At 42.2% G+C, this 72,089-nt stretch overlaps 2 protein-coding genes across 2 annotated transcripts; both read right to left on the reverse strand.

The window, feature by feature from the left end:
• Nucleotides 1–22,222: 22,222 nt before the first annotated feature.
• On the reverse strand, nt 22,223–31,008 carry si:dkey-21e13.3 (uncharacterized protein LOC100150043 homolog). The gene is made up of 5 exons (XM_034194721.1): nt 30,455–31,008; nt 27,866–27,973; nt 26,138–26,260; nt 25,884–26,009; nt 22,223–22,827 (listed from the first exon to the last, which is right to left on the reverse strand). Exons 1-5 carry the CDS (start codon nt 30,570–30,572, stop codon nt 22,355–22,357), a joined length of 948 nt encoding a protein of 315 aa, XP_034050612.1. The 5' UTR covers nt 30,573–31,008; the 3' UTR covers nt 22,223–22,354.
• A 1,746-nt stretch (nt 31,009–32,754) lies between these two features.
• On the reverse strand, nt 32,755–41,835 carry si:ch73-127m5.2 (uncharacterized protein LOC561202 homolog). The gene is made up of 5 exons (XM_034194720.1): nt 41,711–41,835; nt 37,769–38,394; nt 37,250–37,453; nt 37,048–37,177; nt 32,755–33,588 (listed from the first exon to the last, which is right to left on the reverse strand). The coding sequence occupies exons 2-5, from the start codon at nt 37,920–37,922 to the stop codon at nt 33,117–33,119; spliced, it is 960 nt and encodes a 319-aa protein (XP_034050611.1). The 5' UTR covers nt 37,923–38,394; nt 41,711–41,835; the 3' UTR covers nt 32,755–33,116.
• Nucleotides 41,836–72,089: the final 30,254 nt, after the last annotated feature.

Genomic DNA, 72,089 nt, shown 5'->3' on the forward strand with positions numbered 1-72,089 from the left:
GATGTCATACCCAGTACTGCCCTAGCTGTCTCCCTCACCACATCTGCAGTACTTTTCCAGTCGTCCAAAATTGCTTCCCCTCCAACTAGTGCTTCTCTCACCTGCTCGCTAAATTTCACACAACAGTCTTCCTCCTTCAGCTTCCACCATCTGATCCTTTGTTGAGCTCTCACTCTCTTCTTCTTCTTTACCTCTAAAGTCATCCTACAAACAACCATCCAATGCTGTCTAGTGACACTCTCTCCTGCTACCACCTTACAGTCTGTGATTTCTTTTAGCTTGCATCTCCTATACAGAATGTAGTCCACCTGTGTGCACCTTCCTCCACTCTTATATGTTACCCTGTGCTCCTCCCTTTTCTTAAAGTAGGTATTCACCACAGCCATATCCATCCTTTTTGCAAAATCAACTACCATCTGTCCTTCCCCATTCCTATCCTTGATACCATATCTACCCATTACTTCCTCATCACCTCTGTTCCCTTCACCAACATGCCCATTGAAGTCTGCTCCTATCACCACTCTTTCATGCTTGGGCACACTCTCCACCACCTCATCTAACACACTCCAGAAATCTTCTTTCTCCTTCATCTCACAACCTACCTGTTGGGCATATGCACTGATGATATTCATCATCACCCCTTCAATTTCCAACTTCACACTCATCACCCTGTCAGACACTCGTTTAACCTCCAACACACTTTTAACATACTCTTCCTTTAAAATGACCCCAACACCATTTCTCTTCCTGTCCTCACCATGGTACAACAACTTGTACCCACCGCCGATGCTCCTGCTCTTACTTCCCTTCCACTTGGTCTCTTGCACACACAATATGTCTACCTTTCTCCTCTCCATCATATCAGCCAGCTCTCTCCCTTTACCAGTCATACTACCAACATTCAAAGTCCCCACTCTCATTTCCACCCTTCTAGTTTTCTTCTTCTCCCGCTGTTCGTGGCAACGTTTTCCTCCTCTTCTTCGTTGTCTTCGCCCAGCAGTAGCCCAATTTTCACCGGCACCCTGTTGGGCAATACCACCGTTGTTAACCCGGGCCGCGACCGATCCGGTATGGGAATTTGATTCTGAGTCTGCATAGTTGGGTTGGCTTGTTTTACTCCGGATGCCCTTGCTGATGCAACCCTCCTCATTTATCCGGTCTTGGGACCAGCACTCAGAATGTACTGGCTGCACACCCCATGTGGCTGAGTTAACATGGAAACTTGTACATTTTTTAAAAGTCTGGTAGATTATTTATATCTCATTTCAACCAGAAAAAGACACTAAATAAATACAAATGTGTATTATAAATGCAACAGGAAATAATTTAACAGTGACTGCAGTCTGATTGTAAAGTAGGATTTCTGTGACATAAACCTCATGATGATTTTTTTTATATATATACATATATAATCATTTAAACTTGTAATTTCGTCAAAATATGTAATTGCCTTTAATGTTGTTATCAGGACAGAGTCATTTCTAAAATATGAATTTGAGCACAATAAGTGGAGAGCTTCTACTTGTGCAAATGTCTTTGGACTTTGATTCGTGGACATTTTTATTGATCCGTTCATTTACTGATAAAATATAAAATGAAACAGCTTTTTAAAAAATAATAAAATAGTTGCTGTTGAAAGAGCCTTTTATTTAGAAGCAGGTGATGTTATGCTGGATTCTCAGGACCAGATGAAGGTCTCTTCTGCAGCTTTGAACTCTGGTGGTTTTGCTTTAGAGCAGAGATGTTTTCTTTCGAGTGGACTTCTTGATGTTCAGCTCATCAATGGAAGTTTGGTTGTCTGCACAGCAAATGTTCCTGATTGGGACAAATAAAAATATTTTTTTAAATATAAAGAAACACTAAACAGTTTATATATAAAAAAGGAAAAAAAAAACAGCAAAAAAAGATGGGAAAAAAAACCTGAAAAAATAAGTTATTTAAAGTTGAGCTTTTGTGGTGTCTGAAAAAAGCTGTAGCTTTATTTGGTAAAAATAAGAAAGACTGAACCATGTACAAATTAAAGCGTTCACTCCGATCAACTGTGCTAAAAAGCTAAGCTAACATTAGCTGATCAATAAACATTCACAGCAGTGCAGAAACTTCACGTTTTACTTTTATTTTATTCTCACCTCGATAAAGTTGCAGAACTAACCTCCGTTGGGCAAACTGGGACTTCGCATATATCCAAAAAGTGGGAGATTTCAGACTGAGTGGGTTTGCTCCATCACCCCAGCTGCCTGCCTTGGTCTGCCCAGGAATGATGCCTGAATGCCGGCTTCTCCGTGCGGGTCGGTCCGCTGTCGCGGTTCGATCGATATCCCACCAAGTCGTCAGTCCTCCCTCGGTCGGCGTCACTCCAAAAAGTAGCTGAAAAAAAAAGCTTCTCCCAACAGGATGATGGGAGAATCGTTCTACTGCTGTTTTTTAAAGCTTTTTTTGTGGTTCAGGCGACGCAAATTCAAGATGGCGATCGCTGAACTTTTTTCAGAGTGTGAAACAGACAGAGTGTCACGTAGCCGCAATCTCTGCCCCCTTGCCGCTTCCGAAGCGACGCGTCTGACGTCACGACGCGTTGGAAAGCATCAGCCTGATGTGCTAGGGGGCGTTAAAGCGTCACGTTATAGCCTGCAGTGTGAAAGGCTCTTAACTCAGTGGACTCAGGATCCTTGCCCTCTGCTGCACTGACAAGCACAACCCTCGAGGGCCTTTCAGACTGAATACGTCAGATGCGTCAAAAATCAGTCTAAAAAGCATTATTTTCAATGAGACGCGTTGTTTTTTAGATGCGTCAGATGCGTCGCGTCAAAAGCCGAGCTAAACCAACACTTCTGACGGGAGTGCGCATTGCCGCTTGTCGGCAGGCTGACGTGGTCAAAGTTCAATCCAATCCAACTTCCGATGCTCTGAGCTGTGACGTACCTTTGCATTGTCCAATAGAAACAACACGTCGGGCCAAAACACGTAAGACTCGTGGCAGAAATCACTGATCTGTGCAAAACATATGTGTCACAGGACTGCTCATTTATGGAGTAGTTTTCTGAAGAAAAATCTTTGTTTTTTGTTGTTGTTTGTTACCTCAGAATTTCTGATTACTGTTAAAAAAAAGTTTAGAACACTTGTAATTAAAATAGCTAAATAAATCAATAAATGGTTCTTTAGAAACCTTTCATCTGTAAATTAAAACCACCTGTTATTTCAGATTAGATAATTTCTTGTTTAACATAAGGACATTTATTTTTAGACAAAATAACATGGAAATTTGTACATTTTTTAAGTCTGGTAGATTATTTATATCTCATTTCAACCAGAAAGATGCTGTAAATAAATACAAATGTTTATTATAAATGCAACAGGAAATAATCTAACAATCAATCAGTCAATCAATTTTATTTATATAGCGCCAAATCACAACAAACAGTTGCCCCAAGGTGCTTTATATTGTAAGGCAAGGCCATACAATAATTACGGAAAAACCCCAACGGTCAAAACGACCCCCTGTGAGCAAGCACTTGGCGACAGTGGGAAGGAAAAACTCCCTTTTAACAGGAAGAAACCTCCAGCAGAACCAGGCTCAGGGAGGGGCAGTCTTCTGCTGGGACTGGTTGGGGCTGAGGGAGAGAACCAGGAAAAAGACATGCTGTGGAGGGGAGCAGAGATCAATCACTAATGATTAAATGCAGAGTGGTGCATACAGAGCAAAAAGAGAAAGAAACACTCAGTGCATCATGGGAACCCCCCAGCAGTCTAAGTCTATAGCAGCATAACTAAGGGATGGTTCAGGGTCACCTGATCCAGCCCTAACTATAAGCTTTAGCAAAAAGGAAAGTTTTAAGTCTAATCTTAAAAGTAGAGAGGGTGTCTGTCTCCCTGATCTGAATTGGGAGCTGGTTCCACAGGAGAGGAGCCTGAAAGCTGAAGGCTCTGCCTCCCATTCTACTCTTACAAACCCTAGGAACTACAAGTAAGCCTGCAGTCTGAGAGCGAAGCGCTCTATTGGGGTGATATGGTACTATGAGGTCCCTAACATAAGATGGGACCTGATTATTCAAAACCTTATAAGTAAGAAGAAGAATTTTAAATTCTATTCTAGAATTAACAGGAAGCCAATGAAGAGAGGCCAATATGGGTGAGATATGCTCTCTCCTTCTAGTCCCTGTCAGTACTCTAGCTGCAGCATTTTGAATTAACTGAAGGCTTTTCAGGGAACTTTTAGGACAACCTGATAATAATGAATTACAATAGTCCAGCCTAGAGGAAATAAATGCATGAATTAGTTTTTCAGCATCACTCTGAGACAAGACCTTTCTAATTTTAGAGATATTGCGTAAATGCAAAAAAGCAGTCCTACATATTTGTTTAATATGCGCTTTGAATGACATATCCTGATCAAAAATGACTCCAAGATTTCTCACAGTATTACTAGAGGTCAGGGTAATGCCATCCAGAGTAAGGATCTGGCTAGACACCATGTTTCTAAGATTTGTGGGGCCAAGTACAATAACTTCAGTTTTATCAGAGTTTAAAAGCAGCACATTAGAGGTCATCCATGTCTTTATGTCTGTAAGACAATCCTGCAGTTTAGCTAATTGGTGTGTGTCCTCTGGCTTCATGGATAGATAAAGCTGGGTATCATCTGCGTAACAATGAAAATTTAAGCAATACCGTCTAATAATACTGCCTAAGGGAAGCATGTATAAAGTGAATAAAATTGGTCCTAGCACAGAACCTTGTGGAACTCCATAATTAACCTTAGTCTGTGAAGAAGATTCCCCATTTACATGAACAAATTGTAATCTATTAGATAAATATGATTCAAACCACTGCAGTGCAGTGCCTTTAATACCTATGGCATGCTCTAATCTCTGTAATAAAATTTTAACTGCAGTGTGATTGTAAAGTAGGATTTCTGTGACATAAACCTCATGATGAATTTTTTTAATAGTCATTTCCACTTGTAATTTCACCAAAATATGAAATTGCCTTTAATGTTGTTATCAGGACAGAGTCATTTCTAAAATATGAATTTGACCGCAATAAGTGGAGAGCTTCTACTTGTGCAAATGTCTTTTGACTTTGATTTCGTGGACATTTTTAATGATCCGTTAATTTATTGTTAAAATATAAAATGAAACAGCTTTTTTAAAAATAAGAGAATAGTTGCTGTTGAAAGAGTCTTTTATTTAGAAGCAGGTGATGTTATGCTGGATTCTCTGGACCAGATGAAGGTCTCTTCTGCAGCTTTGAACTCTGGTGGTGTTGCTGAAGACATTTTTGTCCTATTTTGAAGAGCAGAGATGTTTTCTTTCGACTGGACTTCGTGGTGTTCAGCTCATCAATGGAAGTTTGGTTGTCTGCACAGCAAATGTTCCTGACTGGGACAAATAAAAATATTTCTTTAAATATAAAGAAACACTAAACAGTTTATATATATAAAAAAAGGAAAAAAACGGGAAAAAAACGATGGAAAAAAACGCCCGAAAAAATAAGTTATTTAAAGTTGAGCTTTTGTGGTGTCTGAAAAAAGCTGTAGCTTTATTTGGTAAAAATAAAAAAGACTGAACCATGTACAAATTAAAGCGTTCACTCAGATCAACTGTGCTAAAAAGCTAAGCTAACGTTAGCCGATCATTAAACCTTCACACCAGTTCAGCAAACGTCACGTTTTATTTTTACATTATTCCCACCTCGATAAAGCTGCAGAACTAACCTCCGTTGGGCAAACTGGGACTTCGCATATATCCAAAAAGTGGGAGATTTCAGACTGAGTGGGTTTGCTCCATCACCCCGGCTGCCTGCCTCGCTCTGCCCAGTGATGATGCCTGAAGGCCGGCTTCTCCGTGCAGGTCGGCCCGCTGTCGCAGTTCGATTGATATCCCACCAAGTCGTCAGTCCTCCCTCGGTCAGCGTCACTCCGAAAAGTAGCTGGAAAAAAGCTTCTCCCAGCAGGGTGATCGGAGAATCGTTCTACTGCTGTTTTTTAAAGCTTTTTTGTGGTTCAGGCGACACAAATGATGCGTCGACGGATCGGGACACATTGACGGATTGGCCTAAAGTATTCAGTGTGAAAGGCCCTTCAACCTATCAAATCGCTTGAACACAGACACACACCATATCCGTTTATTTTAAAATTAATTACTTTAGTTAATTAATTTGGTTTATTTGTTAAATACGTGATATTATTGAATAACTAATATTTTGCTATATTTTCCAGTATTTCTTTTTCTTTCTTTTTTCTTTTTATTTTTTGATAACTCTTACATCCGAGGCGCCGGGTCCAGGGGCAGCATCTTGTCAAGTTTCCCATCCTTTTTTAAAAAAGCCAAAGCATCTCCAAATGCCAGATTTAAATGTTTTAGTTGCGTCAAAAATCCCTTCCAGCTGCTTGCTGCTTGTTCGCAGACCTCGCTGTTGCGGTAGAAATGAGCTTTCTGGCTTCCATCCATGGTGCATTCAATGTGCCTCAGAAAAAAAATTGATGCAAGCAGGCAGCGAGAGATGCATCACGATTTCACCCGTCAACTGAATCGATGCACAACGGATGAACTGATGCACTCGCATCGCACATGTTTGTATCTAGATACCGATTCATATTGATTGATCTCCACATGCCTAATTGGCACACATTTGCAGGCGGGTTCTGGAATTGCAAACATAAGATCCAATTTGTCAAAGGTCAATCACTGGGATCAATGTCATGTCTGTCTGTCTCTTTACTGGTTGACTCCTCCCAGCTCATATTGCCGATTTCTATCAAAATTGGTATGTCAATGGAGGTTGATCCTGAAATTGCACTTAAAGAACTCATTTTGGACAAGTCAACCCAGTTTTGACCAAATGTGGCACACAGGGAAGTGGACTGCAGAATTTCTTTGGCAAGGTTAGCCAGAGGTGAATAATTTGAGTGGAGGTCAAGGTAACTATGTCAGCCTGCTGAAGCCCTTAATGTCTTCATGCCCACAAGGACTACTATTTACCAGAATATAAAATGTTTCCTTCCCGGGTCTCATTATAGCATGAAAAATGTCCAACGATTAATATAAAGATTGATAGAAAAACTGTTGATGGCCATTTGTCATTGTGAATTTAAGTGTTGTTCTTGAGTTTTATCTCTTTTTTTAGCAAGTCAGTAAAGAATAGGTCTGTGTCTTGTCGGCCTGTAAATAATTCCAAAGACTCATCGCGATCACATCAAATATTTAAGGTTTCCCAGAGTAATAAAGTCAGGAGAGATTGCAGAATGTGCTCCAGAGCTTGGACGCCTGGGGCCCAATGAAACAAATAAGAGGAATAAATACACAAAGAGAAATGGAGAAAATGTTGAGGAAAAGATACACTTCTGTGTGTGTGTGTGTGTGTGTGTGTGTGTGTGTGTGTGTGTGTGTGTGTGTGTGTGTGTGTGTGTGTGTAATTATGTATGTATGTGTAGGTGTATGTTGGTGTGTATATACATGTAGACTGTATATGTATGTAGACGAAGACACGTGTTCACTTGATATGTTTATGATAATGGGATTTGAGTTTGTGTTGTTAAATGTGTTTGTAGCATGGCCCAAGCAAAGGGTCACCCCTTAGAGTCTGGTCTGCTTGAGGTTTCTTCCTCAATACATCAGAGGGAGTTTTTCCTCACCACTGTCACCTGTGTGCTTGCTCTGGGGGTAGGTAATGTGTATATATGTATGTATATATGGGGTGGGCGTTTATAAACTTTGCTTCTGCTCACCCCCTTTTTAGTCACACATGTCACTGAGGAATTTTTTTGTATATCAGTTTTTGTTATTGACGAGTTGTGTGCCAAATAAATAAGTTCAAGTTCACAACACATGCACAAGTTAATATGAACTAAAATGAGAACAAATAATAAAAGTACCTAAAAGCAGAAATAAAACATTAAAAAAAATAATAATTCCCACCATCAAGAATTGCAAGCAGCCAAGAAAAAAAAAAGCATTTTCAGGCCAGATTCAAAGGTTTTTCTCTTGTACGAGGTCTGTGATAAAAGTATCCGACCTTATTATTTTTTTCAAAAACCATATGGATTTGAATCACGTGTGATTACATCAGACATGCTTGAACCCTCGTGGGCATGCAAGAGTTTTTTCACGCCTGTCGGTTACGTCATTCGCCTGTGGGCAGTCTTTGAGTGAGGAGTGGTCCATCCTCTCATTGTTTTTTTCATTGTTTAGGAATGGCTCAGAGACTGCTGCTTTTTTTGATCAAAATTTTTTCAAAAACTGTAAGGCACAACTGAGTGGACACCATTCGATAAATTCAGCTGGTTTTCGGTGAAAATTTTAACGGCTGATGAGAGATTTTGGAGTTTTACTGTCGCCGTAAGGACGGCCCACGGCGCCTGACGGCGATCTGCGCTCCGAGGCGGCGGCGTCTCGCTGTTTCAAGCTGAAAACTTCCACATTTCAGGCTCTGTTCACCCAGTAAGTCATCAGAGAACAGAGAACTTTCAGAAGAATTCGGGATCAGGAGTTTATTCGGACATTCCACTGTTAAAGGAGATTTTGTAATGAAAGAACGTGCGGGCAGAGTCGCATGTCGGGCCGGACCGACCACGGGGGGTCGCGACAGGAAAAACACCTCCATTGGAAACCTTAACGGGCAAGTTGGAACATGCCCAAGCTGTTAAACAATTTCTCAGATACTCACTTGCTGAAAGTCATCAAAAGCCGCCTCAATTTTACAAATGGTTTTCAACACGGAGGTGTTTTTCATGTCGCGGCGCAGACGGATTTGCCACGTCGTCACGGATCCGACTCGGCAAATTCGTCCGCACGTTCTTTCATTACAAAATCTCCTTTAACAGTGGAATGTCCGGGGAAACTCCTGATGCCGGCTTCTTCTGAAACTTCTCTGTTCTCTGATGACGTCTTGGGTGAACAGAGCTTTAAATTAGGATGTTTTCAGCTCGAAACAGCCAGACGGACGCCACCTCCTGTGAGCTGTCCTTAAAGCGAAAGAAACTCCACAATCTCTCATCAGCCGTTAAACTTTTCACCGAAAACCAGCAGAATTTCTCGAATAGTGTCCACTCGGATATCCATCACAGATCCTGAAAAAATTCTGATAAAGCAACGCGCGCTGTCTCCAGCGGCTTCTCAGACAAAGAGATTCCGACGGGCGGGGTGGAGCACTCCTCACTCAAGGCCTGCCCACAGGCGAATGACGTCACCGAAACGCGTGAAAAAACTCACGCATGCACACGAGGGTTCAAGCATGTCTGGTGTAACCACACGTGATTCAAATCCATATAGTTTTTTTTTTTAAATAAAACTGCCGGTTAGTTTTATCACAGACCTCGTATATGACAAAAACAAGATTAAACAAGAAGTAACACAACTTATCAAATGATATAATCAGTTCATCTGCCCTGTCATCCGTCTGTGTTTGTGTATCAGACACATAAAATACACTGAATGTTCTAAAATTAAAGCAAATTTAGTTCAAACTAGAAGCACTCAGAGAGTGCAAACCTCCGCCAAGGCCATGGGGTCACTGACGCCATAATATCTACACGCCGTGGAATCATTGAACCTAAAAAAGTCTAACGATGTTTGTGCCGATGATGAAATATGTTATAGTATCTAGTTCATCATCGGCACAACATAAAAGTCTTAGTGCAGACTGTTGCCTGCAAATTTGAAGTATTCTAAACTATTTTTTTTTACAGTGCAGTAGTAAAAAAAGTTTCATCTGCTGTGACTGGATAGCATGTATCCTTAACACTTGGCATCACAGTTTATTGCAACTTGCACCTTTCCCAGAAGCTACTGTCATCTGAGCACTGATATTGATATTGCATGTGCTTATAGACAAAAACAAATAGACAAAATTCAATTTATTATTCAACTAAACTACAAATATATGAATTTTTTAACATTTATGAAACACTTCTCTAAATAAATAACAGTAAATTCTGAAATAGAACTATTTTTTAAGTGTTGCATGTGCTACACAAGGCCATAGGGTCACTGACCCTAAAGAGATTCCCTCCTTGGCACAGTGATCTATTCAACAATTCAGTGTTACAACCAAACTTATGATACATACACTTTTCTTTCCTTTATATTTGACATCCTTGACCATGAAAACATACCACTAGAACTTGGAATCACTTTTATGTCTTTATTAGTTCAAAAGTTATTGTACAAAAACAATTTGTCGGTAATGGCGGTTTTCTTCTGGATCTAGCTCCATAACATTTGAAGCTACATCAAATCTGATGACACCTTACTGAATCAGTACAGATTCAGCTACAATTTGGTGTTAGTTGTGCATCTCTAGCTTCATTTGTCACCTCACACTGACACATTTTCTATTTTCCCTATATTTTTGCATATTCTGGATCACCAGATCCGGAATCCAGATCCGATCGTCACCAAACTTTGTTGTTTGATAGAACATTTGACTATGTTACACCCTAATTTTTTTTCAAGCCTTTCTGCCTTGTTTTTGTGGAGTTAGAAGCTAGAATGTCAAAATTCCCCCTATCCCGCAATGGTGAAGAATCCTTTAAAAAATTCCTGGATCCGGATCGTGATCCGGATCATCACTAAAATTTAATCACTTGTTCCTCTTGTCATTTCCAATCACTCCACAAAATTTCATCAAAATCCGTTCAAAACCTTTTGAGTTATCCTGCTGACAAACAGACAGACAAACAAACAAACAAACTCGACCGAAAACATAACCTCCTTGGCGGAGGTAATAATAACAACTTTTATATAGCAATTTACAGAACAAAACACAATAAAAACAACACCTGCACCTGTTAATAAGAACTAAAATGAGAACAAATAATAAAAGTACCTAAAAGCAGAAATAAAACATTAAAAAATAAAATAATTCCCACCATCAACAATTGCAGGCAGCCAAGAAAAAAGCACTTTCAGGCCAGATTCAAAGGTTTTTCTCTTGTATATGACAAAAACAAGACAAAACAAGAAGTAACACAACTTATCAAATGATATAATCAGTTCATCTGCCCTGTCATCCCTCTGTGTTTGTGTATCAGACACAGAAAATACACTGAATGTTCTAAAATGAAATCAAATTTAGTTCAAACAAAACAAAACAAAAGGTGGTTTTGGAGATAATATTATGCTACCATTAAAAGAAAAGAAAAAGTTTTTTGTAATTGATGTGTTCAGTAAACTTGTTTTCCACGCAACTGCAGCTCGTCACCAGCAGGAGCTGCTGCAGCGCCCTCAGCACCCCCACTTTCAGCATCCCTGACTTTCAAAGACATGCAGGTTTGGTGAATTGGAAACTTTACACTGACCGTAGGTGAGAGTGTTTGTGTCCCTGTGGCAGACTGGCGTCCTGTCCAGATGCACGTCGCCTTTCACCCAGTGAACGCTGTCACAGGCTGCAGCTCCCTGTGACCCCTAAATGGAGTAAACAGGTATAGAAAATTAATCAACTGACTTACACTTACATTCATTGTTATTCATATGAATTTTTAAATTTTGTTTTGTGCACAAAAGTTTGTAAAAAAAAAAAAAAAAAACGGAACAGTGTCTGACACCATGTCCATGTCTTATTAGTTAGAATCAATTCTGCATTTACTATAAAATGAATAAACAGCAAAATCCAAAGATGATGTAGCAGTTTTTAGCTTTTTTGCTCAGAATAAATTATCAGGATTTTAATTTTCTAAACTTAAATATTATTTCAGCTCTAATTCTGTCTGTCTGAGTTTTGTGGCTTTAATCAGTATCACATGCTGCAGTCTGAGTTGCAAACGAGGGCCCAGTTCAGTAAATATGATAAATAAATCACTAATAAACTGCCTGTATTAGCAGATTCAGCTTTATTACTCCTTTTATATAATTTAATGATTTCACACTAAAATCAGGCAGTAAAAATGTCAAGAACTTCATTCTTATTCCTCTTATTCTTTCTTTGGAATGATGACAGGAATGCAAAAAAAAAAAAAAAGACTGTGAATTAATAATTGGGCCATTTGCAGTTAAATCTATGAGGAATATTAATGGAAAATATAATCAGGCAGCTCCTCAATAATTTTATTCCATGTGTGTCTGTACAAACTGGTCACACACTGCTTCAGCTTCTTTACCCTGTACTTCTGTGGTCTAATAAAGTTTGTGCATGCCATCTAGTGTTCAAAGTATGACATAATAAAATATTTAATAAAGTATTTGCATATTTCTCATTAGTATGTTTGTCAAGGACGTTGTGGGTTTTTTTTTTTTTTCACGTGTCTTTTGTAGGAAGGTGTCAGCAGGATGCATTGGCGCAGCCCCAGAAGATTTTTCTTGTGGTTATTGTTGTTGTTGTTGGGGGGGGAGTATTTGTGGTGGGACAACAGAATTTGTGATAACTTTGCAAATGTGCATCACAAAAGAAAGAACAAACAAAAGCAATTATTGCTCAGAAATCACAACAATTACCCTTTTGACAGCACAAAACATCCATCCATCCATTTCCTATACGCACTTACTCCAGTTAAGGGTCATGGGGGTATCCCAGCAGTCATAGGGTGTGAGGCAGGATGTACCTTTAGTCTGTCGCAGGGCCACATGTAGACAGACATACACATTCACACCCGCACGCACACCCACTGTCACAATTTAAAGTTTCCATCCACCTAACACACATGTTTTTGGGTGTAGGAGGAAGCCAGAGCACCAAGAGGGAAACCATCAGAACCACCCAAACACGGAGAGAACATGCAAACTCCACACAGAACGGCTCCAGGTGGGAATCGAACCCAGGAGCTTGTTACTGTGAGGCAACAGTGCTAACCACTAAGCCATTGTGCAGATCTTTGACAAGGAGCTAATCAATTTTTAATTGTGCTAGAATAACAAAGCACATAGAATAATGGGGAAAAAATGTAGTTTGTTGTGTGGGTGGTCTGAGCATACATGAGAGATCCCAGCTTGTCAGTGCTTCAAAAACTGGTAACACGATATGACTGGATCCTTCACAAAATTGTGGTGGTGACAGTGGTGGGCACAGTTCCACTAATCATTGAAGCTTCTTCTTCTTTGTCTTTTGGCTGTTCCCGTTAGGGGTCGCCACAGCAGATCAATCATTTCCATCTCACCCTGTCCTCTGTATCTTCCTCTGTCACACCAACCACCTCTCTCAGCACATCCATGAACCTCCTCTTTGGTCTCCCTCTTCTCCTCCTGCCTGGTGGCTCCATCCTCAGCATCCTTCTCCCTATATACCCTGGGTCCCTCCTCTGCACATGTCCAAACCATCTCAATCTCGCCTCTCTGACTTTGTCTGCAAATCGTCCCACCTGAGCTGTCCCTCTGATATGTTCATTCCTAATCTTGTCCATTCTTGTCACTCCCAAAGAGAATCTCAACATCTTCAGCTCTGCCACCTCCAGCTCTGCCTCCTGTCTTTTTGTTAGTGCCACTGTCTCTAAACCATACAACATAGCTGGTCTCACTACTGTTTTGTAAATTTCCCCTTCACTCTTGCTGATATTCTTCGGTCACAAATCACTCCTGCCACCTTTCTCCACCCACTCCACCCTGCCTGCACTCTCTTCTTCACCTCTCTACCACACTCTCCATTACTTTGAACAGTTGACAGTTTTCATTAATGAACTCGCTTTACAGATAACTTTGAAAACCATCACTGAACTAACTGGATAACTTTTAGATCGGTAACTTGTTTTTGTAGGTGAAGTGAATAAATGTGACAGTTAAAAGCCTTTAAGTCTGATATCAAAAATTTTAGTGTTTACCACTTAAATGTTTTGGAGCAGATACATTTATTCTCTGTAAACAGAAAAGAGCTGGTTTCAGGAGAAACTGGTCTATCCACTGCACTCAAAGAAAAGCTGGTCACAAAGGTAATTACTCTTGACACCATACTAATTCACTAGCAGTATCGCCCACGTCATCCAGAGGCATACAGTTTTAACTTATGGTTAAAATTTTAACCAAACTAATTTCAGACATGTTATTTAAAATAACATAATTTCTGAAGTTTTATAAAATGAAAACATCAGCTATATGTTTTAGTTTTAAAGTATTACACTAATTGTGAAGGTTTTAGTGTGGACATGCTGTGTACAGGTGCATCATGGGTAATCTCAGTACATCCACGACAGGAGAAATGCAATTTGAGATGCTCTGATCAGGCTCCACACAGACAACAGCATTAAACTCTTTGTATATTGTGCCTAAAACTCTTGTGAATATATTTTATTGTTATTGTTGTTATTATGTTTGTTTTATGTAAAAATGCCAGAAGAAGCTCAGGTTGTTTCTCCATTATTTTCAATTGGAATCACTGTGAGTTGCAATCGATTCCTGTTTCCTATAACGTCCTGCTTATTCTCCTACAACACTGTTTGTCATCCTTGTTCCACAGTAATATATATATGATATCTGAAATCCGGTTTGCGTTATTAAATTCCACACAGATTAAACGTAGCACAGGATTATTTGGAATATTTGTTTTGGCAAGTTTTCACTGTCTCTACAGTATTGAGATATCCCATAATCCTTTGCGCTCCTGAGAGTTGTTGCAGCCTCTTGCAGCAGCTAAAGAAATAAAAATGTACATTTTGGTTGTATAATGTTCATTTACAATTGTCATCGTGGATTCTGTTGTTTAAACCGCAGCAACTCAATGGCGGATTGGAGGAATGGAGTTGAGCTTCACTGCTTCTCTCAACTGCTTTACTGCTACAAGATATGTAGTAAACAGGAGCTTCCAGCAGTGGGCAGTAGTGATGGCAATTTCGAGGCCTCATGAACCAATGAGCCACTTCAACACAACTGGCTGAAAATCGACACACTGCTTCGAGCCATTTGATACAGTTTGAAGGGTGACATCTGCTGGATTGTTTTGAGAATTACCCTGAGCAAGTGCTGTGACAAATGTTTGCAGTAATTCATGACTGATGTGGTTTGTCCTTGAAAAATACTAATAAAAAAATGTCATCTTCATTATTGTGTCTTTCTTAATGTAATAAACAGTCCCTACAGATGCACACATACTGGTTATGAAAGCCTTTATTGTAGACTATACGTAGATTCATCAGTCCTCAAACAATATTTGGATGGAATGTGACGGGAAAAGTGAGAAAGGCATGTGCTTCTGCAACTTGTGCTTATGATACTGTAATTTGTACATTAGAATAGAGGGGATAGGAGATGGTGATTGTGCAACTATCAACAATTTTTATTAAAAAAAGAATCATTTCAACAGTGCTGGGCTTTAATCGGCTCCTCTTCTGCCTCACCACCCCTCCAGCTTTGGAGAAGACCCGCTCACCAAAATCACAGCTCTTCAGTCACTCAGCTCAGTCTCTGATCTACCTATGAATATATAGTCTAACCTATAACCTGTGTTGATGTACTGTGTGGATAAATGTTGTATATGAATGGATGCCTGTTGTGTGTGGTGTGTGTCTGTCTATGTTAGGTCCTATGTGTATGTAGCTAACTATACTAAATGAACTCTAAACTAGACCTAAATATAAACTAATGCTGTCCCTGTCACGTAGTAATTGGCAATAACACTGTCGCTAGCAGTCTCCTCCTCTCACAAACCCACAGTTTGTGCCGCGATTCAGATCTCATTTAAATACTTGGCGGGTCGTATTGACACGCCCAGATTATTCGACTTTCCCGCGAAGCTCGACACGTGGTGTGACGTAACAAGGCCTCGCTCGCAGTGGTCACGTGATGGGGGCGTGCTCGAAATGCTGCTCACCGACACTTCTGGTTCACAAAGCTCGATGCTGTGTCGAGCAGCCTGACTCGAGCTTAACATCACTAGTGGGCAGGGTACAGGGTCTGTGATTGCCAGAAGCGATCATGGTGTTAAAACTCAAAATCAGCTTGTTAGTAGCTGCAAGTTTACTGGAGACAATACTGAAAGCTATCGATTAGCTGTAGCTTCCGGTAATTCTTTGGGTGGTTTATTGGCAGTGGTGGGCACAGATAACCAAAAAATTAACTTCGATAACAGATAATCAGATAACTGAAAAGTTATCTTCGATAGAGATAAAACAATAAACCACCCAAAAATTTATCGGAAGTTACAGATAACCGATAACAGATAAATTCTAATATCTCTGGCACATTTACAACTACTAGGAAAACAAATTTAATAGCTTCTAATAATATTAAAAATAACAGACCCAAACAAAAAGACCATACTTTTTTCTTTCAACAGTCTGCCCCTCCTGGAAGCTCTACAGCACTCCGAGCACAGACAGAGGCAGCCCGAGACCCAAACAACAAGACCACACTTTTTTTCTTTCAACATTCGGCCCCTGCTGGAAGCTCTTATTTATTATAGCCCTCCCAGCACAGAGGCATTCTGAGAACAGCCGTAAAGCCAGCCCTGTATCAATTCCAAAGGTCCGGTCATGCGGAGGTCTTGAAAAATAAAGTATACTGACTTATGGTTTTGATTTATAAATAACATTAATACCGATAGAATAACTCCATTAATGTCAATTCTGTCATTTGTACAAAGTTAAAATATAACATATATCTTTTAATGTTGAATAATGCACTAATTCTGGGGTTTTGTAACAAAGAGACAGATCGCAAAGGATTCTGGGTAAAGGTGCCTGCTAAACACTGATTGGTTCAGTCATTCATTATGTAAACCAACACGTTAATGTGACGTCTGTTGTGTGTTGGTGTTTAAATGTGCTTTTGTAAAATATTTCATTTTTTTATTTGTAAAAACAGGCATTTTTACGGAGCTCTGGAAGTGTCATCGCAAATTTTTTTGCATGTTTTTTTTTGCATTCTTTTTTTTCATTTTTTTGCATTCTCTCTTTACAACATTCATTTGATGTTGTAAAACATACTTTACACTGTGCAAGATGATTTTTCATGCAGGAATTTGTTGGACCAAGTTTCCAAGTTAATCGTGCGTCCTGCATCGTGTAGTGTTCATGGAGTATCAAGCTGCGGTCAACATCTGACGACCACCTCCTGATCGCTGATCGTATGGTCGAATGAGAATCAAACCTGTTTGATATATTATTGTGGTCGGCCGTCGTGAGGTTATCCTGCTGCTGAAAGCTACAAGCAGCATCCAACCGTTCGCACTGTACCTGTGAAAACACTGCAGAGCTGTCTTGTAATAATGTTATTATTATTATTATTATTATTATTATTATGCAGTTGTTTTGTTTTTAAACTTCATTTGTAAAAACAAAAAAGCCATTTGCAAAGCAAAAATTTGATTTGACAATCATCTTTCTTTCTTTCTTTCTTTAATATTTATTTCATTAATTTAAAAGAAAAAAACTGAAAAAACAGAAATAAAGCATCACAATCACCAGAATGAAAAGGAGCAGAGAGAAGAACAAGTCTTATATCTGACATAACCGGGGTCAAAATAAATAGAGCACTGCCATCTACTGGTCCCCAGACACTGCCATGAACACTACTAGCCAGTAGATGCTAGATGGCAGTAGAGGCTTTCAAAACAAATTATAGATAATCCCTGTCTGTTCACATTTAAATTGCGTGGAATTTAACAAACACAATTAAAAAAATCGTCTATAAACGCAGAGAATATATTCAAGAGAGTTTTAGGCACTTGAGTTTAATGCTGTTGTCCGTGGAGCCTGAACAGAGTGTCTGAAATGCATTTGTCTTGTCGTGATGTACTGAGATTACATCATCCTACCCATAATGCACTGCGGGGCAGAGCATGTGCTCACAAAACCTTAAAAATTAACACATTACTTTAAAACTAAAACATATATCTGATATTTAACCCATATTATTTGCACAGACAAATATTTGTCTGTACATTTGTGGACATGCCATCAGTCAGTTAACATTTTTAATGTGGACACGCCATCAGTCAGTTAGCATGCTTAATGTCGACGCGCAGCCAGTTAACATGCTTAATGTCAACATGCCATCAGTCAGATAGCATGTATAGTGTGGACGTGGAGCCACTCAGTTAGCATGCTTCATGTAGATGTTGCATCCACATGAGGCATGCTAACTTACTAATGGCACGTCTACATACAAAAATCCAACCTGTCTCCTCTGCATGTTTTCCATCTGATTAGTTTACATCCAAGTTCCCATAAATCCAGGTCTCCTGTTTTCTGTCGGGTGTTTTACAGTTTGAGCCATTCAAGTTCACTGAACCTGTCATTCCAGAGCATGAACTCCTCTGTCAGAGCCGAAATTTCCTTGGGTCTGTCAAACTAAATCTGCCTTTGCCATTCAGCCACAGCTATAAAATCTGTCTGTACCTTAAAATACCATCCAGATGTAGTCACATTTGTCTGCTTACAGCCTGCTGGGCTAGTTGACATTTATAGAATGCAGGTCAAATCACACTACAAAACTGCTCTTGGTCCTAGATGGTAACAACCCCACGCACACAAGTGGTCCACTCCCACCATTCAAAAGTAACCATCCATCTGCAACAGCCATGTGAAACGTAGGCATTCCCTTGGCCACAGCCAGCCGCCGGGACCTCAAAACTCAAGCAACGTCTTTCTGGATCATGCCCACAAAATCTCGCCATATCCAAAATGTTGTCGCTGATGTTCCTTCACAATGCAAGTGAAGTAACCATTCATTTGACACAAAGTCATTCCAGCAGGTCTCAAGGATCCTCCGACTAGACGTCGCACCAGACATCCAGTCAGTGCCTTCGGTCAATGGTTAGTGCCCAAGGCTGACAGCCATACAGTGGAATGCACACTGTAAAAAAAGGGTATGTCAATAATTCATAGAAAGTTGTTTCTTAAATTTACTTCCACATAAACATATTGAATTATGAAATTTCAACTGAATTTTGTGATTAAATTTCAACTGAATTTCATGTGTCATTGTGAAAATTTAAGTGTGTAAATTTAACTTAACAGTGTGTGTGTGAATCACATTAACTGGATCTACAAACACCTTATTCACTCATTTTCTCACATAGACTGCAGGGCCATATATAGGAATGTGAAAGGGGGGGTTCAAATCCTTGAGTTGGGGGTCCAGTGGGCCGCAGGGCCCCTGGTGGGGTCGAGGGGCAATGCCCTTGTGGGGGGCTCAAGGGGGCAAAGCCCCCCGAAGCAGAAGCTTTTTGAGGATTTCGAGGGGTAAAAAGCTACATAAATTTCATTTGAAACCCAAAATGTATCATTTTAGGAAACACATTTTTATATACAAATACTCCTTGCTTGGAATTGGATCAGTTGCCATAAGAACCACCCAGGAAGAACCAAGATAACATTAATGCAAACTTTATACCTGCCTGTCGGTTGCGTGAAAAAACTCTTGCATGCACACAAAGGTTCAAGCTTGGCTGATGCAGGCGCACATGATTCAAATCCATATAGTTCTTTGCAAAAAATAAAAAGGTCGGATAGTTTTCTAACAGACCTCGTATTTAGCGGTATTAATATTCGCGTTTACATTATGAATATGTATGTATATGTACGTTATGTATTAAAATAGCGGTATTTAATTTGGCGACCTTGTTTAACTCGCGAAATTCGCATAATAAATCCCACGCGAATATTTGCACTTTTACAGTATTTGCAACAGGAAGGAGAAGCTCCCTTTATTTCTCAGCTTATACATACAAACATGTTTTTACAAACCAGACAAGTGTAATTGTGTGTCTACATGGGTATTTACAAGCCTACTAATCTGTTTGATATCAGAGGAGGATAGGGTCCAGGGAGCAAAAATTCTCAACCCCCATGGGAAAAGTTTATCTAGCAGTTTCCCCCTTTCATCACTTAAGGGATTACTCTGGCAGAGGAAATTGAAACTTGAGGGTGTGTGATAATAGCTGTGTAACAGTTAGTGCTTGTTGCTTATTATCAATGAAAAGAAAATACATAACGATGATATCCAGATCAGAAAAAAATCAGCAGAAAAAAATCGGGGGGGGGGGGGTTCGGTTGAACCCCCTGAACCCCCTCTATATACGGGCATGGACTGTATATGTTTAAGGGAGCATTTGAGTTAAAGCCTTTAAGAAGAATCACCTTGATAATTTTTACAGTGCAGGGGGGTAAAAATTTAAAACATACCTAACTAAATAAATAAATCCAGGCTTGGGACCTTTGAGACACATCATGGTTAAAACCCACTTAAAAACTGGCAATAAGTAAATAAATAAATAAAAATAAAGCCCTGGCGAAAAACAGGTTTATACCATTTTTGTCTGTGAAAACATGTCTAAAACAGGAAAACATATATTTGAAATTTGTCTAAAAATGAAAACATCACATAAGAATGATTAAATATTATAACAAAATTCTGTGACAAGCATGATAGTGCACATCATAGTTCAATCCACAAGTATGGGATATATGGAACGTCTGTACTGCCCAGTATGTGGCAAAAACAGAAGTGACAAAATATAATTGTGGCAAAGTTTATTTAATTGAGCAAAAGTCTCACACCTGCTTCAAAAAAGGTAGCAAAAACCTTAAGTCCAATCTGCATCTCACTTTCTAATATGAGAGTGATTGAGGCAAGTTTCATTAGATATCATGTAAAATATACATTAAATGGGGTTTTCAGTGTTACATTTAAATGACCACAAAATCTGTAATCCGGATCAGATCCACCTCAAACTTTGTGAGTGGATAAAGGATACCATCCTACATAATGCTTTCAAATATAAATGAAATATGATCCTTTTTTTTGCCAGAGTTCTGAATTTTTGAAAATTCATTCAATGTTAAAGATAGGGATTTTTCCTGACTTTGAACTTTAACTTATAACCTTGAAAATTGAATCAGTTCTTGCCTGTGAGGATATGAATCTTCTGTTAAAAAATCATGATGGTACATAGCATAAGGGTGCACTTGGGTGATCCTCCGATACCTCTGCCCAACTTCGTTGGCGGAATTGTTAACAATTTGTGATTAATATTGTGGCAAACTGCCTCCTCCCCATAACCCAAATTCTCAATACGTTGCCATGGACCTAATGTTTTTATTTAAGTTATTTAAGTTTTTGCCACATTATAAATTATATACAATTATCAAACAACAGGTACAAAAGGTAGTACATTGAATAAGGGGTTTATAGTGAGTACATGACACTTCAATGATTTCTAACCAGGCCTTTATATTTTTTGGCCAGTTGTAGACATGCTAAACTGCCTAAAAGTGGTTTTAGACAGGTTTTTACTGGCGTCCTGTCAAAAACAGGTTTTAGACGGTCTAAAGCCAAACCCTGAATAAATCTTAAAGAAAATTTATATTACAAGATTTTAAAAAAGGGACAGAAATAAAATGTCAAAGTTTTGACTTTAACTCACTAGGTTTTAAGTTAGAATTTTGGCTTTCTAAATCATAACTGATCTATAAATTTTAAAATTTGTACTTTGTAAGTCACAAAAATTAGGCAAAAGTTGACATTTCAACTACGAGGTACTAACATTCAATTTCGATGTTCTAAGTCATAAATATGATTGAAAGTTGAATTTTTATTACTCATAATTATGAGTTAAGAAAAACTTTTGAATTTCTTAATCATAATGAAAAAAAAAAAAAACTTGCATAATTGCCTAATCCAGACCTAATTGATTTATCTCCTGGTGGAAACAAACTTCTGTACACAGTGTTCTTCCTCTAATTGTGTTAAGTATTGAATTCTTGTTAGGTCAAAACGCAGTCCAGCATGTCATTGAACTATTCTGTATTAATTAAACAACAATCATCAGAAGATGACATATCCCCCCGGTCCTCACAAATCAGTAATGCAGTGTCGGGGAATCACCCAAGTACATCCTTATGCTAAATATGGATGAAATTGGTCAAGTGATTCTTGAGGTATTGTGCTAACAAGGGTGCCAGTGACAATATCTTGAATATCTCACTGTGACCTTGAAATTGTCACCAAGGTCACCATAATCGACGGGTATCGGGGGATCACACAAGTACACCCTCATGCTCAATATGAATGAAATTGGTCAAGTGGATTTTGAGATACGACTGTTTTATTCAGATTTGACAGATTCTATATGCAGTCATGTGACCCACCAGTGATTGTTGTACCATATTATTTCAGTAATAAACTCCACTTTTATTTATTTATTTATTTATTATTTAGGAGCTAAGCGGCCATTGAGAGATGCACTTGTAACATGGTGTACTTGGTTTGATTCCCTGTCAAGATGAATATGAAGAAGGTCCCTTGGGTAAAGTCTAAAAGTTGCTCCCAGTATGCAGTTGAACACCTCAGTGTGTGTGTGCATATGAGGCATCACTGTAAAGTGAATTGAGACTCTGCATCAGATGGAAAAGCGCTGCAGACATGCAGTCCATTTACCGTTCGTCACTTCTTGTTAGCATATAAGCTGGATCAATGAAAATGTAGAGCAGGAAGAAGAGCAGTCAGAGGAACGTGTGGAACACTCTGGTCTTCAGACTCTTGGTCCAAGGGACATTCCGCTTACAGAACTTGATCACTTTGAACAGGCTTGAACACCTTCCCAAAGTGGAGAACGGGAACAAACGGGTGGTACGTTGGTTCCCGTGAAGGTTCCAGAAGGAGGAGGAGCAGCGCTGGAAGACCTCGATATTCACGGTGTATTGACCAGGTGCCAACTGACAGATTCGCACCAGCGTCACGGATGAAACAAAACCACAGGTGTGAGGAGACACGCCGTGAAACGCGGACTCCCGTGGCCTGAAGGACACGCCCCTCTCCCACACAATCCCCGCCTCCTCGGCCACTCCCATGCCACTGAGGTTACACAGGGCATGTAGACACGCCTCCTCCAATGCATCCTCGTCAGGAAAACGCCACAAGATACCAACAAGATGAGGGATTGCACCTCGACGGAGTAGGAGCTCCTGCTGCTTTGCTGAAGGAAGCGAAGACAAAAGAAGAATAATTTGTGTAGCAGTTTTTTGTTTGTTTGGTTGCATTTTCATACCTTGATGACATGAGAATTTTTTTGTTTGGCCACAGAGCGAAGCAAATGTTTTAGGTGTGTTTTCTAATCTCCACTGGGAGATGTTGGCGCTTTCTTTGACAAACTCGATACACAAAAGTCCATATTAATAATTAAGTAGTTGTGTTTTTATTTTGTTGATGTGACAATTTACCTAATATACTGTGATAACGTAGCCACCGACAGGACTTTTTTGCACACGTGCACACAGTGTTCTTAACTGTCTATAATTCTATTTAATTCTGTAAAGTAAGTCCCTTCGGCTTCTCCCTTGTCGCCTTGTTGACCTCTTCTCGGGGTCGCCACAGCAAATCCAAGGTGGATCTGCATGTTGATTTGGCACAGGTTTTACACCGGATGCCCTTCCTGACGCAACTCCACATTACATGGAGAAATGTGGCAGGGGTGGGATTTGAACCCAGAACCTTCCGAACTGAAACCAAGCGCATTAACCACTTGGCTTTCTATTATAATTCTATAAGACAAAATTAATACAGTATGTGGCTTGCACTTCTCATACAATATTACCTGCTATTGTAATAATTATAACAATTGTAACAATTATTCTTCATCAGATCACTTTCATAATGATTATTACAATAATGATTAAATTTCCAGTCCAATTTAGCCAATAGATTAGATTAGATAAAACTTTATTAATCTCTTGGGAAGACTCCCTCAGGGAAATTAAGGTTCCAGCAGCACTGTATAGCAGCACATAAAATATTGCAAATATAAATACACAAATATAAATACCAGACATACTGCTCACTACTGGTTTAGTGTCTACTACTGTTCCTCTCCTTCCCGTCTCCTGTCTTCCTGTTACTACTCCTCCCCTTAAGTGAGGAGTTGTACAGTCTGATGGCCTGAAGGACAAAGGAGTTTTTCAGTCTGTTGGTCCTGCAGTTGGCGAGGAGCAGTCTGTGGCTCAACAGGCTCCTCTGGTTGCTAATGACGGTGTGCAGAGGGTGACTGGCATCGTTCATACTGTCCAGCAGTTTGTCCAGTGTTCTCTGATGTAGTGTTTGAAAGAGACCAGCAGAGGGTACTCAACCCTCAGACATAAAAGAGGCAAGTTGGCTGCACTGAAGTGCAGTCATTGGCAATGAGCAGGTGGATTATGTTACATAGCTGTAATAAAGTTTGGTGTGTTGTTCATTTTCTGAGCGACCCACACTTTTGCACTTTTCTAAACACAACATCTGCCACCATCATCAATAGTCCATGAGCCAGTCATGAATTTTGACGTAATCAGTACCACTTAAGGGGTACTGTGGCCTACACACAAATGTATGATAGCCATCCCAGGGTGGTAGCTGTAGCCAGGTAGGGGTCAATGAAGAATTACACAGAGGTCAAACTTTAAAAATGCTCCAATCATGTTGAAGACTATATCACATTATTTGTCTGATCATACCAGTTCCAAAAAAGCATAGTTTGGACTATCTGTGATGGAATGTTCTGGAGTTATGGGGTAAACTTGCTCACAGGGGGTCGTTTTGACCGTTGGGGTTTTTACGTAATTATTGTATGGCCTTGCCTTACAATATAAAGCACCTTGGGGCAACTGTTTGTTGTGATTTGGCGCTATATAAATAAAATTGAATTGAATTGAATTAAAAACAGCAAAAAATGGTGACAAAGGTCAATTTCAGTTTGTACAGGGGTCAAAAGTTAAAGTTGCTCCAATTTCAGCAAAAAAAATGATGCAAATTATTGACTGCGATAAAAGGATCTATAAATGGAGTAGTTTTGAGTGTGGTGAATGCTTTGTCTCCAAAGTAAAGGTCAAACAAGGTCAACATCCATTCTATTCAATTCTATGACATTCTATGACACATTCTATCCAATTCTATGACATGTGACATATGTTACCCTGTAACATGATAACTAAGCATGACAGATGGTGCAAACTATTCCTTTTAGAACCCCATTAACCCAACAATAATTTGCATCATTTTTTTATTGAAATTGGAGCAACTTTAATATTTGACCCCTGTACAACCTGAAATTGACCTTTGTCACCATTTTTGCTGTTTTGACCCCATAACTCCAGAACATTCCATCACAGATAGTCCAAACTATACCTTTTTGGAATCATTATGATCAGACAAGTAATGTGATATAGTTTTCAGCATGATTGGAGCATTTTTAAAGTTTGACCTCTGGGTAATTATTGATCCCTACCTGGCTACAGCTACCACCCTGGGATGGCTATCATACATTTTGGTGTAGGCCATGATACACTGAGGCTGGATTCTAAGTGTCATTTATTTCCCCTTAAGTGGTACCGAAAACCTGCTGTGATCCATGGACTACAGAGAGTCCAGCTTCATGCCAACCACAGAGCCAGCACGCCTGATCAGGTGTGTCCTTCTTGGATGTGCTGCCGCCAGCACCTGTAACCTAATGGCTATGAAGGCAGCTAAAGACTAAAGCAGGGTGCTCAGACCCCAATCATCTTGGATTTCCCAGGCTTTGAACCAGACTAAGGATCTGTTGAGGATCGTGTGGTTTTCAGTGTGCTATGACATTCCCACAAACAAATCCAAGCACAGGTTTCTGGACCCCTGGAAGTATCGATCAAGAGACAATCTTCATTGCCACTGAGGGACTGCCACCGCGATGAATAATAGTGCGCCCCCTATGGTGGTTCGGAGGTGAATATATGCGATAGGGAGAACTGCAGGGTCCTCGTGGCCACTGAAGGTTACTGTTTCTTGTTAAACAGAGGTGCAAAGAAAGATTGTGATTTTGTTTTATTTATTCATTTATTTTTGCAAATCTGATCTGGTTATTTTGGCAAATATTGGGCTAATGCCAATCTGAAAAAAATTGGATTGGTGAAGCCCTATTAAATACGCTGATGTCCATATGTTAATGACCTTCACTGTGTTTGTGACTTCACATTAATGTGATAACGCCATTATCAGACCCTGTATGAAGGTGGTCACATCCCTTACAGCTGTCGTAGGACATGCGAGAGATGGCCCGTGTACAGTGAAGGAGCAGTTCTTGGTCTGTACCGGTCAGCACCAACAGCAGTGCAGTAACCAAGCCGGCGTCGCCGAAGCCTTTATGGACCACAGCTGAGCAAATAAACAATAAAAACAAAGCAGAAAGCATCAAAGCTCCAGCATCCAAACAGATGATCATAAACTACCTACAATTCCTAAATTATAATTTTGTCTATGTTCTCGATGTGTGAATAACTCACATTCCTTGGCAAGTTCGGCCACGAGTTTAGCAGTCAGCAGGGTGAGAGGCCCTCGGCTCCTCAGATACAGAGCCAGGATTGGCAGGATCCCGCTGATTACGACCTGCTCAGCAGCGCCTTTCTCTGGATATAAGTGGAATTGCACACGTGTATAACAAATACCAGAAGGGCACTCAGCAGAGCATTTAACAGGGTTCTTGCCAGCGCAGTTGAGCATAGGAGGCCCCTATGCTGTGATTTGGGCCCACATGTCTTCCAAACATTTCTTGGCTGAATGTGATTTAACCAGCATGGGGGTGGGGGGGGGGGGTGTTCTGTTTTTTGTTTTGTTTTTTTTCCTCTTTCTTTTTAACATCCAGTTAGCAACACAAGGTGGCCCTCAAAATTTAGGAAATAGTGTTTCAAAGGGTTATAAATTTAGAAATTTTCTCAGGGGGGTGCTCCTGGACCCTCCTACAATACTTGCGCCTGCAATGCTTGTCATGCGGCTATGCCCCGCTACGTTCCCCCTTATGCTGTGAGAACCCTGATATAATTATGGCAAGTCCAACAGTTTATTTGTCCACAGCCCAGTCAAAGCCCAAGTGGCAGCGCCGTTTCACTGAATTATGGATAGCATAGAATAATCAACTGGAAAATGTAAATAAGATTATCCTGGATTCACATCTGGCTAATCATTGAATCAACTTTTCTTTGATCCAAGAAAATCCATTAGATTTCAATGAAACTTGTTTGTCTTCTTACAATATTTTACTAATAAAAGATATAAAGAAACACAGCTGGACAAAGCAACAGCTGTGGAAAACATTACCAACGATATTACCCCCAAAATATATATCCACCCTTCAATATCTAAACCTATAAACAACCTAATTCCACTGGATCTGCACTGCTGTCCACATCTGCACCACACTATGTTTTGGCTTTGAAATTCCATGTATTGTTTCATGGACATTTTAAGAAAATACCAAAAACAAAAACTGATCTCACACTATCAGCAAACCGAACTATGGTTCAAGTCAACGCTATCTCTCGCCATTTTGTGATGGCATCATGAAAAGTGCATTAATCTATTAGTTTGTGATACCATCACGCAAAGCGCTACATTTTGTCATGGGAGCACTAATTAATTTTGTGATGGAAGCACGAAATGGGGCTGATGTGGTCTGGTGGAGGGGGTGTTATTGTTAGGGGAAGGGAGAGGGTTAGGGTTAGGCAACGGGGTAAATATAGTATAGTAGTTTTTGTTAGCTTTCTGTTTTGTTAATTTTCTGTACAACTTCCTTTGCAAATTCTTGAACCTTTTTTCTAAATTTTTACAAAGACTTTGAATTGATTTTCCACAAGTTTTAGAAACCACTGGAGCATTTGTGACAACAAACACCAAAACCTTCATCCTGGGTTGGTTGGTGAATTAAACTCCTATGGAACTGCTGAACCATTAGATTTTGTCCTGCTGGGAAACCAACCTAGCAGTCCGCATGTCTGTAGTCATCTGGGAGAACCCGTGGGTTTAACCTGACACAGGACAATCAAAGGAGGCCAGCAAACACCCGATCAGGAAATTGGACCGGACCGAACCTCTTCACTCCACCTAACTTATCAAACTTAACATGCTGTTCCTACACTTCTAAGTAGGCGGTGCCCCTTTTGAGTTATTTAATTAAATTTCAGATTTAATTCAATTTATATCTGGTATAGGGAACAACAAAACACTGCAACACTTACCTCTTTCCTTAATATTGATCAGAACTGTGTTCAGGTGTGGTTTAAGTTCATCTTCAATCAGTTCCATGCCAAGGACTCTGATGGCACCAAGTGCATTGTTGAGATCATCTTTTGAAGCATTTAGGAAAATGCAGACAAAATAGTCAAAAGTAGAGCACAAAAACAGCTTATGTGACTTGGGTTACATGTTATTTTTCACCAGTTACATAAAGAAACAGTAAGAGAAAATTACCTCAATTCAATTGAACAACACCAAATCGCAACCTAAGTCACCACGAGGCACAGAGTATATAGACATTATCCAACAAGGTCTGGATTTCAAAGCTCACTTGTGCCCCAATCTCCTTGAACATCTGGAGTAGCACTAGAAAGGGCATCCAAGCAAGTGCTAAATCCACCTGCAGATCCATACCAGATCCACTGTGGCAACCCCAAGCAAAAAACAGGACCAGCCAAAGGCAAACACTCAAGCCGTCAAAGTGACTATGGCTCTTGTTCCATTTTCAACCGTACATTATGCTACACTGATAGGGAATGCTGCTGTTATGTTCAGACAATATTGTTTGAAAGCAGGATTCGCTGGGCTATTTTGTTGTACCTGTTGCTAACTGAAAGTCTTGCTGCATTAACCTCGCCAACAGAAATGTTCAGAATTGCAGTGTGTTGGGATACAAGTTGGATGGCCTACAACAAGGCATGAGTTTAAACATGTCAAAGAAACACGTGCACCAGAAGAGGCGCCCCCTCTGTGAGTGCCCTCATGTGATTTGGTCCTTTCACTGTCAACAGATCATTTCATCTATCCGTAGGGTGGGTGCAGTCTGAAATGGTAGGTGTGGTAATCACACTATAGTGGACATGAAAGACCCAGTTTCATTAGAGCTAATGAAGTACACATGTACCTACTTAGGGATCATCTCCGTGCTACCAGACACCTCTAATGACATTTTTAGCTGATCAGTGGCAACAAAAAGCAATTTACTTTGCAGATTTTGGTTTAATCACAGCCTTACATTGTGCAGCTGTTTAGCCTGTTATTGTGTCAATTAAATACCGATTTGCGCTGAGTGAAAAGTTGAACACTGAAGCATCTCTGTAAAAATAGGGTCCAGGTGGAATGATTTGTCACTATACTTGGCGTATACTGAGAAGTATATTTGTAGGTATAATAAGAAATTATAAGGTATAAGTGTCTTCAGGTAACAGGCAGCAATACGGTAAAGCTGGACTGTATGGTCTAGGGGTTAGGGAAGTGTGTTTCTGATCAGAGGGTCCTTGGATCAAATCCTGATCAGACTGGAAAGTCACTAAAGTCCCTCAGCTATAGTAAACTTTCATAAACTAAAAAGTAGGCTACAAGTAAGTAGGTCACTTGCACTGTAAAAATAAAACTAGTGGTGTTCTTGATTTTTTATTTTTAGTGTTTTTTGTTTTCATTTACTAATTTGGGAGGTCCTGAGACTTATACTCCAATGCAATTTATATACTGAAAAATCATGTTTGTTAATAAGAACAAAAACTGTAATGACTATTTATATAGAAAATTCCAAGCAAATAAATCACTAAACAAAATAAACTGTAAAGTATGCTATAGAATGTACTTAGGAAGTAAAGTTGAGGCTTACTTAAGTTTACTGAATAAAAATAACGTTTTTTTTGTAAGGGGGAGATACAAAACAAATATGTAGTCCAACCAAGAGATCTCATGGACGGGACAGATGTAGTTTTTAGCACAGTGTAGTCAGTCAATGTTGTTTGCGACATCTACCGGTGTCGCCGACCGAACGGTCCCCCCTAAAATTTGGTCCTGCCCGCCTTCACTGCGCATGAGTCATTTCGGAGCATCAGCAGCGATTCACCGATTATCGCCTCGTTTCTGCTTAAAACTGCACTCCAGTCATCATCTATCTCAGTGACAAATATCTGAAGCTTTTGTACAACAATCATGTCCACATAAATTCAGCATTATTTCATAAGAAGAGACAAAGGAACCACGGCTAATGATGCATGCGCAGTGAAGGCAGGGTCAACCGATTGGCAGTAATTGATAAGGAGCCCTTCACTTGGATTTCACATGTAAAAAAAACAACAGCAAAATGTCCATAGACAACAGGGCAGTGCTGTGTGTATGAGTTAAACTGGACACAAAAAAGACAGTGCTTGAAAAAACTGTAAAAATTGGTTTTCTTTTCCTGTTGATGATCAGAGCAGCCATCTTGGATTGTGAACTTGAGGTATGTAGTGTTCAGACAAGTTGGAATTAAGATTTCAAAGAACATTCCCAATTGAAAATTCCTACTTGTAAAGGTGGAATTACAACCTTGGAAGGCAGTTGGAATGTGCCATTACATGTGGTTCAGGTTTCCAATAAATAATTTCCAAAGTCTCACAACTTTGTGTGCAGACAGAAAACCACAAGCCTGAAATGACGTCTGTTAACACCAGATGTAAATGAGAATTGCATGAATACTGAGTCACCTTTAGAAACTGTATTAAAATGGAAAATACAGAAGAATCCCAGCTAGGGATTACCGTTACACGTAAATGTTGCTACGCTGGTCCAACCTCTGTCAAGATGCTGTCACTCACCGTTCGGTGTGTACGGTTTCAGCCGACTGGATCTGTGTTCGTCCCCATGCCATCGTGTGTATATGTACGACATTGGTACACTCGGGTGTCCCATTCGAGCCGTCTTTTCGTCTGTCATCTGGTTGTCCAGTGAATTCTCAGGTGGAATGACTTCATGCGCCACTTTTCTTGCCTGCTTGGCTTCCAGTCTTTGGAGTTACTGCGTATGACTTTAATCATGCCATTTTTAAAAGTAAAAAAATCTTTTGTTGTCTGCCGAGACCGTTTTCCTTGTACTGCAGTTGGCCCGTCAGGGTTAATACAGAACAATCCCCAGTAAAGCTGTTCTCTCTTCCGTCCATGTGTGTGTGCGTGATAAGGAATAGCACTGGACGTGACTCTGCTGCCTGCTTTTCTACCAGTCTCAAAGCCCCCATAATGCTTTTCGCCTTCTAGAAATCCCCACAATGCTTTTCGCCTTCCTGAAAATCTGAGTCAATACAGCGGGGACAGATGGACATCTGTTATTGAAGGAATCATTCTTATTGAAGGTTCATTTATGCTCAAAACTAAGTACAGATTTGAATGTCTTTGTTTAGTGTTCATTGGCAACTTTTGTCTGTCAAATATGGGTCGTATTTGTGGACATTTCTGATAGCTTGTGGATACTGATGAAATGGAGCAGTACTGCTAGACAAAGTGGGGCAGTTTAGCCAAAGTCCAATATGACACAACCCAAGGCAAAGGGACACAAAGACCATCAATAACAGCGGAATATATTCATGAGGTTTATATGTGTAATCTTGTCTTGGCGTTGACTCTTTGGTGTTGAGGGTCCCTCAGTTGTCTTCCAGGGTCACTGGTATTTGTGTACATTTTCTGAAAGCTTATGGAAGATTTTCAACAATTGTGGAATATTTTGAGTATTTTTTGTTAAATATCATTGTGTGGTATTTAATGGCTGCACAGATCACCACCAACACCACTTCCCACTCGTCTTTCACTGTAGAAACACAAAGGTTTTTTTCAACCGTTGAGGGTGTGCACTGCCCTCTAGTGGATGATTTTATTAACATCTATCCATTTTCTTCCATTTTATCCGGAGTCAATTTCAAGGACTTATGGAAGGATATGGCAACCCCATGTCACGACAGTTTGCGATGGCATCACGAAAAGTAATTTATTAGTTTTTGACACAGTCACGAAATGTGCTACATTTTTGCGATGGTGTCACAAAATTATTTAGTTATGGTATCACAAAATTTGGGGTGGGGCAGGGGGTTATGGTTAAAAGCAGTGAACTAAACTTGACCGTATCACAAAAATGTGACGCATTTTGTGACAGTATCATGAAAAAAGTGAGACAAGGCTGGACAGGGACAGTGATGACACCATTTGAAACACAGAACCCATACAAATTGTAATAAATCCTACAAAGGTCCAGCAAATGTCTTTAGATTTGCTGGACTTAAACTTCAGTCTGTGTACAATTACTCCCCAAAGTTTCAATTACCTTGGTGCTTTGCATAAAACTCACGTGCTTTCTAAACTATGCTCCAAATGGTATGATTTGTTGGTGAAATAGGCCTCCAGGCAAAATGTCTTTTCCTTGGTTGTCCAAAAAATATTGGGGAAGACGATTGAAGGTGATTGTTCAATGGTCTTCCCAAACATGTTGAATTTCTTGAAATTTACTAGACCTCTGTAGGGATACAGCTTTTTTGCAACTCCATAGTCCTGTATCATATTCTGATGAGCTTTTGCTAGAAAACAATGAAAATCAGTTTGTTCGTGTTTTTTTTTTAATATTTCATCAAATAGGTTTACCCATGACAAACTTTGAAATTTTTATACTCGTTGCATTTGTGTGGATTTCCAAAACATAGAACCCTGGTTAAATAATAAACAAAAAAGGGAAAAAGCACTGACAATGACTCAGCAGTACAATCTAATCACCACTGAAGTCTTACAAATACTAAGAATTTATTGAAAGCCAAGACTGCTATGCAACCGTATCCATATTCAAACAAGTTTTGGATGAGAGTACAAACATGGGTTCATGGATGAACTTTTTTAAAGATAGCTCTAAACGTGAGTTCACTTTAGTTATGTATGCATTAAAGTTCATCTAAATATGATAGAGGAAATTGATTTTGAGGAAGAAAAATTAAAAAGTTGTATCCCTAATGCGCATACTCTCAGACGTGACCCGATCCTTCTTATTCCCCAACTCTCATAGGAGCCCTGTACACAAAAAACTGCAGTTAGTTTGGGGAAAATGTTTCTTTAAAAACAAACAAACAAAAAAAAAACAAGAAAAACAGTGAACAAAAGATTTATACAGCATCTGTTCCATTTACAACATGATGGAATCAATGAACCATTTTACTCAAATCCAGAGGTTTGAGTGATACATTTGTGCCACTATAGTGTAGTTACTGTTGACACAGTATGTAAGTCTCTGCAATACATACAACAGGAAAACTAAAGATATCCGTCTCCTTACTAAACACGTAGAATATATATATAATAATTTGACTACACTGCTAACCTGCCCACACTGAGGCCCATCTGTCTTTCTCTAATGTTCTGCCAACAACTAAAGCTCCTATGGAACTTTGGAAAATAAAAACATTTGTTGGCTCACGCATATTTAAGATTAAATTAGCCTATGACCAATTGGTCAAACAGTTCCAGATGTACTGAGGCCACTAGAAACGGTCTCATATCCCACAGAAACCAGAGTGAGGACGTTATTCTCAGCGTTATCTGGTTTAGAATTCCCTGCTTGGGTTTCCACAGGACCAGTGGTTTCAGTTTCAAGTCTCATCTTCTTCCTGCCTCTGCCATGCACTTTGGGCTTTGTCATGAGCCTTCCATGCTCTTTGTCCCCTTCGGACCCTTTGTGTAGCTTCTCGTTATCACTAGAGTGGGGCTTGCGGTTGCGCCTGCGATTGCGCCGTTGCGGCAGGCCAGAGTCTGGTGGATCCGACGCGGTAGCTCCGGACAAGACCCTAATCTGCTGTTCAATTACTGTAATGATCATGTCCAATCCGATGTCCAACATTCCCAAGCCAAGGCCATGTGTGACGCTGTCAAATGCACCACTGTTGATGGGATCCTTAAAGCATTTTCTCATGTCCTCCAGGTGGTTTCTGCGTGAGATGGGGAGAGATCATCAGTGTTAAAACTCAGATTTCTTTACCCCTGTTGAAGCCCAACTGAAACTATAATGCATTTCATTTTTGGTGGGGAATCATTTTGGCTGGTTCCATTTTGGTGTGACTTGTGACATTCACAGCATGTACCCCAGAAGCTCAGTCTCTAACTGTGACAAATTGGTGATGACGGTTCATGGTAACCAAAGAATACGAGGTCTGTTAGAAAAGTATCGGACCTATTTTATTTTTTGCAAAAACCATATGGATTTGAATCACGTGTGATTGCATCAGCCAAGCTTGAACCTTCGTGCGCATGCGTGATTTTTTTCACGCCTGTCGGTTGCGTCATTCGCCTGTGAGCAGGCTTTGTGTGAGCAGTGGTCCACCCCTCTCGTCGGATTTTTATTGCGAATAAATGTCTGAAGGATTTGGAGCTTTGCTGCATCAATTTTTTCCAGAAACTGTGAGAGACCTCCAGGTGGATACCATTCGGAAAATTCAGATGGCTTTCAGGGACCATTTTATGGGGATTACACAGATTAAGGAGTGCTCCAGCCGGTTTAAAGACCGCCCACAGCGTCTGAGAGCGCGGCGCACTCCGAGCGCCGATCGACAGGCTGACACCCCGCTGAAACAACCAGATCATTTTCAACGTGAAAGCTTTGTTGATCCGGGACGTCGTCTGATTCCCACAAAAAAGGCGTAAGGCGTGGACATCAGCACTTTTTCGGCACATTCCACTGTTACAGGAGCGCCACCATGCCGCTCATGGCGCGGGACAAAACCACCTCCGTGTTGGTCTCACAGGACGGCTTTGAGATGGATTTCAGACGGCTGTCGGTGGCTTTTTAGTCGTGTGACTATCCGAGAAATTGTGCATGAGCTGGACATGCCCCAACATGTCCTGTGAGGCTTCATCACGGCGTTACTTTGTGCCATGCGGCTCTGCCGCGACGCACGGAATTCCTCCGCATGTCTGTCTCAATGTGCCGAAAAAGTGCTGATGTCCACGTCTTCCGCAATTTCTGTGGTAGTCAGAGGACGTCCCAGATAAAACACAGCGTCAAGTTTAGAAATGAACGGCACATTCCACTGTTACAGGAGTTTTTGTCATGGAAAGAGGAGCGGAGGAATTCCGCGCGTCGCGGCAGAGCCGCATGGCACAAAGCAACACCGTGATGAAGCCTCACAGGACATGTTGGGGCATGTCCAGCTCATGCACAATTTCTCGGATAGTCACACGACTAAAAAGCAACCGACAGCCGTCTGAAATCCATCTCAAAGCCGTCCTGTGAGACCAACACGGAGGTGTTTTTCTCCCGCACCATGAGCGGCAAGGTGGCGCATCCGTCCGCTTCTTTTTCCATGAAAAGACTCCTGTAACATGGAATGTACCGAAAAAGTGCTGATGTCCCACGCCTTACGCCTTTTTTGTGGAAGTCAGACCGACGTTCCCGGATCAACAAAGCCTTCACGTTGGAAATGATCTGGTTGTTTCCAGCGGGGTTTCAGCCTGTCGATCGGTGCTAGGAGTGCGCCGAGCTCTCAGACGCTGTGGGCGGTCTTTAAACCTGGGGAGCAGTCCTAATTCTGTGTAATCCCCATAAAATGGTCCCTGAAAGCCATCTGAATTTTCCGAATGGTGTCCACCTGGAGGTCCTCTCACAGTTTCTGGAAAAAAATGATGCAGCAAAGCTCCAAATCCTTCAGACATTTATTCGCCATAAAAATCCTACGAGAGGGGTGGGACCACTGCTCACACAAAGCCTGCTCACAGGCCAATGACACAACCGACAGGTGTGAAAAAACTCACGCATGCGCCACGAAGGTTCAAGCTTGGCTGATGCAATCACACGTGATTCAAATCCATATGGTTTTTGCAAAAAATAAAAAGGTCCGATACTTTTCTAACAGACCTCGTATGTCCTAACGTGGTTCCTCATGAAAGGCACCATATTTGTTACCATGTGACACATTCAAAATCAGTTGTAGGCCGGAAGGTGAGGTGATGGTCTGGTGGCTAAAGTGTTGGGCTTGAATCCAGAAGATCATGGGTTCAAATCCCCCACCTGACTGGAAAATCACTAGGGCCTTGGGCAAGGCCTTTAATCCCCTTGCCCCCGGTGTGCAGTGAGCGTCTTGTATGGCAGCACCCTGACATCGGGGTGAATGTGAGGCATTATTGTAAAGCGCTTTGAGCGTCTGATTCAGATGAAAAAGCGCTATATAAATGCAGTTCCATTTACCATTTGTAGGCTAACCAAACCACAGTCATTAGCTTTATTTTTTACAACATAGGTACTTCTGGAAAACTACCCCATGGTGCTACGTCAAGTACAACTAGAGTGTGACGATGCATCATGAATTGTTATTATCATATCCTGAAGTTATATCAAACTGTATTTTTAAAAATTAGTCTCATTATACTATGAAAAGTCAATATCTACAGGGACGAAGTAATGGCCTCCTGCAGAACAATCATAAATGATTTATAAAATATACAGCAGGGGTGGTGGCCAAGTGGTTAATGCGCTTGGTTTCAGTTCGGAAGGTTGTGGGTTCAAATCCCACCCCTGCCAACATTTCTCCATGTAATGTGGAGTTGTGTCAGAAGGGCATCCGGCATAAAACCTGTGCCAAATCACATGAAGATCGACCTTGGATTTGCTGTGGCGACCCCGAGTGCAAACAAGGGAGCAGCCGAAGGACTTACTTTTACAGTACATATCGGAAATGAGTAACATCAAGGATTACAATTCATATTTAAGAATATTTTGTGTCTGTAAGATGATATTTACCATAGACTACTTTCTACATAATTAGTGGGAACAGTGATGTTATTCTGTATTGTGATATTTATCACATCGCAGTGGGTGTTTCATGATACATATCATATCATGGAGGTTGTTTATTGTTACACTTATAACAACTCTACAAGCTCCATATAAATAAATGTAAGGGATTACCAAATTATGTCAAAGTTCACAAGTAGACAGGAATGTTTGGCCATGTTGTAAATCCTGCTAACCTTAAAGCAAAACCACAGCGCAGCATGACGGAAAATCGAGTTTCATTGGTTGACATCAGGAAGCAGGCAAACTACATGTTCGTAATATTCAATAATCTAACCAGCATCCATGAACCACCTGTAAATTGTTGGCTGATAAGTTACGCAAAGCCGGTCATCTACACTAACCATCCAGCAGGTGGCAGACACATACGGGGGACGCTGCCATACTTTGGCAACACAAAGTTGCTCTTTCAACTGATCCGGTGAATAAAGTTCAGTAGATGCAGCTGGGTTTGCATCTGTTCTTTTAAGTTGTTGAATTACAAGATTTTGCCTGTATTTTGAGTTACTGTTTACACAATCTGGATAGGGTTAGACTAACAATCTGGATGGGGTAGATTAACTCCCCCATCTACATGCGGTTGACTCTCAGCTGTACATACTTAGTTTCAATAATTTTAGACCAGTGTTGAACTGTGTTGGTCTCCGGGATGAGCTGTTTAGCCATATTGCCGTAGTTGATGTAGTCGTGGGCAAAGTCCTTCATATCATCACACAAGGCTTGGGTGTCACCTAAACACAGACAATTGCGTTAACGCGTCATTTTGCGTTTAAATTATTCTGTATGTCCACAAACCCGGTCACCTTCAGTGAGTTTGGAGAAGGACGAGGACACGGAGGTAGTTGTGCTCGGCGTGAGGCCAAGTACATTAAGAGACTCCAGTAGAGATTTCTTGCTGGCTGGGCCTCTGCTGACTCGGGGTGATAGGCCGCCAAAGAGCGCAGTGACATCTTCTTCAGGCGCCTGTAAGCGCCGCTTAATTTCCTCATACGAGATGAAATACTTCCCTAAAATAAACAAAAGAAAGGAAGGATAAGATCTGCAAGGTTTACAAACCAAATGTCACATTCTTTGGGTAGCTGGTACGATACCAGCTGGACTTCTTGTTGATCTTCAAGACACTGCGCAAACGGTAACGTTTAATTTAATCCTATAATAGTTGATGTTTCACTTCAGTGGTTTTTTTTAAATAATAAATATCACAAAAATAAAAAATTTTCAGACTTAAATATTAACATCAAGCCAATGTACTAACTCGATCCAAAAGAACACCACATTAATACTTCAATCAAGTTCATCACCATCCGAAAATGAGCACTTACGAGCTTTAGATCCTTTCATGTTGGGATCCAGCAGTGAACGACACCTCTGCAAATGGCATCTGTGTCGAGGTCCTCCAGAGTTCTGGTAGGGGTTTGATGATGGATCCTCATTCTGGGACATTTCCTCAGTGGGGAGTGGGGCAGAAACCTGCATCTGGGGCTGAATTTGAGGCTTGCATTGTGTGCATTTCTACTCTGTGTTGCTCTAATGGGACTTGACCTTGTGTCTGCGGGAGGACCATGTTGTTTTCAGGTAAAACCTGAAGCCCCATGCTCCCTTGTCCTACACCACTAGTTTGTTCTGATGCTACCTGGAAGATGCCCATAACTGGCTTTACCACTCTGAACACCATGTTCCCCTGGGCATCTATACCCACCACACTGGTAGATGGATCCATCTTGTCTTTCAACTTGAAATTTTATTTTTCTAGATGAGTGGAAACATCAAGAGCCTAAAAAGAAGAAGTTACTCCAAAGACCATGTAGTGTTGGAGCATTCCTTCTGTTCTTGAATTTTTAGGCTCAATCCCGACTCACTCTACAGCTAAGTTTTAACGTCCTGCATGGAAGCTGTTGTTTCTGCAGCAGTCAAATTTATCATCACTCATGACAGCAACAATTTCATTCTGGGTGAGAAAGAGAGAAAAAAAAGACAAATCAGTTCAGAAGACTTTCATTCAGATCTGGTGGAACTTTCATTTGTTTTGTCCAATACTCACTCTACTTCTAAATAAAAATGTGGTCTGCATTGATCATAAACGTTTGCCATTATTTTCAGTCTTACTAAAGGTTGAAACTATATTCCACTCCATTGATTATACAGACATCTCTGGTGAAAAACCCAAATTCAACCAACACATTAGAAACAACAGCACAAAGAGTTAGAATGCTAATTATATCTTGCAAAAACAGCAAAGATACAACAACTGTCCCTGGATTATGAGGTGGAACTTGTGCCAATAAGTGCCATTTGGGTAATTGATGATTTGAGGACTAAAAAAAAAAGAAATCATGAAATTACACGTGGGCACCCATGGGTAATACTGTACGTACAATTCAAAGTGTCCGTTTTGACAACAAAGTCAAAAATAGTGCATATTTTGAACCATTTTAACCTTTACAATGGGATGTGGAGCCATCAGTCAAAGGTAAATAAATATGGCTGCACACATAGTTTGGGCATCTCTGGACAAATTAGAACATTTAAAACAATATCAGATTAAAAAAAAAAAAAAAAAACCCTTATAAAAAAATGTTAAACTCAAAGCGAAAACAAATTTGTAGAACATCATCTAAATTAAACAAAGACTGTGTCTGACTAGCTCCATTTCTTATTGATGGATTAAACAAGATTCCAAGAATTTTTGTGACTGGAATGTTGGCATATCCTTGCCCAGTTAGTCTTTTATATTTGTTTAATTTAGATGCTGTACAGATGTGTTTTCATTCTGAGATGATTAAAGAACATGCTACTAGTATATTAATATTCTTATTATTATTGGATAAAGAAGCCTGAATTTGTTTATTTTGATTTGAGATTAAAAATTATTTGCCCAAGAGTACTGAAAGTATTTTTTGTTCAACTGTATAATATAGTACAAAGAATGTGGAAGTACAAAAAACGTGATGCTCAAGTAATTAATTTTTAAAATATGACAATAATTCCGATATACATAAGACACTTATCAAGGGTGCAAAAAAAAAAGCTCAAATTGATTTTTTTTTATTTTAATTTTCAAACATAAGGTGAAGCTTTTTTAATGTTGTTGTGCACTGACTATTTTTAGGTTTAGGACAATTATGAAGACTCTGAAGCTGTGAAATTGATGGACAAAATTTTAATAATTTTCAGAATAACAATTTTAGAAGTAATCACCAAATTAATCAGTCATGAAAATAATTATTTGTTGGGGTGATGTGCCAAAAAGTGGACTGTTTGCCAGAAGAGATTGCCTGCTGTGCAAATACACATAACTTTAGGTCCACTGTAATGTTGAAGATGTGCATCTGTGAATCTAAAGTTTGTTCTAACTGAAATATCATCTTTGTCCAAAAAAAGTACATACAGCATACTATATATATATATATATATACTATATATACTGTAGTACTGATAGTTATGTCAAACACCTTTATTTTTATTTACGTAGAAGCTACAGTGTAATTAATTAACTACTGATGACATGGAAATACACACACACACCCAGTGAGATTGTGTGTTGTTTTACGTTTTACAGTATGCACGTGTTTGCAAGAGCGATGTGCACACAAATGTTTTTGCATGTATCCTTGTGAATGCGTGATTTTTCAACCCCTGGCAAAAATTATGGAATCACCGGCCTCGGAGGATGTTCATTCAGTTGTTTAATTTTGTAGAAAAAAAGCAGATCACAGACATGACACAAAACTAAAGTCATTTCAAATGGCAACTTTCTGGCTTTAAGAAACACTATAAGAAATCAGGAAAAAAAAATTTATGGCAGTCAGTAATGGTTACTTTTTTAGACCAAGCAGAGGGAAAAAATATGGAATCACTCAATTCTGAGGAAAAAACTATGGAATCATGAAAAATAAAAGAACGCTCCAACACATCACTAGTATTTTGTTGCACCACCTCTGGCTTTTATAACATACAGAAAAGCTAAACAAAAGCCATCATTAACACCTAAACAGAAAAAAACAAGGTTACAATGGGCTAAGGAAAAGCAATCTTGGACTGTGGATGACTGGATGAAAGTCATATTCAGTGATGAATCTCGAATCTGCATTGGGCAAGGTGATGATGCTGGAACTTTTGTTTGGTGCCGTTCCAATGAGATTTATAAAGATGACTGCCTGAAGAGAACATGTAAATTTCCAGTCATTGATGATAATGGGGCTGCATGTCAGGTAAAGGCACTGGGGAGATGGCTGTCATTACATCATCAATAAATGCACAAGTTTATGTTGATATTTTGGACACTTTTCTTATCCCATCAATTGAAAGGATGTTTGGGGATGATGAAATCATTTTTCAAGATGATAATGCATCTTGCCATACAGCAAAAACTGTGAAAACATTCCTTGCAAAAAGACACATAGGGTCAATGTCATGGCCTGCAAATAGTCCGGATCTTAATCCAATTGAAAATCTTTGGTGGAAGTTGAAGAAAATGGTCCATGACAAGGCTCCAACCTGCAAAGCTGATCTGGCAACAGCAATCAAGAGAAAGTTGGAGCCAAATTGATGAAGAGTACTGTTTGTCACTCATTAAGTCCATGCCTCAGAGACTGCAAGCTGTTATAAAAGCCAGAGGTGGTGCAACAAAATACTAGTGATGTGTTGGCGCGCTTTTGTTTTTCATGATTCCATAATTTTTTCCTCAGAATTGAGTGATTCCATATTTTTTTTCCCTCTGCTTGGTCTAAAAAAGTAACCATTACTGACTACCACAATTTTTTTTCCTGATTTCTTATAGTGTTTCTTAAAGCCAGAAAACTGCCATTTGAAATGACTTTAGTTTTGTGTCATGTTTGTGATCTGCTTTTTTTCTACAAAATTAAAACAACTGAGTGAACATCCTCCGAGGCCGGTGATTCCCGGTGACGCCAGGGGTTGTATTTGCTTTGTACCCTAAATACTAGCCGATCCTGCCCTTACAGGAGTTTAAATATCTATAAAATACACAACATTGAAACATTAGGGCTGTAGAACACTTTTTTGGCACATCAGGGGCTCGTATCCGGTCACAGAATGTAACGGGTCACAGATAAGATAAACGGTTGAAGTAAAAAATAAACTAAAAAGTCATCATGGCTGCCGGACGGTAGTTACGGTGTTTCTTTACAATGGGCCGAAAACGAGTCACAAAAAAAACCACTCAAAACCGGATCTCTTCAAGTCGGAACCTGTGATCTAAACGCACACGTGGATGTAGTCCGTGACGGTTCTGTCTCACTCACCAAACGACCGCCTGATTTCTCTTAAAACGACACTGATCCTAGAACGGTCCGTGTCCAAAACAGCGACATTTTCTATCCTCCTCTACTGTTCCTTCAGCGGGTTACAAATCAGCTCTCCGAGCTTTGCCGCCTGAGGGGCGGGATCCTGCTACCTATTGGCGCAAGCATGCATCAATCACTTTAGAACTAAGTTTTCATTGGACAGAAATGTGTCAGTAAAGATTAGGAGGCGGTACTTCCGACTTTAACGATGTTTCTTTTTTTATATATAAAACCTCTGTGATTATTTTTCTTCTCCAAGTTTGTCAGTCCGTTATTTTTTTTTAACTTGTACAGCCAGTCTTTACAAAATACATGACTAATGCAGAACGCTTTGTTGCAGTAAACCATGATCTTACCAGGGGAGGTGATGGTAGTGGTTAAGCGTTAGGCTTGAGACCAAAGGCGCCTTGGTTCAAATCCGAAAAATCACTAAGGTCCCATGGGCAAGGTCCTTAATCCCCGAGTTGTAGTGAGTAGTGAGTACCTTGGATGGCAGCACCGTCACATCGGGGTGCATGTGAGGCATTAGTGTGTAAAGCGCTTTGAGCGTCTGATGCAGGTGGAAAAGCGCTATAAAAATGTAGTCCATTTATCTTATCAAGATGACCTTATAGCCATCTAATATTTGTATATGTAAATTAGAAAGTACAACTACAACCTGAATTTAAACTGGAAGGATCCTCAGTAGAGCTTACCGGGATTCCACAGTCATTAAATTTCATCTCCAAAATTCCAATCCCTAGTCAACTATCATAGTCCGCCCATCAGAGAACTTGATTCCACCATCTTGATAATTATCTGGTTATGGACTACAGTCCACCTATGGACAATCGTGTGAGATCACTGACATGATCCTGATCATGACTTTAAACCTCTGATCATCTTTGATCAAGTTCTGGCCTTTGTTCTCTGCCACTTGAAGAAAAGCTGTGCTCATTTTCTTGGCCTGTGCTCCACACAAGAAAACAAAGACTCAAGTGAAAACATCATCTTACCAGCGGAGGTAATGAGATTTCGGCCTTTCTGCAAGCAAATCAGAGGGGAGCCAGTTCAAAACCTCATCCAAACTGAGACCGTCGTCATCCAAAAATTACCCCATGGGTTGTTTTTTAAGCATCTTTTCACAATCTGTAGTTATAAATGTTTAGTTACTAAACAGCGACATCTAGCGGCCATGTACATATGTCCTCCATTGTGTGTGTGTGTGTACATGCGCATGGGGGGGGGGGGGGGGGGGGTGTCACTTCACGTCTTTCACATTCTTACATTACTGTAAAGCGCTTTGAGCGTCTGATGCAGATGGAAAAACGCTATATAAATGCAGTCCATTTTGTTGGGAAGGTGTCGTAGCACGGACCCACAACAGGGGGCGCAAATGAACGGACAATGAGTAAGCCAAAAGGTAACAATTTAATGTTGTGATATTACACAACGAAACGTGTCTTAATGTTCACAGTCAATAAACACCAGGTGACGTGTGGGCAGGCTCGAAGATAGAAGACGCCCGACGAGAGAGAAGCCGCGTCCCACACGGCCTCCACCACCAACGGCCTGAAGAACACCGGAGCCGCCAAGTCCCGAGTCCCCAGGTGGCCTCTGTCTTCGGCTGTCGACCCTGGTACTGCTGGCAGAAAACAGAAAGATAATGTGTGAGTGTGAGTCCGCACACTCAGTAATTAACAGTCCAGACACCGTTAGGAGGGAGCACCTCCACCTCCAAATCACACACCCTCGTGCAGCTCCTGATCAACCACTTATCTGGGACGGGGTGCGAGGTGAAGCCGTCACTGTCACACCAAAACGCCAATCCTCCAGACAAGGAAAGCACCAGGAATACGGCTGCAACAGAAGTTCAGATTACTTTTCAACGTATAAGTCAGCAGAGAAAATTACCTTAGTACTGGTAGTCGATTTCTCGGCGGGGAGGTGGAGTTGCAGTCCGGCTTATATGGTGGTGTAGATGAGTGACAGCTGGAGTAATGAGTGACAGCTGTCACCTCCTCTGGGTCTGGCGCCCTCTTGTGCTTGGAGCCCGCACTCCAAGCAGGGCGCCCTCTGGTGGTAGTGGGCCAGCAGTACCTCCTCTTCAGCGGCCCACACAACAGGACCCCCCCCTCAACGGGCGCCTCCTGGCGCCCGACCAGGCTTGTCCGGGTGTCGTCTGTAGAAATCGGCCAGGAGGGCCGGGTCCAGGATGAAGCTCCTCTTCACCCAGGAGCGTTCCTCAGGTCCATACCCCTCCCAGTCCACCAGATATTGGAACCCCCGGCCCTTACGACGGACGTCCAGGAGCCTGCGGACCGTCCAAGCAGGCTCCCCGTCGATGAGCCGGGCAGGAGGCGGCGTAGGGCCAGGTGCACAGAGGAGCGAGGTGTGGTGTGGCTTGATACGGGACACGTGGAAAACAGGGTGGACCCGCAGTGAAGCCGGGAGTCGGAGCTTCACTGCGGCCGGGTTGATGATCTTGAGGATGGGGAATGGGCCGATGTATCTGTCCTTTAATTTGGGTGAGTCCACACAGAGGGGGATGTCCTTTGTTGACAGCCACACCTCCTGCCCGGGCTGGTATGTGGGGGCCGGGGAACGTCGGCGGTCCGCATGGGTTTTGGCCCTCGTCCGGGCCTTTAATAGGGCAGAGCTGGCGGCCCGCCACACCCGGCGGCACCTCCTGAGGTGGGCCTGGACCGAGGGCACACCGACCTCTCCCTCCACCAGCGGGAACAATGGGGGCTGGAACCCCAAACATGCCTCAAAAGGGGAGAGGCCGGTAGCAGACGAGATTTGGCTGTTATGGGCATACTCGATCCAGGCCAGATGGTGACTCCAGGCCGCCGGGTGCGCGGAGGTGACGCAGCGAAGGGCCTGTTCCAACTCCTGGTTAGCCCGCTCTGCCTGGCCGTTGGTCTGGGGGTGGTACCCGGACGAGAGACTCACGGTGGCCCCCAGCTCCTTACAGAAACTCTTCCACACCTGTGAAGAGAACTGGGGACCACGATCTGAAACGATGTCCGATGGTATCCCATGCAGCCGCATGACGTGGTGGACCAGGAGGTCTGCCGTCTCCTGGGCCGTCGGGAGCTTCGGGAGGGCCACGAAGTGGGCCGCCTTGGAGAACCGGTCCACTATCGTGAGAATCACGGTGTTGCCCTGGGACGGCAGGAGGCCCGTGATGAAGTCCAGGCCGATGTGAGACCAAGGGCGATGAGGCACTGGCAGGGGTTGGAGGAGTCCCGTCGTCCTCCGATGGTCTGCCTTGCCCCTGGCGCAGATGGTACAGGCCTGGACGTAGTCCTGGACGTCGGTTTCCAGGGACGCCCACCAGAAGCGCTGCTGGACTACTGCCACGGTCCTACGCACTCCGGGATGACAGGAGAGCTTGGACCCGTGACAGAAGTCCAATACGGCAGCTCTTGCCTCTGGTGGGACGTACAGTCTGTTCTTGGGGCCAGTCCCCGGGTCCGGGCTCCTTGTCAGGGCCTCCCGGACGGTGTTCTCCACGTCCCAGGTGAGGGTGGCCACGACAGTGGACTCGGGGATGATGGTCTCGGTGGGGTTCGACAGCCCCGCTTTGGCTTCTTCTTCGTGCACCCGGGACAATGCATCTGGTTTTTGGTACTTGGTCCCGGGGCGATACGTGATCTGGAAGTCAAAGCGCCCGAAGAACAGAGACCAGCGGGCTTGCCTGGGGTTCAGCCGCTTGGCGGTCCGGATGTACTCCAGGTTCCGATGGTCCGTGAAAACCGTGAAGGGCAACGATGCACCCTCCAGCAGGTGTCTCCACTCTTCAAGAGCCTCCTTCACCGCAAGAAGTTCCCGATTGCCGACGTCATAGTTCCGTTCAGCTGGGGTCAACCTGCGGGAATAAAAGGCACAAGGATGGAGGACTTTATCAGCCTCCACGCTCTGGGACAGCACGGCTCCTATCCCTGAGTCAGAGGCGTCCACTTCTACTATGTACTGGCGATCAGGATCAGGCTGCACCAGAACTGGTGCAGTCGAGAACCGACGTTTCAACTCCTGGAACGCGGCTTCGCACCGATCCGACCAGGTCGAAGGGGACCTTGGGGGAGGTCAGGGCAGTCAGGGGGCTAACTACCTGACTGTAACCTTTAATGAACCTCCTGTAGAAATTTGCAAAGCCTAGGAACTGCTGTAGTTTCCTGCGGCTTATCGGTTGGGGCCAATCTCTCACCGCCGCAACCTTAGCCGGATCAGGGGCGATGGAGTTGGAGGAGATGATGAACCCCAGGAAGGACAAAGAGGTGCGGTGGAACTCGCACTTCTCACCCTTCACAAACAGCCGGTTCTCCAACAACCGCTGTAGGACCTGACGTACATGCTGGACATGGGTCTCAGGGTCCGGGGAAAAGATGAGTATATCGTCCAGATATACGAAGACGAACCGATGCAGGAAGTCCCGCAAGACGTCATTTACCAAAGCTTGGAACGTCGCGGGGGCGTTAGTGAGGCCGAACGGCATGACCAGGTACTCAAAATGACCTAACGGGGTGTTGAATGCCGTCTTCCATTCGTCTCCCTTCCGGACCCGAACCAGGTGGTACGCGTTTGTAAGATCCAATTTTGTGAAAATTTGGGCTCCATGCAGGGGCGTGAACACTGAATCCAACAGAGGTAACGGGTATCGGTTGCGAACCGTGATCTCGTTCAGCCCTCTGTAATCAATGCATGGACGGAGTCCGCCGTCTTTCTTGCCCACAAAAAAGAAACCAGCACCCATCGGGGAGGTGGAGTTCCGGATCAGCCCGGCAGCTAAGGAGTCCCGGATGTAGGTCTCCATTGATTCGCGTTCCGGACGTGAGAGGTTGTACAACCTACTGGACGGGTACTCAGCGCCCGGGACCAAATCGATGGCACAATCATACGGTCGGTGCGGGGGAAGAGTGAGTGCCAGATCTTTGCTGAAAACGTCAGCAAGATCGTGGTACTCCCTTGGCACCGCCGATAGATTGGGGGGAACTTTGACCTCCTCATTAGCCGTAGTGCCGGGAGGAACCGAGGATCCTAAGCACTCCCGGTGGCAGGTTTCGCTCCACTGCGTCACAACCCCAGACGGCCAATCAATCCGGGGATTGTGCTTCACCATCCATGGAAAGCCCAAAATCACTCGGGAGGTAGAAGGTGTTACATGGAACACTATCTCCTCCCTGTGATTCCCAGACACAACCAAAGTCACTGGTTGTGTCTGATGTGTGATTAATGGAAGCAGGGTGCCATCTAGTGCTCGCACCTGCAATGGTGCCGGCAGAGCCACCAGAGGGAGCCCTACTTCCTTTACCCATCTGCTGTCTCATCGACAACAGCACGTTCGAAGCGGTCTCGCCTCTGTTGGGATGATCAAACACTTGTTTGAATTCCCGTACGAACCCAGTATAAGACGTTAGGAGCCGTGAATTCTGCTCCCAAAGCGCCGTAGCCCATGCGCGTGCCTTTCTTTGAAGCAAATTAATAACATAAGCCACCCGGCTAACGTCTGATGCGTACATGACGGGGCGCTGTGAAAAGACGAGCGAACACTGCATGAGGAAGTCCGCGCACGTCTCGACACAGCCCCCGTACGGTTCCGGAGGGCTTATGTATGCTTCAGGGGACGGTGGGGGGGTTCGTTGAACGACCAGTGGAACGTCTGATACAGGCCCAGGACCAGCCAGAGGAGTGGCTGCAGCAGCGCCCTGATCGCGCGCTTCCACCCTGGAGGTGAGAGCCTCCACCCTCCAATTAAGGAGGACACTCTGCTCGGTCACTAATTCTAACCGGGCCTTGAAGGCGGTTAAGATCTGCTGCAGCTCACTCAACCCGCCTCCCGCTGACGCCTGCGCTCCTGGCTCTTCCATTGGCCGTTCAAGCTGGAGTTGACGCCCCTCGGAGTCCATGACGATGGCCGAGAAATCCTGTTGGGAAGGTGTCGTAGCACGGACCCACAGCAGGGGGCGCAAATGAACGGACAATGAGTAAGCCAAAAGGTAACAATTTAATGTTGTGATATTACACAACGAAACGTGTCTTAATGTTCACAGTCAATAAACACCAGGTGACGTGTGGGCAGGCTCGAAGATAGAAGACGCCCGACGAGAGAGAAGCCGCGTCCCACACGGCCTCCACCACCAACGGCCTGAAGAACACCGGAGCCGCCAAGTCCCGAGTCCCCAGGTGGCCTCTGTCTTTGGCTGTCGACCCTGGTACTGCTGGCAGAAAACAGAAAGATAATGTGTGAGTGTGAGTCCGCACACTCAGTAATTAACAGTCCAGACACCGTTAGGAGGGAGCACCTCCACCTCCAAATCACACACACTCGTGCAGCTCCTGATCGACCACTTATCTGGGACGGGGTGCGAGGTGAAGCCGTCACTGTCACACCAAAACGCCAATCCTCCAGACAAGGAAAGCACCAGGAATACGGCTGCAACAGAAGTTCAGATTACTTTTCAACGTATAAGTCAGCAGAGAAAATTACCTTAGTACTGGTAGTCGATTTCTCGGCGGGGAGGTGGAGTTGCAGTCCGGCTTATATGGTGGTGTAGATGAGTGACAGCTGGAGTAATGAGTGACAGCTGTCACCTCCTCTGGGTCTGGCGCCCTCTTGTGCTTGGAGCCCGCACTCCAAGCAGGGCGCCCTCTGGTGGTAGTGGGCCAGCAGTACCTCCTCTTCAGCAGCCCACACAACACATTTACCATTTTACCATAATGATCTGTCTACAAATACGTGCACATCACCCAAACAATAGTGCGTAGGTAAAAAACAACTTATCTTGCATGTATGGTAGTGCAAACGAAACCGATGTGCAATGAAAAAGGCCTGTTTCAAAGCAACCCGTAGTCCAGTGAGATCGTTTTTGAGATTATGAACAAATGATCTAAGTGGCCCTATGGATCAATGGATTTTGTATTGTACCAGTTGGAGATGATTATTTTTTAATGTTAAATGCTAAATATAGAGTGATTTTAATGAAAAACTCAAAAAAAAAAAAAATCGGAGAGGGACAACTTAAAAAAACACTACAATTAGTGTTTTGTTTTGTTTTGTTGCCATAACGTGGTCACAATTTTAGACAAAGCATTTAAACAACCAAAATGTTCCCTTCCTCTGTGTTTTCTTATATTAACCTGTTTTCTCTGAGGTCAAACTTAAATTTGAGGAAATACAATTTAAACTAGGACTGCAAGCAGTCATATACGGGCCCTTGTTCTGCGCAACCGCCTATCCAGGCCAGTGGGTGCCCTTGTGACCACATGTGGGCATGTGCATGCAGGGGCAACCACTCATCACACAGTTCAAATTTTAAACAAATCACACAATGCATCAAGGAGTTATGACATGTTGATTGTTCATCCACTAGGGGGCGCTCAGTGTACAAACAGAGGGGCTGGGTGTGTTCAGGGGCCAACCGTCATCATACATGTGAAGTCTCAAGTAAATCAGGCAAAGCATGAAGGAGTTATCATGACTTGATGTTCCATGGCAAAGGGTCAAAATGGCGGCACCATAGCGGCCACACCCTTCAACATAGAGAAAAGCTTTCGATAACTTTTGGTCAGTATCATCTTTGGATGTTGTCAAAGAAATTTAAAGTGCATTGGACAAAATCCGTAGGAGGAGTTCGTTCAAATACAACATGTGGAAATCATTTCAAAATGAGAAGAAAATTGAAAATGGCTGACTTCCTGTTTGGAGTAGACTCATGGTGCAAGAGACTTTTTTGTACGTCTATGCAAGTCACACGTGTACCAATTTTCATCTCCCTATTCCAAAAAAACCCCTATGGGGAGGGTTTTTTGAAATTTTCAAGGGGGCGCTATTGAGGCACTTTGCCCCGCCCATGGGCGAGGCCCCTATGAATTGTAGGAGGTTGTCATGCTTGACCTGTGTATCAATTTTCATGATGATATGACAAAAATAAAGCCGTCAAAAGGAAGAACGTAATTTCATGGCGAAGGGGTGATATTCGGTACGCCACCACACAGAAGCCGTTACTCGTAAGTTCACGGCGATCATCGCCTATGTTCACCAACTTGTTCTGCATGTTTTAGAAGTGGAAGGAAGTTGATGGTGTTAAGTATGTGACATCAGGACCTGTTTAAGTATAACGTTCAATGGCGAAGGGTCAAAATGGCGGCGCCATAGCGGCCACACCTTTCAACATAAAGAAAAGCTTTCGATAACTTTTGGTCAGTATCGTCTGTGGGTGATCTGGAAGAAATTTGAAGTGCATTGGACAAAATCCCTAGGAGGAGTTCGTTCAAATACAACATGTGCAAAGCACGCCAAACTGAGAAGAAAATTCAAAATGGCCAACTTCCTGTTTGGAGTAGACCCATGGTGCAAGAGACTTTTTTGTACGTCTATGTAAGTCACACATGTGTACCAATTTTCATCTCTCTACTCCAAAAAAACCCCTATGGGGAGGGGTTTTTGAAAGTTTCAAGGGGGGCGCTATTGAGGCATTTTGCCCCGCCCATGGGCAACGCCCCTATGAATTGTAAGAGGTTGTCGTGCTCGACCTGTGTATCAATTTCCACGATGATGTGACAAAATTAAAGCCGTCAAAATGAAGAACGTAATTTCATGGCGAATGGGCAATATTCGGCACGCCGCCACAAGGACGCCGTTACTCGTAACTTCACGGCGTTCATCGCCTACGTTCACCAATTTGTTCTGCATGTTTTAGAAGTGGAATGAAGTTGATTGGGTTAAGTATGTGACATCAGGACCTCTTAAAGTAAAAATAGGACATTACCCGCCACCACCGGGGGCGCTATGGCGCAGGTGGGAACTTAAGATATGTAGATGTTCAGGGCGGAGCCCTCATCATGTCCAGCAAGTTTGAAGGATCTACGATGAAGTATGTGGGCGTGACAGCCGTTCAAAGTGAAATGGCGTGCTCCGAAAAGCTTGCCAAAGTTTGACGACCCCTAGCAGCCACGCCTTTTGACTTAATTATAATCTTTTAATAACTTTTGATCACCATTGTGTTGTGATGACTTTGACCAAATTTGAAGATGATCGGATGAAATCCCTAGGACGAGTTCGTTCAAATGTAAGTAGTGGAAATGGCCAAAAATGGCAAAAAATTTGCTCAAAATCGAAAATTAAAATCAAAATGGCCGACTTCCTGTCGATATTTCACCATGACAGTAAGAGACTTTTTCATGCGTCCTGGCATGGTAAATATGTGTACCGAATTTCGTGAGGCTACGATGAAAAAAGCCGAATGTGGAGGGGTTTTTGAAAATTTCTAGGGGGCGCTATTTCGCGTTTTTTTCTGCGACCATGTGCGACGCCCCAAAATATCGAATTTCGGATCCGGCCGCATGACTTTGGAACGTTTGGTGAGTTTTTGAGCATGGGAAGAGGCCAAAATTTCGATTTCAAGAGTGAGAATAATAATAATAATAAATAATCATAATAATAATAATAATAATAATAATAATAAACAGCGCAATTACAATAGGGTCCTCGTAGGACGTTGCCTACTCGGGCCCTAATAATAAATAATAATAATAACTAGGACTGCAAGCAGTCATATACGGCCCTCGTTCCGCGCAACCGCCTACCCAGGCCAGTGGGTGCCCTTGTGACCACATGTGGGCATGTGCATGCAGGGGCAACCACTCATCACACAGTTAAAATTTTAAACAAATCACACAATGCATCAAGGAGTTATGACATGTTGATTGTTCATCCACTTGGGGGCGCTCAGTGTACAAATAGAGGGGCTGGGTGTGTTCAGGGGCCAACCGTCATCATACATGTGAAGTTTCAAGTCAATCAGGCAAAGCATGAAGGAGTTATCATGATTTGATGTTCTATGGCAAAGGGTCAAAATGGCGGCACCATAGCGGCCACACCCTTCAACATAGAGAAAAGCTTTCAATAACTTTTGTTCAGTATCATCTCTGGATGCTGTCAAAGAAATTTGAAGTGCATTGGACAAAATCCCTAGGAGGAGTTCGTTCAAATACAACATGTGCAAAGCACGCCAAACTGAGAAGAAAATTCAAAATGGCCAACTTCCTGTTTGGAGTAGACTCATGGTGCAAGAGACTTTTTTTGTACGTCTATGAAAGTCACACGTGTACCAATTTTCATCTCCCTACTCCAAAAAAACCCCTATGTGGAGGGGTTTTTGAAAGTTTCAAGGGGGCGCTATTGAGGCATTTTGCCCCGCCCATGGGCGACGCCCCTATGAATTGTAAGAGGTTGTCATGCTCGACCTGTGTATCAATTTTCATGATGATGTGACAAAATTAAAGCCGTCAAAATGAAGAACGTAATTTCATGGCGAATGGGCAATATTCGGCAACGCCACCACACAGACGCCGTTACTCGTAACTTCACGGCGTTCATCGCCTACGTTCACCAATTTGGTTCTGCATGTTTTAGAAGTGGAATGAAGTTGATTGGTATGTGACATCAGGACCTCTTAAAGTAAAAATAGGACATTACCCGCCACCACCGGGGGGCGCTATGGCGCAGGTGGGAACTTAAGATATGTAGACGTTCAGGGCGGAGCCCTCATCATGTCCAGCAAGTTTGAAGGATCTACGATGAAGTATGTGGGCGTGACAGCCGTTCGAAGTGAAATGGCGTGCTCCGAAAAGCTCGCCAAAGTTTGACGATCCCTAGCAGCCACGCCTTTTGACTTAATTAGAATCTTTTGATAACTTTTGATCACCATTGTGTTGTGATGATTTTGACCAAATTTGAAGACGATCGGATAAAATCCCTAGGACGAGTTCGTTCAAATGTAAGTAGTGAAAATGGCCAAAAATGGCAAAAATTTGCTCAAAATCGAAACTTAAAATCAAAATGGCCGACTTCCTGTCGATATTCACCATGACAGTAAGAGACTTTTCGTGCGTCCTGGCATGGTAAATATGTGTACCGAATTTCGTGAGGCTACGAAGAAAAAAGCCGAATGTGGAGGGGTTTTTGAAAATTTCTAGGGGGCGCTATTTCGCGATTTTTCTGCGACCATGTGCGACGCCCCCAAAATATTGAATTTCGGATCCGGCCGGACGACTTTGGAAAGTTTGGTGAGTTTTTGAGCATGGGAAGAGGCCGAAATTTCGATTTCAAGAGTGAGAATAATAATAATTAATAATAATAATAATAATAAACAGCGCAATTACAATAGGGTCCTCGTAGGACGTTGCCTACTCGGGCCCTAATAAATCAGCGCCTAACTGCACCACTCAACAGATTTCAAAATACATAAAAATAACGTTGGCTACAAATGATCCTAATTTAGATTCTTGTGGCAGTTTGTCTCTTTGTTGCTTCCAAACAAGGAAAAAACACATTTCACTTGTTTAGTGGAATTTACTGGGGTATAAATAAATAAAAAAAAAAAAATACAAAATGAAGCATAGAAAGCAGTAATTGTGAAAAACACTGTCAATGACAAAACATTTTGATAACATAAAAGAAAGGCAACTGTTAAATAAATCATTAAAAATACAGGTGACTTGGGAAGGTATCTTGGGGTACTCCACTGTACATTCTGTGTTTGGGACAAGCATATCTACACACACACACACACACAAAAAGTCACATTGAACAGTAAAGTTAGAGCATGAAAAAGGCATAGACCTGGAACATATGAGAATCCAAAGTTGTGAATGAGCCCAGAAGTGCACAATAGTTTTTTTTTTTTTACTCGCGCAGTTTACAATATTTGAGACAACCTCACTATAAACAAACATTGACTAAGACACAGTGACATTACTCATTGTACAGATTTTAAACCATTTATATCTCAACCTCTCAGCTTTCTTTGTCTTGTTTTTCTCTGATTTGGTGTTGCATCATTGCTGCATGAACCATAAAAGTAATGACATTTATTATATTATCACAGTTTAATAATCCAGAAATCCCCCCAAGCAAGACAGCAGTGGGCACAGTTAGCTAATCGGCTAACAGCTATTTAGCGAAGCTAACATGTTCATGAGCAAACTTTGAAAAATCATTTTTGTAAAATACAGTGTAATGGTCAAAAACATTGTAAATGTGAAAATCAAACATTTTTCCCCCTGTTGGAGCAAACCTAATCCAATAAGCAAAATTCACACATCGCGTCAAGGAAATGCGCATCACCTCAAGGTGATGGAGGAGGAGGAGGAGGTCAAGCCAGAGTTAATGCACTAGATTGTTAAAAAATATTTTCATGTGTATTTTATTTCTTAATATTCTGTTATTTAATTTGTTGTAATGTGAATAAACTGCATGTCGAAATGAAGCTAGTGTTTAATTTGTGCATTTAATTATTTAATGCGCATTGGTCATCATCTAACCTTGGCATGCTAAACCTTTTTGGTAGCTTCTATGTTTATGCTTCAGCATATGTAGATTTCAGCTCTTTAGGTCTGGGTTTTTTTAGGGTTTAGAACCTAAAGAAAAGCCCAACTCAAAAGCTAAAAAGACCTTATCTGTATCTCGAGCAAGCATGCTCATACCAGGTACTCACAGCACTTCTGGGGAAAAAAAACAATCACTCCATTAGTAAGCACATTGTTTTGAACAATGTGCTTTTTTGAACAATGTGATTTTCCCATTTTCCCCCATCTCTTGCTTTTTAAATCATTTTTATCAGATAATGTGTATTTGTGAATGCACGGGCTGTAGCAATAGCGTGTGTATCACAGAACAGTGGAAAATTTGCCTTACGAAAAGCATAAGTGCAGTTTGATCCAGATCAGTGTGAAAGTGCATAATCTATCTGCTAATGTTACAGAAATACAGATAATAAATATTCTAGGTAAAAATGCGATTATAATTAAATATGTTATATAATTTACATTCCTATTCCATAAACATTAAAGCTGTACAGCCTTTGAGTTTTTTAAGATTTAAGTTATAAATATAATTTCTTTGGCACCACTATAATTTTATTCCTTAGCATTCAAATAAGGGCTTCATAATATTCTATTGCCAGTATCATCGAGTTGTGCTGTCTGGAAATAATTTTAGAATTTTGACCCCTTATGGGTCGAAATTCATGTGATCAGATGCCATGACCTACATTTGGTGGTAATATCACAGATCATGTGGGGGCTTCCTCTGAGCTGCACATCAACCTCACAAATGCCAAAGACGTGGAGGAGAGGTGAGTGAAATGTGGCAGACCTGCTAAAAAGTTGAGGAAGAGAAAAAGCAAAGGAGGCTGCTCAGAACCTCACGAATATGCACACACGCTTCCTCCTGCAGTTTGTCTGCACGGTGGTGATAAAGGACAAAGGGAGAGACAATATTTGCTATGGAATTTCTCCCAGATAAATAAATTCTCTTCATTAACATAAGATGTAATTTTGCAACATGTTACAAAACTAAACCAAAATTGTAATGCTTGGATTGAGCATTATAACATAATGACTGAAGTAAATCATGTAAGCAGTTCATATCATTAGTTGTTTATTTTTTGTGATTTTGTATTCTGCATTCCCTGGATGTAGGTCCATTCTCAAGATACAGATAAGGTCTATTCATAGAATAAAGTTAGTGGTTAGCAGTAGCTTCAGCTAAATATCTTAGCGGTTTATTAGCAATTAGTGTTATTGCAGTTAATATTTTAGTTAGTGGATTAGCAGTTACAACAACTACTTTTAGGTTAGCTGAGCCCACCACTGCAGTAGCCTGATGTTATCAAATCAAATGTAGCCAGAATCCACAAACATTAGCACAGTGTTGCATTCATGATGCAGCCGACTTTGTCCTGACATTACAATAACAAGAAATGAACCGCGATGGCAACTTGGGTTGAGCGGTATTTGAGGCTGGGGATTAGGGTTAATGTCCTTGCATTTTCCATTAGGGTTCGGCTGGTTTAGTTGCTAGTATAGAAAAAGTGCAGGTGACGCCACGGTTCACGTTATATGTGCTTACACAGCCATATTGGACGGCAAGTTCCGCTTTGCCTGAACAGCAAATGATTGAACTTTATGTTTAGCAGGTGTGGTCTTTCGCTTTATTTATGACTGTCTACACAAATTATAAAAATAAACACCTGCCTTAAATAAGCAGCAGGCATTATATGCATTAAAAAGAATACATTTGGCCGAGTCAATCTTTTCTTCTAAGTCAGCTGCAGAGTGGAACCTTAAAATCCTAAAGCCTGATTTGTGTTTCTGCAACACTGTGGCCATGCAATGATGTCGATGTGTGTGACAGTTTTAAAGTTCTACATCATGTCTTTATGCAGTTTTTCTGGATTATGCTTCTTCTTGATTAATTTGTCCCTCAATGAGCTCTTCATTCTACAATCATCAACCTCCAAACCAAAGGCTTACGCGTAGCCAAGGATGGGCCTGGGCCCGCCCACTTGTCAGCCAGGCCCACCCCATCCAATGAGAAGGCTGAGTCGACACTCAACAGTCACCTGTTGGTTGCCTCATTGTATTCTATGATATGGTATTGCATTAGCACTGAGCGACAATTAATAAATTCTGGTTCATCGTCTGTGATTTTTATTAATTCATTTTCAGAGTACAGTGGTCCCTCACTATAACCGCGGTTCACCTTTCGCGGCCTTGCAGTTTCGCGGATTTTTTAGTGCAATTTTGCATGCTTTTTTTTTTTTAAACGGCGCACTGGTGTTCAGCGTCCTTATCAGGCGGGCCGTTCGCGGCAACCGGTCGGCATCACCGTTATTGCTCTCACTGCCTCCGATGTGCTTTCTGCGGGCTCACAAAATGCAGCAGCGGCCACCTCTTCATGTCTGCTGTGCAGAATTGCGCCAAATCTGGCAACAGGTCCAGAGACCTACGCTCGCTGTTTTGAATCCGGAGTTGACCGCAGCCGCAGAGCTCCGTGACCACCGAGAGAGGACTTGGATTCTTTGCGGGTCCCGCATCTGTACCTCGGGAGGCAGTGAGCGAGGGGAGAGCACACGCATTGTGTTCTGTGTGTGTCTGTTTATAATCTTCTTGCACAGAAGAAAAAAGAGTGTTTACACAGGAGAAAAAAGTGAGAAAATGTTAATGCCTGTTTGAGAAAAGTGTATGAAGTGTGTAGTGAGGGGTTTTACAGCCTTAAAATATCTATAATAATTGCAAAGAATAGCGCTGACTACTTTGCGGATTTCGTTTATCGCGAGTTATTCTTGAATGTAACTCCCACGATAAACGAGGGAGCACATTTTACCTCAAATAAATAGCCTTCTGCGGGCCCTCATCACAATGCCAATAACAACACGCACTGTCGAACAGCTATTTTCTACTGTTAATCGGATAAAAACGTCCACCAGAACATCCATGTTGACTCACAGACTGAATGCACTCTCCATGCTTTCCCTTGAAAGAGAACTGACCGAATCGTTGGACTGTGATGATGACGTGATAAGAGAGCTCAACAAAAACCCCGTCGTCTCCTGCTGTAGCATTAAAGGGATTCATCAAATGTAAGTGTGAGACCATTAATTACTTTTTCTTCTAAATAGGCCTAATTATTAATATTATATTGCAACTGCCACGAATCATGCTGGTGTTCGTTCTGATGGTTGTTAATTTGGCCGCCGAGCCATGGTTTCCATTGTTTATCAATTTCATAATTTGGCCGCGGAGCCAACTTGTTTTCATGTTGCGGATATATTTTGAATTTTTATTTTAAAGGACTTTACATGACTAAGCGTTGCATTGCTGCTTGCATTGTCCACGGGGTGCTTGTGTCTGATACTTTGCGTCTGTGTAACTGTGCACACAGCGTCTGTGCAGTTGGCTGAGATGTGTTCATCATTAAATTTGGAATTCATTTTTGAAACAATGCCTTATTTAAATACCTATTGATGTTTTGGGTTTAGGCCGAGCCAAGTAGGCTACCAGACTTGCACTGAGTGTGTGTGTGTGTGTGTGTGTGTGGCACTGCACTGCAGCTTGCATTATCCATGAAGAGTACTTGTGTCTGACGTGTCGCGTCTGTGTGCTCACTTTGCCAGTGCTGTAGGCTAAGTGATAACGTTGCTTGCGATGTCCAAACGAGGCATACTTTTTCAAACGGTGTATTATAATACCTACACCTTACCTACAACCCCAAAGGTTGGGCCCGTCTGATTTTTTCTGGGCCCACCCTTTTTATAATTTCTGCCTACATCCCCGACCAAAGGTAAGGTGTACAATTTCCTTTATGACTTGCAGGTCATTTGAGCATCTTTTCTGACTATGTGTTGTCAAGTGATATTTGCGGACTTTTCTGCCAAATGTATATGATCCATGATCGAAATGTAATCGGTGTGCGCACTGCAAAAACATTTAAAATATGATGGGAGAAGAAGGAGTGAAAACATGAAAGTGACAAATCACAGCCCTTTGCGGTGTCTGATTTGGCAGGTGGCCTGTCAGACTGGTGGGTCCCGTGTCTGAGTACGGTTTGAAAAAATTAAACAGCTGGGCTTTTAATCAAGGAAATACGGTACTCACCTTCTGTGAATCGGCAAGTGTCCGTGTTGGATTTGAATTTCATACCTCTGTTACTGGGCACACCCAGACTGCTGTTGTCCAGTACATCGGACAGACAGGAGGTTTTGAATGATGTGAAAAAAATCTGTTATACAAAATCTATTATATACAATGTTTATTACATAAAAACCATACAAAAGCATTGGGACTTTTCTTTTTGTCTGGTGAGTGCGAATATCCGGTTTATACGATGACGGTTTAGGGCGAGTTTTTATTGTATTTACTTACTCTGGCTTTTATTACCAAGACGTCATCAGTAACCTGACTGATTACCACATTCTAAGCACATCCAGCTGCAAAGAGCTGTAGGCATCCCAATGTTTATATGTCTTCAGGTCTTCTCTTGTGTAGGGTGATGGAGTGTTGATAAAGTAGCTGAAAATGTCTGGATACCGCATGTCTGGCTTCCGCTCAAAATTGATAAAACTGGTGAACCTCTCGAGGGAAATATTGTCGCAATCCACGTTGAGTCTCTGTATTTTCTCTAAATACCTCTTTCTGATATTCAGGGTCGCGCGCTTTGCTACAGTGGACAAATTAGCTTGGCCGTCCACCGACGATCCAGCATCGGCCATGTCGTGGTGTACCCGGAGCTTGCCGTCCAATATGGCGTCGGCCACAAAAACCGTGTGTTGTGTGTGACATCAGTGCACATTGTCTATTGGGTGAGTTGATGGTAAAAGTGGGTAAGTGTCTAGTGTTTGCGTGTGTGTGGCCCCCCGGTGCCTGTGGTGGTGATGTAGAGGAGCGGCTGGGGCTGACGCAGCTGGGTCCCTCGCTTCATGTTATTCGTGTGACCTGTGGATGACTCAGCAGTTGTGCCTGTGGAGATAAATTCAAACAAAGCTCAGCTGAAAGGTCAAGGACAAAACATCACTGACGTCAACATCAGACTATGAATACAAAAAGTAATAAAAATTGCAACTGGAAGGGTCACCATGGTGAGGAAAAGGCTTAAAGCCAATGTCACAACCTAATAAGATGCGACACGCTGCATCAGGATCAGGATGTACCTGCCAGTGTTTTGTGCATAAAGAATACAAAAAGATAAAGATACAAAACAGTGACCCAGTTTCTCAGAGCGGGAAATGGGAGGCAACAAATGACTGATGGCTGTGTTTGAAAGAAATGTCAAAGCGTAACTGGACATCCTCTCCCTCCCCATGAACAAAGCGAGTTTTAGCACAAAGTCAACTGCTCTAAGTCAGACATAAGAGCATGCAACCACAAGCAGCCGTGCCCAGCCATTTTTTTTCCCAGAGAGAGCCATTTTTGTTTGTCATTTTTATCACTGAACTTTTCAGATAGATGCCATGATGTCCTCGTTGACTTGGGACCGCTTAAGGATTTTGTACGTCCCAAGGTCACCAGCCTTGGCGTCATGATAGACAGCGATTTTAAATTTCATAAACAAATCAATGGTGTTGTCTTTTATCAAAGGTAAAACCATTTTTATCTTTCAACCTTTTTGAACAAGTTGTGCACTCTTTTATTTCAAGTCATCTGGACTACTGTAACGCACTTTATTTCGGCATTAGCCAACGGGCTCTTTCCCGTTTGCAGTTAGTCCAGAACACTGCAGCGTGACTTTTAACAGGAGCCTGGAAGCGTGAACACATAACCCCGATTCTTGCATCTTTGCACTGGCTTCCTATTAATTTTAGAATTGATTTTAAGATTTTACTGTTTGTCTTTAAAGCTTTGAATGGAATGGCCCCTCAATATATCATTGACCTCCTACAAATTTATTCTCCAGTGCATGCTCTGAGGTCTGAGGGCCATTTCCAGCTCGTGGTACCCAAGACGAGACTTAAAACCAGGGGGGACAGGGCTTTCTCTGTGGCTGGCCCCAGACTTTGGAACGCTCTGCCCCTCCATGTCCGAACAGCCCCCACAGTGCAGTGTTTTAAGTCTCATCTGAAGACCCACTTTTATTCTCTGGTTTTTAACACTGCGTGAGTTGTGTGGTCCTCTGTTTTATTGGTTTTGTTTTATTTTGGTAGATTTTATTGGTTTTATCTTTTGTATGCTGTATGTATTTATTTATTTATCTTGCACATTTTAGTTATTTTTATTGTTAGTTTTCTTATTTTTAATTTATTTCTTGACTATTGGGGTTTTATCTATCGTGATTCTACTGTATGTGCAGCACTTTGGAACGTTTTTGTTGTTAAATGTGCTATATAAATAAAGTGGATTGGATTGGATTGGATGATGTCACTGCAGCACGTTTTCAAGAAACTGGGAGGAGATGTTTATTTTTACCACCCAAAGTCACAACAGAGACAAAAACCTATCCAATTTAGACTGGACAGATGGCTGTACATTAATGTACAAATAATGTATGCTTATGAGTGCAATGGTAAGAATATTTCATGAGGTGAAAGGTGGAATGGAACATTTCATTTTTTGCCAAATGAAATATTCTTTCTATTGCTTGAATTAAATAAAAAACATTCATTATTTGTTTTATATAACGCCTAAAATAGATCCTTTCATTTGATATTTTATTAATTTATAAACACAAGAAAAGCAGTTACATTTTGGTGTGCATCACTGGCCCTCTGAGGTCAAGAGGTTCCAAACAGTCCAATATGAACTTTAAATAACAATCCAATCAATGCTTTCCTCAGTTCAGTGTAAAATCGCGACAGAAATTTGCTGAGCTCTTCATTGGACAGCATCCCAGCGAATACTGCAAATGCCTTCAGACAGCTTACGGAGTAGTAGATTTGTTTTTTTGTGTTAGACGAATTAGTACCATCAATAAGCTCATTCAAATAGTCGTCTTTCACCAAAACAAACCCTGCCATATTTGTTTTTAAGCTACGAGCCGATGCCAGTGTGAGCGTGTGGTGGTCGCGGTGTGAAATGATACAAAACGTATGGAACCAAATTTGCACGGTAAGTGGAACACAATGGCAAATCGGACGAATGATCAATATCACTTGACATACAATTGCCAGTATGTCAAGTGACCACCAATCAAATGACAAGGATCTATTTAGGCATTATATAAAAGTTACTTGCTAGCTGTTTATTGTTGTCACAGAAACAAATCCCAAGAGGAGCACTCCCATCCTCCCTCCCCTTAGTGAAAATGCTGAGACTGCTGGGATAAAGTGTTTTTGGGTGCCCTCCATGTTTTCCCACCAGGGTAAAAAAAAAATAAAAGCTGATGGACACGGGGTCTTAATTGTTAAATGATTTTTACTGGCTGATTTATTTCTACTATGTTCTCTGTCTGAAGTCAAGCTGCTGATGAAGATGCGGACCATCAGCAAAAGGGACCTGGGGCTTTGTGTTCTGCATGCTGTTAGACCATTTTGTAGTTTCATAAAAACTTCACAGTAAATTTTGCAGAGTAAAATTTACTCTGCCGGGATAAAATTTGGTCCCAGTCTAAAAAGAGTAAAATACACTATTGTAAGAGGAAATCAGCTCTGTTGTCTTGTCAAATCAATTTTTCTACTCCAGTAAGAGTCATTCACGGCATGATGGATTTGATTTTATACTGTGATAGAGTTGACTGAGTACTGTGAAAGAGTATATTTAACTCTATTTGGACTGGGACCAAACGTTATTGCAGTAGAGTATATTTTACTGTGCAAAATTTATGGCCGTCACATGGCACTTAACATAGGGCAACAAAGCCCTGACAAAACAAGAAATTTGGACTTTCGTTGACTTTTGTTGGCATCGTTTAACCTTCGCACAGCTTTGTTCCTGCAGCTGGCTCTTCGTCAGATTTTTAAACTGTTGAAAAATTTGAACGAAGGGCAGCGAAAACCTCAATTCATCCGTGTTTCGTTTTGCTGTTCTTGACGTTTGTTAATCGTTTGTTTAGTTTTTGTAATGTTATTGTTCAGTTTGACTTCGTTCGACCAGCTGAATGTTTTCACACAGTGCAGACGCCGGTTTGTGAGTGCTGCTGCGTTCATGTACCGTCGGAAATTACAGGGCAAACTCAGCCTGTTTATCTGGGTGGGGGGGCCAGCTTCACTGGGTTCAGGCACCTTATATTGGGACAATCTTATAAGATAAGATTGTCCCATCTTATCTTAGGGACCTCATAGTACCATATCACCCCAATAGAGCGCTTCGCTCTCAGACTGCAGGCTTACTTGTAGTTCCTAGGGTTTGTAAGAGTAGAATGGGAGGCAGAGCCTTCAGCTTTCAGGCTCCTCTCCTGTGGAACCAGCTCCCAATTCGGATCAGGGAGACAGACACCCTCTCTACTTTTAAGATTAGGCTTAAAACTTTCCTTTTTGCTAAAGCTTATAGTTAGGGCTGGATCAGGTGACCCTGAACCATCCCTTAGTTATGCTGCTATAGACTTAGACTGCTGGGGGGTTCCTCCAGGTTCCGATGGTCCGTGAAAACCGTGAAGGGCAACGATGCACCCTCCAGCAGGTGTCTCCACTCTCAAGAGCCTCCTTCACCGCAAGAAGTTCCCGATTGCCGACGTCATAGTTCCGTTCAGCTGGGGTCAACCTGCGGGAATAAAAGGCACAAGGATGGAGGACTTTATCAGTCCTCCACGCTCTGGGACAGCACGGCTCCTATCCCTGAGTCAGAGGCGTCCACTCTCTATGTACTGGGCGATCAAGATCAGGGCACCAGAACTGGTCAGTCGAGAACCGACGTTTCAACTCCTGGAACGCGGCTCTCGCACCGATCCGACCAGGTCGAAGGGGACCTTGGGGGAGGTTCAGGTCAGTCAGGGGGCTAACTACCTGACTGTAACCTTTATGAACCTCCTGTAGAAATTTGCAAAGCCTAGGAACTGCTGTAGTTTCCTGCGGCTTATCGGTTGGTGGCCAATCTCTCACCGCCGCAACCTTAGCCGGATCAGGGGCGATGGAGTTGGAGGAGATGATGAACCCCAGAAGGACAAAGAGGTGCGGTGGAACTCGCACTTCTCGCCCTTCACAAACAGCCGTTCTCCAACAACCGCTGTAGGACCTGACGTACATGCTGGACATGGGTCTCAGGGTCCGGGGAAAAGATGAGTATATCGTCCAGATATACGAAGACGAACCGATGCAGGAGTCCCGCAAGACGTCATTTACCAAAGCTTGGAACGTCGCGGGGGCGTTAGTGAGGCCGAAACGGCATGACCAGGTACTCAAAATGACCTAACGGGGTTTTGAATGCCGTCTTCCATTTCGTCTCCCTTCCGGACCCGAACCAGTGGTACGCGTTTCTAAGATCCAATTTTGTGAAAATTTGGGCTCCATGCAGGGCGTGAACACTGATCCAACAGAGGTAACGGGATCGGTTGCGAACCGTGATCTCGTTCAGCCCTCTGTAATCAATGCATGGACGGAGTCCGCCGTCTTTCTTGCCCCACAAAAAACCAGCACCCATCGGGGAGGTGGAGTTCCGGAATCAGCCCGCAGCTAAGGAGTCCCGGATGTAGGTCTCCATTGATTCGCGTTCCGGACGTGAGAGGTTGTACAACCTACTGGACGGGTACTCAGCGCCGGGACCAATCGATGGCAACAATCATACGGTCGGTGCGGGGGAAGAGTGAGTGCCAGATCTCTGCTGAAAACGTCAGCAAGATCGTGGTACTCCCTTGGCACCGCCGATAGATTGGGGGGAACTTTGACCTCCTCATTAGCCGTAGTGCCGGGAGAACCGAGGATCCTAAGCACTCCCCGTGGCAGGTTTCGCTCCACTGCGTCACAACCCCAGATGGCCAATCAATCCGGGATTGTGCTTCACCATCCTGGAAAGCCCAAAATCACTCGGAGGTAGAAGGTGTTACATGGAACACTATCTCCTCCCTGTGATTCCCAGACACAAACCTAAGTCACTGGTTGTGTCTGATGTGTGATTAATGGAAGCAGGGTGCCATCTAGTGCTCGCACCTGCAATGGTGCCGGCAGAGCCACCAGAGGGAGCCCTACTTCCTTTACACCCCATCTGCTGTCTCATCGACAACAGCACGTTCGAAGCGGTCTCGCCTCTGTTGGGATGATCAAACACTTGTTTGAATTCCCGTACGAACCCAGTATAAGACTTAGGAGCCGTGAATTCTGCTCCCAAAGCGCGTAGCCCATGCGCGTGCCTTTCTTTGAAGCAAATTAATACATAACCACCCGGCTACGTCTGATGCGTACATGACGGGCGCTGTGAAAAGACGAGCGACACTGCATGAGGAAGTCCGCGCACGTCTCGACACAGCCCCCGTACGGTTTCCGGAGGGCTTATTATGCTTCAGGGACGGTGGGGGGTTCGTTGAACGACCAGTGGAACGTCTGATACAGGCCCAGGACCAGCTAGAGGAGTGCTGCAGCAGCGCCCTGATCGGCGCTTTCCACCCTGGAGGTGAGAGCCTCCACCCTCCAATTAAGGAGGACCTCTGCTCGGTCACTAATTCTAACCGGGCCTTGAAGGCGTTAAGATCTGCTGCAGCTCACTCAACCCCCCCTCCCTGACGCCTGCGCTCCTGGCTCTTCCACTGCTGCCGTTCAAGCTGGGTTGACGCCCCTCGGAGTCCATGACGATGGCCGAGAAATCCTGTTGGGAAGGTGTCGTAGCACGGACCCACAGCAGGGGCGCAAATGAACGACAATGAGTAAGCCAAAAGGTAACAATTTAATGTTGTGATATTACACAACGAAACGTGTCTTAATGTTCACAGTCAATAAACACCAGGTGACGTGTGGCAGGCTCGAAGATAGAAGACGCCCGACGAGAGAGAAGCCGCGTCCCACGGCCTCCACCACCAACGGCCTGAAGAACACCGGAGCCGCCAAGTCCCGAGTCCCCAGGTGGCCTCTGTCTTTGGCTGTCGACCCTGGTACTGCTGGCAGAAAAAGAAAGATAATGTGTGAGTGTGAGTCCGCACACTCAGTATTAACAGTCCAGACACCGTTAGGAGGGAGCACCTCCACCTCCAAATCACACACACTCTGCAGTCAGCCTGCTCTGATCAACCACTTATCTGGGACGGGGTGCGATGAAGCCGTCACTGTCACAAACACCAAAACGCCAATCCTCCAGACAAGGAAAGCACCAGGAATACGGCTGCAACGAAGTTCATTTACTTTTCAACGTATAAGTCAGCAGAGAAAATTACCTTAGTACTGGTAGCGATTTCTCGGCGGGGAGGGGAGTTGCAGTCCGGCTTATATGGTGGTGAATAGATGATGACAGCTGGAGTAATGAGTGACAGCTGTCACCTCCTCTGGGTCTGGCGCCCTCTTGTGCTTGGAGCCCGCACTCCAAGCAGGGCGCCCTCTGGTGGTAGTGGGCCAGCAGTACCTCCTCTTCAGCAGCCCACACAACACATTTACCATTTTAAATAATGCATCATGTCTACAAATACGTGCACATCACCCAACAATAGTGCGTAGGTAAAAAACAACTTATCTTGCATGTATGGTAGTGCAAACGAAACCGATGTGCAATGAAAAAGGCCTGTTTCAAAGCAACCCGTAGTCCAGTGAGATCGTTTTTGAGATTATGAACAAATGATCTAAGTGGCCCTATGGATCAATGGATTTTGTATTGTACCAGTTGGAGATGATTATTTTTTAATGTTAAATGCTAAATATAGAGTGATTTTAATGAAAAACTCAAAAAAAAAAAAAAATCGGAGAGGACAACTTAAAAAACACACAATTAGTGTTTTGTTTTGTTTTGTTGCCATAACGTGGTCACAATTTTAGACAAAGCATTTAAACAACCAAAATGTTCCCTTCCTCTGTGTTTTTCTTATATTAACCTGTTTTCTCTGAGGTCAAACTTAATTTGAGGAAATACAATTTAAACTAGGACTGCAAGCATCATATACGGGCCCTTGTTCTGCGCAACCGCCTATCCAGGCCAGTGGGTGCCCTTGTGACCACATGTGGGCATGTGCATGCAGGGGCAACCACTCACACACAGTTCAAATTTTAAACAAATCACACAATGCATCAAGGAGTTATGACATGTTGATTGTTCATCCACTAGGGGGCGCTCAGTGTACAAACAGAGGGCTGGGTGTGTTCAGGGGCCAACCGTCATCATACATGTGAAGTCTCAAGTAAATCAGGCAAAGCATGAAGGAGTTATCATGACTTGATGTTCCATGGCAAAGGGTCAAAATGGCGGCACCATAGCGGCCACACCCTTCAACATAGAGAAAAGCTTTCGATAACTTTTGGTCAGTATCATCTTTGGATGTTGTCAAAGAAATTTAAAGTGCATTGGACAAAATCCGTAGGAGGAGTTCGTTCAAATACAACATGGGAAATCATTTCAAAATGAGAAGAAAATTGAAAATGGCTGACTTCCTGTTTGGAGTAGACTCATGGTGCAAGAGACTTTTTTGTACGTCTATGCAAGTCACACGTGTACCAATTTTCATCTCCCTATTCCAAAAAAACCCCTATGGGGAGGGTTTTTTGAAATTTTCAAGGGGGTGCTATTGAGGCACTTTGCCCCGCCCATGGGCGAGGCCCCTATGAATTGTAGGAGGTTGTCATGCTTGACCTGTGTATCAATTTTCATGATGATATGACAAAAATAAAGCCGTCAAAAGGAAGAACGTAATTTCATGGCGAAGGGGTGATATTCGGTACGCCACCACACAGAAGCCGTTACTCGTAAGTTCACGGCGATCATCGCCTATGTTCACCAACTTGTTCTGCATGTTTTAGAAGTGGAAGGAAGTTGATGGTGTTAAGTATGTGACATCAGGACCTGTTTAAGTATAACGTTCAATGGCGAAGGGTCAAAATGGCGGCGCCATAGCGGCCACACCTTTCAACATAAAGAAAAGCTTTCGATAACTTTGGTCAGTATCGTCTGTGGGTGATCTGGAAGAAATTTGAAGTGCATTGGACAAAATCCCTAGGAGGAGTTCGTTCAAATACAACATGTGCAAAGCACGCCAAACTGAGAAGAAAATTCAAAATGGCCAACTTCCTGTTTGGAGTAGACCCATGGTGCAAGAGACTTTTTGTACGTCTATGTAAGTCACACATGTGTACCAATTTTCATCTCTCTACTCCAAAAAAACCCCTATGGGGAGGGGTTTTTGAAAGTTTCAAGGGGGCGCTATTGAGGCATTTTGCCCCGCCCATGGGCGACGCCCCTATGAATTGTAAGAGGTTGTCGTGCTCGACCTGTGTATCAATTTCCACGATGATGTGACAAAATTAAAGCCGTCAAAATGAAGAACGTAATTTCATGGCGAATGGGCAATATTCGGCACGCCGCCACAAGGACGCCGTTACTCGTAACTTCACGGCGTTCATCGCCTACGTTCACAATTTGTTCTGCATGTTTTAGAAGTGGAATGAAGTTGATTGGGTTAAGTATGTGACATCAGGACCTCTTAAAGTAAAAATAGGACATTACCCGCCACCACCGGGGCGCTATGGCGCAGGTGGGAACTTAAGATATGTAGATGTTCAGGGCGGAGCCCTCATCATGTCCAGCAAGTTTGAAGGATCTACGATGAAGTATGTGGGCGTGACAGCCGTTCAAAGTGAAATGGCGTGCTCCGAAAAGCTTGCCAAAGTTTGACGACCCCTAGCAGCCACGCCTTTTGACTTAATTATAATCTTTTAATAACTTTTGATCACCATTGTGTTGTGATGACTTTGACCAAATTTGAAGAGATCGGATGAAATCCCTAGGACGAGTTCGTTCAAATGTAAGTAGTGGAAATGGCCAAAAATGGCAAAAAATTTGCTCAAAATCGAAAATTAAAATCAAAATGGCCGACTTCCTGTCGATATTTCACCATGACAGTAAGAGACTTTTTCATGCGTCCTGGCATGGTAAATATGTGTACCGAATTTCGTGAGGCTACGATGAAAAAAGCCGAATGTGGAGGGGTTTTTGAAAATTTCTAGGGGGCGCTATTTCGCGTTTTTTCTGCGACCATGTGCGACGCCCCCAAAATATCGAATTTCGGATCCGGCCGCATGACTTTGGAACGTTTGGTGAGTTTTTGAGCATGGGAAGAGGCCAAAATTTCGATTTCAAGAGTGAGAATAATAATAATAATAAATAATCATAATAATAATAATAATAATAATAATAATAATAAACAGCGCAATTACAATAGGGTCCTCGTAGGACGTTGCCTACTCGGGCCCTAATAATAAATAATAATAATAACTAGGACTGCAAGCAGTCATATACGGGCCCTCGTTCCGCGCAACCGCCTACCCAGGCCAGTGGGTGCCCTTGTGACCACATGTGGGCATGTGCATGCAGGGGCAACCACTCATCACACAGTTAAAATTTTAAACAAATCACACAATGCATCAAGGAGTTATGACATGTTGATTGTTCATCCACTTGGGGGCGCTCAGTGTACAAATAGAGGGGCTGGGTGTGTTCAGGGGCCAACCGTCATCATACATGTGAAGTTTCAAGTCAATCAGGCAAAGCATGAAGGAGTTATCATGATTTGATGTTCTATGGCAAAGGGTCAAAATGGCGGCACCATAGCGGCCACACCCTTCAACATAGAGAAAAGCTTTCAATAACTTTTGTTCAGTATCATCTCTGGATGCTGTCAAAGAAATTTGAAGTGCATTGGACAAAATCCCTAGGAGGTTCGTTCAAATACAACATGTGCAAAGCACGCCAAACTGAGAAGAAATTCAAAATGGCCAACTTCCTGTTTGGAGTAGACTCATGGTGCAAGAGACTTTTTTTGTACGTCTATGAAAGTCACACGTGTACCAATTTTCATCTCCCTACTCCAAAAAAACCCCTATGTGGAGGGGTTTTTGAAAGTTTCAAGGGGGCGCTATTGAGGCATTTTGCCCCGCCCATGGGCGACGCCCCTATGAATTGTAAGAGGTTGTCATGCTCGACCTGTGTATCAATTTTCATGATGATGTGACAAAATTAAAGCCGTCAAAATGAAGAACGTAATTTCATGGCGAATGGGCAATATTCGGCACGCCACCACACAGACGCCGTTACTCGTAACTTCACGGCGTTCATCGCCTACGTTCACCAATTTGTTCTGCATGTTTTAGAAGTGGAATGAAGTTGATTGGGTATGTGACATCAGGACCTCTTAAAGTAAAAATAGGACATTACCCGCCACCACCGGGGGGCGCTATGGCGCAGGTGGGAACTTAAGATATGTAGACGTTCAGGGCGGAGCCCTCATCATGTCCAGCAAGTTTGAAGGATCTACGATGAAGTATGTGGGCGTGACAGCCGTTCGAAGTGAAATGGCGTACTCCGAAAAGCTCGCCAAAGTTTGACGATCCCTAGCAGCCACGCCTTTTGACTTAATTAGAATCTTTTGATAACTTTTGATCACCATTGTGTTGTGATGATTTTGACCAAATTTGAAGACGATCGGATAAAATCCCTAGGACGAGTTCGTTCAAATGTAAGTAGTGAAAATGGCCAAAAATGGCAAAAATTTGCTCAAAATCGAAACTTAAAATCAAAATGGCCGACTTCCTGTCGATATTTCACCATGACAGTAAGAGACTTTTTCGTGCGTCCTGGCATGGTAAATATGTGTACCGAATTTCGTGAGGCTACGAAGAAAAAAGCCGAATGTGGAGGGGTTTTTGAAAATTTCTAGGGGGCGCTATTTCGCGATTTTTCTGCGACCATGTGCGACGCCCCCAAAATATGAATTTCGGATCCGGCCGGCGACTTTGGAAAGTTTGGTGAGTTTTTGAGCATGGGAAGAGGCCGAAATTTCGATTTCAAGAGTGAGAATAATAATAATTAATAATAATAATAATAATAAACAGCGCAATTACAATAGGGTCCTCGTAGGACGTTGCCTACTCGGGCCCTAATAAATCAGCGCCTAACTGCACCACTCAACAGATTTCAAAATACATAAAAATAACGTTGGCTACAAATGATCCTATTTAGATTCTTGTGGCAGTTTGTCTCTTTGTTGCTTCCAAACAAGGAAAAAACAACATTTCACTTGTTTAAGTGGAATTTACTGGGGTATAAATAAATAAAAAAAAAAAATACAAAATGAAGCATAGAAAGCAGTAATTGTGAAAAACACTGTCAATGACAAAACATTTTGATAACATAAAAGAAAAGGCAACTGTTAAATAAATCATTAAAAATACAGGTGACTTGGGAAGGTATCTTGGGGTACTCCACTGTACATTCTGTGTTTGGGACAAGCATATCTACACACACACACACACAAAAAGTCACATTGAACAGTAAAGTTAGAGCATGAAAAGGCATAGACCTGGAACATATGAGAATCCAAAGTTGTGAATGAGCCCAGAAGTGCACAATAGTTTTTTTTTTTTTACTCGCGCAGTTTACAATATTTGAGACAACCTCACTATAACAAACATTGACTAAGACACAGTGACATTACTCATTGTACAGATTTTAAACCATTTATATCTCAACCTCTCAGCTTTCTTTGTCTTGTTTTTCTCTGATTTGGTGTTGCATCATTGCTGCATGAACCATAAAAGTAATGACATTTATATTTATCACAGTTTAATAATCCAGAAATCCCCCCAAGCAAGACAGCAGTGGGCACAGTTAGCTAATCGGCTAACAGCTATTTAGCGAAGCTAACATGTTCATGAGCAAACTTTGAAAAATCATTTTTGTAAAATACAGTGTAATGGTCAAAAACATTTGTAAATGTGAAAATCAAACATTTTTCCCCCCTGTTGGAGCAAAACCTAATCCAATAAGCAAAATTCACACATCGCGTCAAGGAAATGCGCATCACCTCAAGGTGATGGAGGAGGAGGAGGAGGTCAAGCCAGAGTTAATGCACTAGATTGTTAAAAAATATTTTCATGTGTATTTTTATTTCTTAATATTTCTGTTATTTAATATTTGTTGTAATGTGAATAAACTGCATGTCGAAATGAAGCTAGTGTTTAATTTGTGCATTTAATTATTTAATGCGCATTGGTCATCATCTAACCTTGGCATGCTAAACCTTTTTGGTAGCTTCTATGTTTATGCTTCAGCATATGTAGATTTCAGCTCTTTAGGTCTGGGTTTTTTTAGGGTTTAGAACCTAAAGAAAAGCCCAACTCAAAAGCTAAAAAGACCTTATCTGTATCTCGAGCAAGCATGCTCATACCAGGTACTCACAGCACTTCTGGGGAAAAAAACAATCACTCCATTAGTAAGCACATTGTTTTGAACAATGTGCTTTTTTGAACAATGTGATTTTCCCATTTTCCCCCATCTCTTGCTTTTAAATCATTTTTATCAGATAATGTGTATTTGTGAATGCACGGGCTGTAGCAATAGCGTGTGTATCACAGAACAGTGGAAAATTTGCCTTACGAAAAGCATAAGTGCAGTTTGATCCAGATCAGTGTGAAAGTGCATAATCTATCTGCTAATGTTACAGAAATACAGATAATAAATATTCTAGGTAAAAATGCGATTATAATTAAATATGTTATAATTACATTCCTATTCCATAAACATTAAAGCTGTACAGCCTTTGAGTTTTTTAAGATTTAAGTTAAAATTAATTCTTTGGCACCACTATAATTTTATTCCTTAGCATTCAAATAAGGGCTTCATAATATTCTATTGCCAGTATCATCGAGTTGTGCTGTCTGGAAATAATTTTAGAATTTTGACCCCTTATGGGTCGAAATTCATGTGATCAGATGCCATGACCTACATTTGGTGGTAATATCACAGATCATGTGGGGGCTTCCTCTGAGCTGCACATCAACCTCACAAATGCCAAAGACGTGGAGGAGAGGTAGTGAAATGTGGCAGACCTGCTAAAAAGTTGAGGAAGAGAAAAAGCAAAGGAGGCTGCTCAGAACCTCACGAATATGCACACACGCTTCCTCCTGCAGTTTGTCTGCACGGTGGTTGATAAAGGACAAAGGGAGAGACAATATTTGCTATG

This window comes from Thalassophryne amazonica, chromosome 18, assembly GCF_902500255.1.
Source record: "Thalassophryne amazonica chromosome 18, fThaAma1.1, whole genome shotgun sequence".
Lineage (NCBI taxonomy): Eukaryota > Metazoa > Chordata > Actinopteri > Batrachoidiformes > Batrachoididae > Thalassophryne > Thalassophryne amazonica.

Coding starts and splice junctions, on each gene's coding strand:
- si:dkey-21e13.3 (XM_034194721.1), bottom strand. CDS start 30,572: ATGACAGACGAAAAGACGGCTCGAATGGGACACCCGAGTGTACCAATG. Junction 27,974..30,454: donor GAAACCGTACACACCGAACG/GTGAGTGACAGC, acceptor ATGCTTCAAAAG/ATGATCTCAACAATGCACTT. Junction 26,261..27,865: donor GATCAATATTAAGGAAAGAG/GTAAGTGTTGCA, acceptor ACTTATATCCAG/AGAAAGGCGCTGCTGAGCAG.
- si:ch73-127m5.2 (XM_034194720.1), bottom strand. CDS start 37,922: ATGCAGGTTTCTGCCCCACTCCCCACTGAGGAAATGTCCCAGAATGAG. Junction 37,454..37,768: donor CATGAAAGGATCTAAAGCTC/GTAAGTGCTCAT, acceptor TGTTTATTTTAG/GGAAGTATTTCATCTCGTAT. Junction 37,178..37,249: donor CTTCTCCAAACTCACTGAAG/GTGACCGGGTTT, acceptor GTCTGTGTTTAG/GTGACACCCAAGCCTTGTGT.